This window comes from Mycena indigotica (genome assembly GCF_014461135.1).
Source record: "Mycena indigotica strain 171206Taipei chromosome Unknown Mind.scaff0005, whole genome shotgun sequence".
In the NCBI taxonomy this organism is placed as follows: domain Eukaryota; kingdom Fungi; phylum Basidiomycota; class Agaricomycetes; order Agaricales; family Mycenaceae; genus Mycena; species Mycena indigotica.
In genome coordinates this window covers 1,683,323-1,754,882 of record NW_023503004.1, presented here as the reverse complement: position 1 = coordinate 1,754,882, position 71,560 = coordinate 1,683,323, and the positions used below count along the sequence as shown (strand labels likewise).

Below are 71,560 nucleotides of genomic sequence, written 5' to 3'. Positions count from 1 at the left end.
GATCAAGTCAGCCGCCCCCAAGACGCCTGGCGGTTTGATTCGGACTCCGTTTCCGGTCAACCGCATCCCGGCTCCGGCCCCTTTCCGCCCGGTGGTTCCGGTCGTGCCACCCGCGGCCCGCGCCCCCGCTCCGGCGCCTCCAGCTCCTGTCCCTATGGAGTTGGATCGCACCAGGGCTCGGGGTGCCCCTCGTCGCGCCTGCTTCAGGTGCGGCGACCCAAACCATCTCGCCCGGGATTGCCCCCTCCCCGCGGACGTCCGCTCAATGGACATCCTCGATGAGGTGATCCAACAACTCGGTGACGAGATGTTAGCGGAGTTGATCGCCCGCTACTCCGACACAGCTGCCCTGCCGGAATCAACAGCGGAGTTGATGGCTGGGGAGGATTTTGTCCCCCGCGACGAGTGACCGGTGTGCCCTCGTTCGCGTCTATAAATCGTTTTGCCTCTTTGTATGATGAATGCAGTTCCTTGCCCTACAATGAGCCCGAAACGAAAGACACACCCTCTCCTGCCCCCGCCTCGACTCCGACTCCGACTCCGGCCGCGACTCCGGTCATCGTCCTTCGCCGCCTCACTGCCTGGGAAAAGAAACTGCCCAAGCAGTACACCGTTGCCGCTGCCCCTGGGGCGAACTCCCTCCACCTCCCGTTAGAGCTCGACTGTGGTGCCACCTCCGACTTCATTGACACGAACTATGTTGCTCGGAATGGCATTCCGGTCCGCACCCTCGATCAGCCGATTCCGGTTTTCAATGTCGATGGCACCCCCAATGACGCTGGCTCCATCAAACAGATCGCGGACTTGGTCCTGCGCTACAAGGGCCATGCCGAACGAGTTCAGCTGGCCGTCACCCATCTTGGCAAGCAAGACCTCATCCTGGGGTATTCCTGGTTGCGGAAACATAACCCAGAGATCAATTGGGAAACCAAGGAGGTCAAGTTGACACGGTGCCCCCGCAATTGCTCGACCTGCCATGAGGAAGAGCGCGTCGAACGGACCGAGTTGCGGCGACTCCGGTCGCTTCAGAAGCGTCTCCGCTCCGGCCCATTCCCCTCGGTCTGCGCCATGGACCTTTCTGGGTCTGATGACGGAGACGATTCCGTCTCCGGTGACGACTCCGGCCTGCCTGATCTGACGCCGGACTCCGACGATGACGATGACGATGGTCAGCTTGAAGATGGTGACCGCATCTTCTACACCTCGTTCCGCCCCTCGGAGGAGATACGCGCTGGCAGTACTGTCTCGCAACGCCTGGCCGAAGCCTTCGCCAGGAACTCCGCCCCTCCGCCCTCCGAGATCCCGGACTGGGCTAAGGAGTTCCAGGACGTCTTCAACAAGGAGTCCTTCGACACGCTACCGGAGCGGAGAGCCTGGGACCACGCCATTGAACTCGTCCCCGACGCTAAGCCCACCAACTGCAAGGTGTACCCCATCTCGCCCCTCGAGCAACGCGAGCTCGACGCGTTCATCGAGGAAGGGGCTTCGACGGGCCGGATTCGCCCCTCCAAGTCTCCGATGGCGTCTCTGGTCTTCTTCGTCAAGAAGAAGGACGGCGGACTCCGCTTCGTCCAGGACTACCGTGCTCTCAACGCGATGACTGTCAAAAACCGGTACCCCCTTCCGCTGATCAACGACCTCATCAACCGGCTCAAAGGCGCTCGTTACTTCACCAAACTCGACGTCTGCTGGGGGTTCAACAACGTCCGGATCAAGGAAGGTGACGAGTGGAAAGCGGCTTTCCGGACTAACCGAGGCCTGTTTGAGCCCTTGGTGATGTATTTCGGCCTGACAAACTCCCCTGCGAGGTTCCAAACGATGATGAATGACATTTTTCAGGACCTCATCCTCTCCGGAGACGTCATGATCTACCTTGACGACATCCTGATCGCCCATTCCGACCTCCAGAAACACCGGCAGATCGTTCAGGAGGTCTTGCGGCGACTCCGAGAGCACAAGTTGTACCTCCGAGCGGAGAAGTGCGACTTTGAAAAATCATCAATCGAGTACCTCGGAGTTATCATCTCCCACAACCACGTCGAAATGGACCCCGTCAAGGTCGCAGGCGTCTCCGCTTGGCCGACTCCGGAAAACAAGAAGGACATTCAGCAGTTCCTTGGGTTCGCTAACTTCTACCGCAGGTTCATTCGGGACTTCTCGACCCTTGCGCGCCCTCTTTTTGTGCTCACCAAGAAGGACCAGCAGTGGACTTGGGGCGACGCGGAGGCCTCCGCGTTCCAAGCGATCAAGGACGCGGTCATCTCGGAACCGGTCCTGGCGATTCCGGACGACGCACAGCCTTTCCGACTCGAGGCTGACAGCTCTGATTATGCGACGGGGGCGGTTCTTTCACAATCCGCCCCGGACGGGAAGTGGCACCCTGTAGCATTCTATTCCAAAAGCTTAAATGATGTCCAGCACAACTACGAAATCCACGACAAGGAGATGCTCGCGATCATCCGCGCACTTGAGGAGTATAGACACTTCCTCGAGGGCGCCGCGCACCCTGTCGAGATTTGGACTGACCATAAGAATTTGGAGTACTTCAGGAAGACGCAGCACCTCAACCGGAGACAGGCCCGGTGGTCTCTGTACCTCTCCCGGTTCGACTTCACGCTGCACCACAAGCCTGGCCGCGATATGGGTCGGCCTGACGCCCTCTCCCGGAGACCCGACCACGGAGTCGATTCCGACAACTCCGATGTCGTCCTTCTGCGGCCTGAACTCTCCGGTGAGCCTGACCTGGAGGAGCCCGTCGCACTAGCGGCCCGGCAACTTCTTAAGGTTCAAGGTCAAGCTCGAGGCCCCCGCTCCTCACGTTCTGACGAGTGGGCCGTCTCCGGCGGTCTTCTCCATTTCCGAGGAAAAATTGTCGTACCAAAGGACAAGGACCTCCGGAGACGCATCATCGAGCTCTGCCATGACACCCGAGTCGCCGGACACGCAGGAACTACTGGTGGCCTCAGATGTCTCGCCATATCGGCCGGTATGTTGCGACCTGTGACTTGTGCTGTCGCACCAAGGCACTCCGGAGACTGCCCCACGGAGAACTGCACCCCACGGAAACGCCCCCGAACGCTGGCATACCGTCTCCGTCGACTTCATCGTAGAGCTTCCCAAGCCGATGGGTACGACGCGATCATGGTCGTCGTTGACACCCTCGGAAAGCGCGCCCACTTCTCAGAGTGTCATACGACGGTCGATGCAGTAGGGGCAGCCCGCCTCTACTACCGGAATGTCTGGCGGCACCATGGGACTCCGGAGAAGTACGTCTCCGACCGCGGCTCGCAGTTCATCGCGGACTTCACCCGAGAACTTTGGCGTCTAATCGGCATCAAGCCCGCCACGTCCACCGCGTACCACCCGCAGACAGACGGTCAGACAGAGCGCGTCAACCAGGAGCTGGAGCAGTACTTGCGGATCTTCACCAACTACCAGCAGGATGACTGGGATGAGCTGATTCCGGCCGCGGAGTTCGCCTACAACAACCACGTTCACTCCTCCACGCAACAAGTCCCGTTCATGACGGACTCGGGCCGGCTCCCGCGCATGGGCTTTGAACCCGGAGTCCGTTCCGCCATGGAGTCAGTGAACGAGTTCCGCGACCGGATCGCCACTGGTGTTGCTGAAGCCAAGGCCGCGCTCACTAAGGCCAAAGAGGAGTACAAGCGCTACTACGACCGGAGACGGACTCCGTCTCCGGAGTTTAAGGTTGGCGACCATGTTTGGCTGGATGCCTCTGACATCAGGACGACTCGCCCCTCGGAAAAGTTCTCCCATCGCCGCCTTGGACCGTTCAAGATAGTCGCGGAGATCAGCAAAGGTGCCTACAAGCTCGACCTCCCTCCGCGCTACTCGAAGCTCCACCCGGTCTTCCCCGTCGTCAAGCTCGAGGCTCGCCCAGGACGACCCCTTCGACGGACGCCCCGGCTACGACCAGCCCCCTCCGGACCTCGAGGACGGAGTCCCGGAGTGGGAAGTAGAGGAAATCCTGGACGCAAGGGTGAGGTATAAACGGCTGAACTACTTCGTCAGATGGAAAGGCTACGACGCATCGCACGACCAATGGGTCCGCTTCGACCGCGTCTTCGCCCGGAGAAAATTGCGGAGTTCTATCGTAAGTACCCTGGCAAGCCACGACACATCGCCTCCGCGACCTTCGACTCGATTCCGTTCCGGTCTATGCGTCGGGACGCCGCATTCAAAGGGGGGGGTGATGTCAGGGGAACCTCCCTTTCGGCCCGGAGACGCGCCCGATTCCGGTCCGACTCCGGTTCCGACTCCGGTCCGGCCCTCCATCTCGCCCGCACAATCACCGATCCGTCAACGCCCTCCCGACAGTCGCCCTGGGACCTCGCCTGCGACGCCGCCCAAGCCTTCTGTGCCCGACAGCGGCAGCTACGGACAAGCAGTATATAGTCAGCTACCTAGCAGGCGGACCCTTAGAGTTTCTTCTCTTTGGATCCTCCCCTGCTAGGTCAGCTTCATTTGTATTCGCTTACCAATGTTCACGCTTTGGATCCTCCCCTGCTAGGACCTTGATCTCAGGCCTCCGGGGTTGCCCTTACAACAGGCACATCTCTGGTCTCCACTCATTATATGAGTTGTGTGCATAGTTTCCCCTTCTTTCTAACTGGTTTCTCCAGTATATTGGCAAGAACTTGTGTGGTATCCCTTCCACACTGTCCACTTCTTGTTGTTGATAACTTTCAAATAATTTCTTTGCAGTTGGGTCCTCCTTAAAGCAAGAGGCAGTTGTCTTAGATGCTGCCAGATATGCTTCCTGAACCCATGGGCAACTACTTGCCTGTCCATCCACCACATCTGTTGGACGAGGGCTCATTCGATTTAGAAGAGGAACTGAGATAATTTGGCGGCCACAGAAGTTAAAGGCATTGAGAATTACAGTCACGGATATCCTCATTTTCACAAGAGATGCCCATCCAATTAGATATTTAATGTGTTTTTTGACAATATTTTGCTGTCATTCTGTTTGAATACATCACAGGTAGGTGCGGAAATAAATCCAGATTTCTAGGTGGAAAAGTCAAGTTGCAACTGTACCGGGGTCATCATTTGACGACGGCTGAGCGCGTCACACCCGGTCACGCATGCCATCAATAGACCCGGCTCTGCCCCTCCCGTAATTGACATTGGCCGTGCCGACGCCAAATGCACCGAGAAATCACCTCGCGACAGCCCCTCTCTGCCATCTGCCTATCACCATCTGCCATCCCCGGATCGCCCATCACGGTGTTTGCGACCTGCCGACGAGAGGGGCGGGAGATCGCTGATCGGCGGCGCCGGGAGGCAACCCTACCTGGCCTACGCCCATCGGGCCGATTCGATGCGCGGGCGTCCCGACGGGTGTAGCATTTGCGCATCGCGGCATCTGGACAGTGCCTACCCCCGGGATGTTGTCGGCGAATGTGTGTTGCGTGCGCGGGGAGACGGCACGGGATGACGTGGGCAGGGTTGTGTCAGCGTGTCAGGCGGCCCAGCTTGGCTGCGACAAGCACTGGCAGTCGTCGGCGGCGAGGGCCAGGTGAATGCGAGACAAACTTGCGGTGTGTGTCTTGGCGTCACTCGCTCCCGGGCTAACCGTCCACTCGCCGGAATGCGTAGTGTTACTAGTAGTACGGTAGGCTGCACCGATTGCAGCATGGGCCCATGATTGGCATGGGCCGGGCATCTCGGGAGGCCGCACGGTGCATGTGCTGGTGTGATACGTGTGGGTGCGAGGCCCCGCGCTGGCATCGGCGGGCTTGCCTCAGTCAACATGAAGAGTACATGCGCCACCAAGGGTTGGGGGTGAAATACATCACTTGGATCTGGACTCTTGAGTCTTGGGGGAGGCAGACCTGCGTCATTGGCCGGCGGCGCGGTATTGATCGGAAGGTCGAGGCCTGGGCCCACCGACCGATCAACGGAGATTCAAAATTTGGCAGTCCGATGACGTTGTCGTTCACAGCTCCACAATACCAGCTTAGGGTGTAGCTACGAGGTACCGGCTCAGGCTTGCTCTCCTTGTTCCAGGCAGCGCGCCACCCACACGCGCCCCATCTATCGGCCGACCTCGATCGGCGGGCCGATTCACGTCGCCCGACGACCCGAAATTCGAAATACAGTAATTTACGTCGCCGCGCGTGGAAACAGACGCGCGGCGCGGATCACGGAGATTGGACGCGGACGCCGGTCCGATTTCATAGCCATCAGTGAATATAACGGGATAACGCCCGATGGGGTATGCCCAAATCGGGTATCCCCGTGTTCGTCTCGGGCATCCTTCCTTTGCGGAGCGGGAGTAAGAAGATGGGGCAACGCCACGGGTGGCGAAACGCCGGGCTTCCTGCCCTTGGGGGGGTAGGGCGGGGGCGAGCCAGCGCGAAACACCCGCTGGCCAATACCCTAACTGCGGGCCCCGGGCCGAGGGGATCGAGATCCGATGTGACTCGATGCGGGAGATGATGACGGCGTTATGCAATTTATAAGCCATACGTATACGTCAAGCCGTTCCCGTTCCCCCGTCTCTTGTTCTCATACCACCACCACCACCACGATGGCCACACAAACCCTTCCCCCCGCCACACCCCATTCGCCTGCCGTCCTACAAGGAGCTCGCCCTCGCTGCTGACATCGACGGCCCTTTGGCCCGCTCGTTTCAGCCGTTGCCCAGACCGACAAAGGGCGTTGTTCTGCCGCCGCTGAAAGTCGTGCGTTGCGTAGCTTTTCTTGTCAGTCAATACTGACGAAGTTAGCCTTCCCGCCCCTTGCGGAAAGAAGACGGCCCAGTCCACGACCGCTTTCTCGACCTGGCGCGCCACTGTCCCGCTGCACCGCCGCCCAACAAGGAGTGGACCTCGCCTTCGCCGTACTCCGCCTACCGTCCAACCTCCGCGTCAAGCGTGACACCCGTGACCACCGCACTGCCGACGCCAATCGTCTCTAACCCACCACCGCACCCGCTTCCTGTGCCCCAACAACAGCATGCGCCGCAGCCCCCGCAGTACGACCCCCTCGCGAGCGAGCCCCTCCGCTTCAGCCACGCCACACGCCCCGGCTTCGGCCCGCCCGGCCGCACGAAGAAGCAGGCGCTCTCGTGTTTCTTTTGCAGGGAGCGCAAGATTGCATGTGGGAGGCCGGAAGATGGGAGTGTTGACGGGCGGTGCAAGTGAGTCGCTCTTAGTTTTTCCGTTTGCTGTTGCGTGCTGACGAGAACGTCTTAGTCAGTGCGCCCGACGCAAGATCGCGTGCACCTACCCCACCGTCTCCCACCGGGGCCAACATTCCCGTCTGAAGAGCGCGGCGCGCAGCGGAAACCGGAGTCATAAGGGGGCCGGGCCGGAGGTAGAGGCCGGGTCGTTGTCGCCGTCGCCGGAGCGCACTACGAGCGCGAGCCCGTTGTCGGTTTCGTCGCGTGACTCGTATGCCGGCGTGCCGTTGTTGCCCCTGCATGCGCAGAGTCGCTATGGCCACGGCATGTCGTGACCGCCGTGATGGGTGGACGATGCGCTGGTTGGAGGGCGAGTATTTGGCTATGAATTTTCTGCGCAAGCGGGACAGTCGTGCTGGTTGTTGGCATACCGGCCTTGTTGCGCAGGTGGGGAGGGCCGGGCCGATGGGCGCCGTTTGAGGAGGCGATAACACCCGTAATGCAAGAGAGGAAGATGGAAAGGATGGGAAGTAGAAGGAGATAGCATGTAGGTAGTATTTTGGAACTTGCCCAAAGCAGACCCGCAAATAGTCGGAGTGATCGCACCCGGCCCAACGCTAACACTAAAGCTGGCGCGGGTGCTGTCGGGCGTATGTTTGGTCGGCGATTAGACATGCTGTGTTTGTGGGAGGAGAACGCCGCTACCCGGGTTCAACAGGGTTCAGAACGGCGACTGCCACGGAAGCCGGACGCCGGCGTGGTGTGGCGCGTCCCCGACGGCGCTGCGGAGGACAACCGTGACAACGGGATGGGATGGGATCCCGAGCTGCCAGCGCGCGATCGGGACAGGTGGGATTTGAAGGCGTGGAAGGTAAGGTGGGCGGAAGTTGCCGCGACTCGCAGCGAGTGCAATCCAAAGTTGGACAGGTTGCGCTGGCGTGCGATAGATGGGGCTCGAGACACCGTTGCCGAGGCTTGGCGAGGACGAGCGTTGGGAGTTGGGCACCGTTTGGTATTAGGTATCCTACTTAAACTTGGTGTGCACGACTCACGCTGACACTGACTGTTGGGGACTGACATCCTGCGATGGACGGAGTTCGAAAAACGCCGTCTGGGGCCTCCTGCGAAGCCTTGGCGGGGCGACATTTCCATGTTCCGTCCTTCCGTTGTTGGCAGAGGCTAGGGACTGTGTAATGCCTATCAGCAACCTATCAGCGCAGTGTGCTATACTTATCAGATACTAGACCCGGCTTCCCAAGGGCTGAATGTGCGACTGGGAGAAAAAGCTTCCTGACTGGAGACCGTGACACAAAAGCTTCCTGACTGCTTCTCGGAGCTCCGGTTCTTCCTCTTCTATCGTGGTTTCTGTTGCGATGAATACTTGAATCAGGCACGGCGCGGGAATTGCGGGCTGAGGCGGTGGACTCACACGCGTCATACCGATCATCTGAAACACTAGTACTGGGTGAGGACCCCTGATAGTACGCTTGCAAGTTTGATACCTCCGAAGGCCAATTTTGTCCGAACGGGCGGCCAAAATTGGACAAAATTTGTCCGAATAGGTTTCCGAGTGCCTGGGGAATCAAAATTTGATGGCGCATCAAAGCCGAATTTTGCGGAGCCCTGAAACGAGGATCAACAGAAAATCCTGCCAAGTCAACAACGCTCACGCGCGACGCTCAAAACCGCTGATCCAAGGAGCCAACAGACATGGGCCGGGGTGATAGGCCAGGCAGGGCACAAGGTCGGGAAGCTAATTATGTCCGTCACAAGCCTCAAAGTTTTCTGGATTTTGACCAAATTTGTCCGAACCAGTCACCAAAGTGTTTCGCACTTTTGGACCCAATTCTGTCCGAATTAGTATCACTGACGGAACCGTATTATCAGGGGTCCTACTGGGTGGCGGGTGGCCCGATAGCGGCGCTAGTCCTATTGCGCTCATCGCAGGTTGTTTTGACTTGCGCCACTCCACGCCGAATGCGATGCCAGCAGTGCGATGCGATGTCTTGCGATGCGCACGGTGCCTATCGATAGCGGATAACGATCAAACTGGACAGGGGGAGTGTCGCGCACGTGGGGATGCAAGGGTCTAAGGGATTCATTTGCTGCGCACCCGAGACGCACCCGCTCCACTTCCTCGACCTCGCTGTATACGTGGCGTGGCGGCGCTCGGAGTTTGGCACTGGGACTGCGCCTCCAGGCGTCGGGGACATCTGCACAGATAGGCACCGGAAAGCCGATCAGACGTTGATCAGCCTTCGTTAACGGCGTTTGACATGTGCTTGCTCATCCCTAAAACAGCAGCGCATCCACGTTGATGCCGGGCGCCACGCGGGCCGAAGGTGAGCGTGACTGATATCTGACATGCATCATGTCAAGGGCCTGGCCGAAGCCATGCGAAGGGTTTCCTCTGTTTTCATCAGTGTCAACAGCACCTCACGTTTAATCAAAATTTGTTTCCTCCCTCATTTACATGTAGTAGAACTAAAACTTGTATTGGTACTATCTTTAAGCATGAGATATAACTAAACTAGAGGTCGCCAGCTGCGCGGCGCCTGCCACCTTGCTTTGTCCCGTTCCAGTGACACCATCACACTGAGGTCTGGGCACAGAGTGAGGATTGGGTGGAAGTTAGGTTGGCAGGGGTAGAAACTACTAGAAAGACATGCAGAGATTCTCAACTGCTGCCAGTGCTGGCAATACCCGCTGACCCACGTTAGCTCCCTATTATGCATTGCGCCTGTCAGGGGAACCCCTGCTTCGGCCTCCTTCGGACCATCCGAGCGCATCCGAGGCACATCCGACCGGCACCCCCTCACCCACCCCGACCATCGTCCACAGCCTCCTTCACCCGCACAATCACCGATCCGTCAAGACCCTCCCAACGATCACCTTGGGACAGAGCCTGCAACGCCGCTCAGGCCTTCTGCGCTCTACGTCGGCAGTTACGGATGACCAGTATATAGTTGGCGCCCTAGCAGGCGGACCCTTAGAGTTTCTTCTCTTTGGATCCTCCCCTGCTAGGCCGCGTTTCCGGTTGCCGTTGAAGGTGAACGGGGGGTTTGGTCGCAAGACCAATTTTGAGGCGAGGTTGATATCGCCAAAAAGGGCTTCGGAGTCGCCCTGGACCGGAGTCGGAGTCGGAATTGACGTCTCCAGCGATGCTGTTTGGGGTCTGCCATCATTATTAGCGGCGGCAGCGGCAGCGGAAGCCTGGTTGGTGAGTAAAGCAAGGGCCTCAGTTAGGCTGTCGATTTTCGCCTCGAGTGAGTCCAGCCGGGTGTCTGCGGTAGGAGTGACTCCGGACGGCATGACAGGTGCGGGGACCACAGGAGTAGAGGAGGAGGGGACAAGTGGCAGGGGCGGTGACAAGGGCGGAACGGACTCGTACTCCGAGCCTGAGTCAGCGCCGAACCTGGCAATCTTGTCCGGTTGATCCCGTAGAGAGTTTCTTCTGCTGTAAGGGCAACCCCGGAGGCCTGAGATCAAGGTCCTAGCAGGGGAGGATCCAAAGAGAAGAAACTCTAAGGGTTCGCCTGCTAGGGAGCTGACTATATACTGCTTGTCCGTAGCTGCCGCTGTCGGGCACAGAAGGCTTGGGCGGTGTCACAGGCGAGGTCCCAGGGCGACTGTCGGGAGGGCGTTGACAGATCGGTGATTGTGTGGGCGAGATGGAGGGCCGGACCGGAGTCGGAACCAGAATCGTCCCGGAATCGGACGCGTCTCCAGGCCGAAAGAAAGGTTCCCCTGATATTCCATAGCTTTTATTCACGCTTTGGATCCTCGACTGCTAGGCTTTCGTCGGAGTCTCCAGGGTTGCCCTTACAGTGCCAACAAATTGGCCAGTGCCACTCGCCAAAATTTCAATCATTTTGCCCAAATTTCCATCATTGTGCGACGGAAACTACTTAAGGCAAATTCTCCTTGCAAACGACCCTTTCTCTCCTCATCTCTCTCTATACCTAATGCCTTCCAGCACTATATCCTCCGATGTGTCGGATTCCGCAGTCTTTTGTGGCTTTCCTGGTCCCAGTCAACGTGCCTACCATCACAACACTTCTCCCAGCCCACACGAGCATGCGGTTTATTCAAGCTCACCAGAGCCGGCTGCTCCTCCTCCAATTCCAGCATTTCAACTGTAAGAATGCATTCAATTGGGTCACCAACATACACTACTTATAATTCTCCCAGTCACAACCACCAGAACATCTTGACGGCGCCCAGCTTTGTTTCGAAACGAGGTGATATTCATGCTCTTCTCTCCTACACCTGAAATGTACTCTGACCTGCCGCATTAGAATATGACGAGTTGAACCAGAGCTACCAACACCTTCGTGCGGTTCACAGTGCCTTGGAAGCCAAGCATAAGGCCAATTTCGAAGAACAGATAGAGGCATTGGACCGATATTTGGCAGATTACAACAAACTCAACGCTATTCATCAGGAGCTTATTGGCGACCATTCCGCCTTTAAAGCGTGTAACACCGTCCTAGCTCAAGATAATGCTCGACTTCAGGACAAACTAGAAGCCATAACGCGTGTGAAAACGGCACTCGAAAACAATGCTGTTGATTCCCTGGCAGCCAACATCAAGCTCACGAAGGAGGTCGCGCAGCTCAAAGATGACCACAAGCACATGGAGGAGCTGTGCAAGAATCAAGCAAATAAACTTTCTGAACAGAAAGATACACTTTGCACTCTCGCTCAGGTAATGTCGATGGATCCAATTTGCATATAGTTCTGACAAACCTGCAGGAGAACGATGTCTTTGTCAAGAAATTCACCCAGGCTCAGAAAGAAGTCAACGTACTCAAACGCGCCAAGGACAACATTTCCCACCGTCTCGCCTTGGCGAATACGATCTTGGATGAGTTGAGGGTCCCCGCCAGTGGCCTCCTTGGTCGGCTCCAGGAGTTTGGAGGTGACCGTGACTGGGAGTCACGTTACTGACCCAACTCAACTCAAAGTTCAACCATGTATTTGTGGACCCATCCTGCTGGCGGCGCTGGCGCCCGTCAACCTGACACTGACAGCTTCCCACCACATTTGAATGGTAAAACTTACCAGCTAATCATCTAGCCATGGCTGATAAGCAGTAGGAGTAGGTTATACAAGCTCAGACTTACGGCCAGGTGGCAACTACCTTTGCGAAATGGTGCCATATATCGGCACACAGCATCAGCATAATCTAGATGTCCAATTCTTAGTGCCAGCCGCGCCAGAAGTCTTGGCGTATCGGTCACAGCTGCTTTTGAACGCTTCCAACATGATTCAACGACAGATATCCACCAACTCGAATTCTTCTTATGGCGAAAGTGGGTCTGCCTGCAATCAGCCATACCCAGGCCAACATCAAGCAGATATCTGTCATTGGAGAAACAGCATCGCTTCTGAGTTGGATGTAATATTTCATTTCTTTTTTCCCAACACAATGCACTGACGACCCCAACCCAGTGCTCCCTCAGCCGGGACCACGGAAAACATGCCTACTCTAATGGTATGACGGCCACAACAACCACCAATTTGTCTTCTCAGAGCAACTCCGGGTCGACTAGCTCACCAGTGGAATCGGCCTCGAACCCTGAGTGCCAGATGTATTACAAGCAATGGCATCCTCAACTGCGTACCACTTTGGAGCGCGCTGTGGAAGAGATTGTTCAAGAGATTCTCATGCGAAATTTTTACCCCCTCAAGGATGACAACCGAATCGAAGGGTATTTGCAACAAACCATTCAACACCTAACTATCGACGAGCTTGGTACGTGCTGCCTTCTTTTTTTTGGATGACAGAGCTGAAGAATAAGCAGTGGCCTTGAATTTTCCGACATTCCAGCCATCCCTTGTGAAGATTGTCAGTGCCAATTTCCCTGAAACGGTGCTTATACTGACTTCCTCTCAGTGCAGAGCCTATGAATCCCAGTGACAAGCATGGAAATTGACTATGCCTGAAATGTCTCAAATCTATGGATTTTCTTGATTTTCAATATACAACACACAATGACACTCACAACCACTATTATTTAAATAGTTGCATAAAAGACCAAGTTTGTAGTGCTTTGCAGCGCTTTCTGATCATGTGACAAGCTGTCAAAACATCGGAACTAGTGTGGGAAGGTTACCATAGTACTGGTTTGACACCGGGGCTATGCTTGAGAATGCTTCTCAAGGCTGTGTGTACTAGACCTAAATAGGGTTTTACTTCTCAGGACCTTGCTTCTGAAGGCACAGCCTCTCTGACTCCAAATGACTCAATGTGACTCAAAGCAGTGCTAATGGCGCTTCTCGGTCACATCATTAGTTTAATTGTCACATCATTAGTTATTTTTCTGAGTAGTATATAAGGAGCTCAAATGTAGTAGCTAAACATCGAATTCCAGGGAATTACACCCCATCTCTTACTTTATTTGGCAAGGAAGCAAGGCAGCTAGGCAGCTAGTGTCACAACTAGGCAGCTAGGAAGCAAGTCACAGGTTTATTGCAGGTGCAAGTGCAGGTTTATTGCAGGTTGCAAGGAAGCAAGGAAGCTATTTGAATTGCGCTACTAAAAACAGGTTTTATAACTTGTTTGAGTTTGTGTTTTGTGTCAAGTGCAAATACATTCTCTTGTTCATCCAGAACATTTGAGAGGTTGAGCCATATTGCTCCTTCTTTTGTGTTCTAAATCACAAACCATCTGATCTGTTGAAAGCACTAATTAAGTTAAATTCTAGTGCAATCCCTGAACATCTCTGAATTTGGTTAGTTGTTTCCTGCAACTCGAACCCCCGAACACACACACACACACAAAAGTTAGGATTTGATTTGGTTAGAGTTTGATTGATCATTGATCTGCTCTACTGCACATTTTTTAAGTGTATTACCAGGTTCCAAACAAGTTTCTGGTGAGCATGAAGAGCTTGTGTGTGGACAGCTTCAACAAACACATTTCTGCTCTGAAGAAGCAGGACAAGTCAGCAAACACGTTTAATGCCACTCAATATCTTGAAGAACACACACAAAATTGGACTTTCACACGTCGCACTGAGGTGGGTGCCTCCAATTCCATACCTCCATTTTTTCACCCGATCTACAGATGACTCGTGACAATGCAACAGCCTTAGGCCTGTTGTTTAGCAACCCCCTCATTGAGCAATGGCTGGTCACGTTGGCCTCTCATCCCTCCTATGGTAATGCAGTGACTAGCTGTGCCAAAATCTCCATACCTATTCAGCTCATTGCTACAATTGTTGTTACAGTATGTCTTCTCCTCTATGGTACTTCACAACTGTTTATATCCAGCAAGATTCAACATGCTGTCAATCTAATGATAGTCAAATTTAAGGGCCTTCCAGAGCGTGAGGCGGGTCAATTTAGTGCCAAACTTAAGGCTTCTCACAAGTGTCACGGATAAATACCTGTACTCTACCTGCGGGTAATTTAGGCTTCAAAACCAATACCTACATTTGCAGCATCCGTGGGAAACGGGTACCTGTACTCACGGATACGGGTACCTGCACGGGTTATCCATGGGTATTTTGAATAAAATATTAGGATACTGAGGTATATTGACAATATTAAGAGCTTATATAGAATATAGTATCAAGTACTATACTGATATGGACACTACAGGGCATAAGAAGACTGTAGTGACTGGAATATATAGAAGATAATGAAAATTAAGATCTTCCAGAGTCATACCTGTACTCTTGGCATCCGTGGGAAACGGATACCCGTATCCGCGGATGTCAAACCTGCGGATGTTTTCCTGCAGGTACCTGTGCAAACATCCGCGGGTGTTGACACTCGTGCGGAGCTTTACGCCAAACGATATCGGCTTATTTATCTGGGCGCACTGGCGGAGTTGGAAATTGCGATTCAGGGCAAATACCTTCCTGCAATGTTGGAACGTATGGTGAAACTCATCAGGTGAGGTGCTATTTCTTTAGTCAATCAAGCCAATCTAATACTCTACAGCACTCTCCAGAAGGGTAAATAATGGTGTGATTCTTGACAGTCAGGTCTGTATTCCTTTGTCATACCGCAATGATTTTGTATTTATTTATCCTACTGCAATGATTATAGCAATAATTTCATGAGAACTTTTCTCGCTAAGCTTTCCTCCGATGTCAGAACCATAACCGATCACAGTACAGGGTGCTAATAGATATCCAAATACCCCCATACATGCATCTCAATGTCCAGTACTCAGTCTATAGACCCCACTATTTATGTAAACCAGTTCTGCACTCAACCTGTCTTGGAATGTTCACCTCAATTCATCTTCTAAGAATATATAGAGACCAATCTGAGTATGTGAGTATCTATATATACCTTATTGACTGAACTTGATATATTTTGATCCATAATCAACCAGCAGATCATGGCTGTATTGCTAGTATGATGTGTAGTACTATTCATTAGTATGATAGGGAGTAGTAAAATTTCCAATGCATATAATGTAGTGTGAGAAATTTAATCCCATTGGGGGACCCCTCGCTTCCTACCCTTATTCCATTAGGTTATTAGGAGATTAGTGTAATAGGATATATGGTATATATACCAGTAGAAATGATACCTAAAATTATGGGGGCTACTAGATCTGAGATAGACATCTATTAAACCAGAAGGCAACTTGGATCATGATTATCCGTGGATTCCTCAGCAAGATATCAAGGGAACATTGTGCCTAGTTAAATTTGAAATATGAAACCTAGAAAAAAAACCAGTAGAATATTATGGCCTCAACTCATGGAACTATAATTACATCAGGACATCTCAAGCCTTGATAATTGGCTACCTAGTAGGACAACAATCATCTGAATTCATGCAGACTTGGTGGAGATATTGCAGCATCAATGCATGTGATGAATCATCATGAGATGATATAGGTATATTGATAAGATTTCATTATCAAGGATATTAATCTTATCATTCAGGTACCATTGATAGTGCTTCAATGACTTATGTAAGTTGTGCACTTCAGGAGATATTACTAGATCAGGTATAGATCAGCTAATGATTGGCTAGTGCTAGCACAATTATTCAGCTGGGACAATAAGTTATTTAATGAAAGTTGTTTATATAGTCGACATACACAGTTTTGATTTTGTGACGATCTGTGCCATTCACTGATAATTGCACTGTCAAACAGCAAAAAATCCTTTTTGGAAGTTTGTCACACTATGTGACAAATGTACATAGCAGCATGAGCAAGGAACTGTCTTCAACCTAAGTTTGGATAGGATTATATAATAGCTTCTTTATGGCATCACATACCAGTGTCACATCTGGTTGTTTGTGTCCTACTGTGCACAACTTATTCATAATTATCAACTGATAAAGTTTCATTTTTAAGGATTTTGTCACACATGCTATACTTATACTATGTGACATTGTGACCAGGACAATAGGATCTGACCTTCTCATACAGTATACTTTCAGGTTGTTGCTTAAGTAATTATCACCATTTATGTCATATTTGCTGATTTAGGAAACTGACTTAGATAGCAGTGCATTAGGTAGGTGCTCCAACCTAATAATATATTTGTAGTATCATATAATCATATTCCGCTGCAAAATATAATCATGTTATGAATATATTCAACTATAATGTAGTATACATATCTCTTGATATGTTTGACATATTTGCTGCTACAAAAAAGAATCAAAAACATAAAATACATGCTGGATTATCAGGGCAACTTCCTTTTGGGCCTCCCTGGGTTACATAGGACTCTCAAAATACAATCAGGGGGGATTGCCACTGGTATTAGAATGTTACACTTTCTAGGCTGATCACTGATGATAGCGGCACATTTGATCACATCATCAATTTCTGATGATATCATCAATCTCTACCACATCACACCAACCAACCCCAAACAAAGGCTAGCACAGCCTTACCATATTTGGTTAGATGATATCATCCATCAATCCATCAATGACTCAGACTGAGTCAAGTCATATCGATCTGAGTCAGAGTGAGTCATGACATGAGTCAGGTGAGTCGGTATGAGTCAGAGTGAGTCAGTATTAGTCAGCCTGGAATTAGTATATAAGGAGGACGCTGGTGGCCTTCTGCCCCCAGTGCTTTTATTCTCTTTTCCCTCCTAGCTTCTGGGAAATAGTCATCTGGTTGTATCATACCTATCAATACAACTTGATCTCATCATCAACCACTACGAAGTTAGATCATTTGATCATCCATTAAGTTGGCCCATCATCTGATCCAGCTTTGTTTGTGACATTAGGTTAGCTAGTAGACACTTCCTACACTATGTTTAATAGGGTTAACCCAAAGTGATCACTCCTGACACTTGTTCCTACTAAGAGTAATGTATAAATATGTATGAATCACCATATATAATAGATAATATGTGATATTTATCAGAAGTAGGGCTAACTCAGACTAAAATTAGTACTATGACTGAGTACATGGACTGAGAAAATAGCTGTAATCATCCACCTTACTATAGTTGAATATTCTGTAACTATAATATAGTATAGTTATAATATAATATAACATATTCAAATAATCCATGAAGGGCATAATATATTCATAATATTGAATATATTCGATATTTAATCAAGCATAATATAATTCTGGCTAGCACTAGTAGAGAACCCAAAAGAAGATTTATGGGTTGCTGCAGGTGGAGCACCTTGCATGTGGGGAAGAGTGCAAGCTGAATCTTTGAGAATAATAATAATTGTCAGGGGAACCTCCCTTTCGGCCCGGAGACGCGTCCGATTCCGGTCCGATTCCGGTTCCGACTCCGGTCCGGCCCTCCATCTCGCCCACACAATCACCGATCCGTCAACGCCCTCCCGACAGTCGCCCTGGGACCTCGCCTGCGACACCGCCCAAGCCTTCTGTGCCCGACAGCGGCAGCTACGGACAAGCAGTATATAGTCAGCTCCCTAGCAGGCGGACCCTTAGAGTTTCTTCTCTTTGGATCCTCCCCTGCTAGGACCTTGATCTCAGGCCTCCGGGGTTGCCCTTACAGCAGAAGAAACTCTCTACGGGATCAACCGGACAAGATTGCCAGGTTCGGCGCTGACTCAGGCTCGGAGTACGAGTCTGTTCCGCCCTCGTCACCGCCCCTGCCACTTGTCCCCTCCTCCTCTACTCCTGTGGTCCCCACACCCGTCATGCCGTCCGGAGTCACTCCTACCGCAGACGCCCGGCTGGACTCACTCGAGGCGAAAATCGATAGCCTAACTGAGGCCCTTGCTTTACTCACCAACCAGGCTTCCGCTGCTGCTGCCGCCGCTAATAATGCTGGCGGACCCCAAACACCTTCGCCGGAGACGTCAATTCCGACTCCGGTCCAGGGCGACTCCGAAGCCCTTTTTGGCGACATCAACCTCGCCTCAAAATTGGTCTTGCGACCAAACCCCCCGTTCACCTTCAACGGCGACCGGAAACGCGGCCGCGCTTCCTTTACGCGGTCCGCACCTCGCCCGCCTTGCCCCTGAGGCCTTTGTGGTCAACGGAGAGGCGAGTGAGGAAAAGGCCGTCCGCTATGCCATGTCGTTTATGGCAGAAGGACCCGCTCAGCAATGGGCGGAGCGCCACGGAAGCAAAGCCCCGTTTCCGTTTCCGTCCTGGGGCTCGTTCGTTTCCGAGTTTCGACTCCGGTTCGTCGAGGAGAACGAGCAAGATCATGCTCTCTCCAAACTGGAGACTTCCGCCTATCACATGGGCACAAAGGATGTCTACCAGTACACCGACGACTTCGAGGACCTGATGGACCTCGCTGGATTCGAAGACGCGTTGGTCAAGGTGACCAAGTTCCGCCACGGACTTGACCCCCTGATCAACAACGGAATCACGTCCTCGAACGACCCCCGGACCTCCGGGACTACCTTAGCTGGCGCACCCGGGCCTTCCGTCAATACGAGGCCCTGGTCCGGGCCAAGCTGATCAAGTCAGCCGCCCCCAAGACGCCTGGCGGTTTGATTCGGACTCCGTTTCCAGTCAACCGCATCCCGGCTCCGGCCCCTTTCCGCCCGGTGGCTCCGGTCGTGCCACCCGCGGCCCGCGCCCCGCTCCGGTGCCTCCAGCTCCCGTCCCCATGGAGTTGGATCGCACTAGGGCTCGGGGTGCCCCTCGTCGCGCCTGCTTCAGGTGCGGCGACCCAAACCATCTTGCCCGGGATTGCCCCCTCCCCGGGACGTCCGCTCAATGGACATCCTCGATGAGGTGATCCAACAACTCGGTGACGAGATGTTAGCGGAGTTGATCGCCCGCTACTCCGACACAGCTGCCCTGCCGGAATCAACAGCGGAGTTGATGGCTGGGGAGGATTTTGTCCCCCGCGACGAGTGACCGGTGTGCCCTCGTTCGTCCATAAATCGTTTTTCCCCTTGTATGATGAATGCACTCATTTGCCCTACAACGAGCCAGAAACGAAAGACATACCCTCCCCATCAATTTCCGATAAGGCCCCATCAATTTCCGATAAGGCTGCATCAATTTCCGATAAAGCCCATCAATTTCCGATAAGGCCTGTCACCCACCTCCGTCGCCTCACTGCCTGGGAAAAGAAATTACCCAAGCAGTACACTGTTGCTGCTGCCCCTGGAGTGAACTCCCTCCACCTCCCGTTGGAGCTAGAGTCCACTACCAGCGCACTCAAGCTCTCGCTTTCCGGTCTGGTTGACTGTGGTGCCACCTCTGATTTCATCGACACAAACTATGTCACTAGGAATGGCATTCCAGTCCGCACTCTGGCGCAACCGATTCCGGTCTTCAACGTCGATGGCACTCCAAATGATGCTGGCTCTATCAACCAGATCGCGGACTTGGTCCTACGCTACAAAGGCCATTCCGAGCGTGTTCAACTCGCCGTCACTCATCTTGGTAAACAAGACCTCATCCTGGGGTACTCCTGGCTGCGGAAGCACAACCCAGAGATCGATTGGGAAACCAAGGAGGTCAAGATGACACGGTGCCCCCGTGGTTGCTCCACCTGCCGCGAGGAAGAACGCGTTGAACGGACTGAGCTGCGGCGACTCCGGTTACTCCAGAAACGGCTCCGCTCCGGCCCGTTCCCCTCGATCTGCGCCATGGACCTCTCTGGGCCTGACGACGGAGACAATTCCGTCTCCGGTGATGACTCCGGCCTGCCTGATCTGATGCTGGACTCCGATGACGAGGATGACGATGGCCAGCTCGAAGATGATGACCGCATCTTCTACACGTCTTTCCGTCCCGCAGAAGAGATACGCCTGGCTGGCAGTACTGTCTCGCAGCGCCTGGCCGAAGCCTTTGCCAGGAACTCCGCCCCTCCGCCCTCTGACATCCCGGACTGGGCTAAGGAGTTCCAGGACGTCTTCAACAAGGAGTCCTTCGACACGCTACCGGAGCGGAGGACCTGGGACCACGCCATCGAACTCGTCCCCGATGCTAAGCCCACCAACTGCAAGGTGTACCCCATCTCGCCCCTTGAGCAACGCGAGCTCGACGTTCATCGAGGAAGGGCTATTCACGGGACGGATTCGCCTCCCAAGTCTCCGATGGCGTCTCCGGTCTTCTTTGTCAAAAAGAAGGACGGCGGACTCCGCTTCGTCCAGGACTACCGTGCTCTCAACGCAATGACTGTCAAAAACCGGTACCCCCTTCCGCTGATCAACGACCTCATCAACCGGCTCAAAGGTGCTCGTTACTTCACCAAACTCGACGTCCGTTGGGGCTTCAACAACGTCCGGATCAAGGAAGGTGACGAGTGGAAAGCGGCTTTCCGGACTAACCGAGGCCTGTTCGAGCCCTTGGTGATGTATTTCGGCCTGACAAACTCTCCCGCGACGTTCCAAACGATGATGAATGACATTTTCCAGGACCTCATCCTCTCCGGAGACGTCATGATCTACCTTGACGACATCCTGATCGCCCATTCCGACCTCCGGAAACACCGGCAGATTGTTCAGGAGGTCTTGCGGCGACTCCGAGAGCACAAGTTGTACCTCCGAGCGGAGAAGTGCGACTTTGAAAAATCGTCAATCGAGTACCTCGGAGTCATCATCTCCCACAACCACGTCGAAATGGACCCCGTCAAGGTTGCAGGCGTCTCCGCTTGGCCGACTCCGGAAAACAAGAAGGACATTCAGCAGTTCCTTGGGTTCGCTAATTTCTACCGCAGGTTCATTCGGGACTTCTCGACCCTTGCGCGACCGCTCTTCGTGCTCACCAAGAAGGACCAGAAGTGGACCTGGGGCGACGCAGAGGCCTCCGCGTTCCAGGCAATTAAGGATGCGGTCACCTCGGAACCGGTTTTGGCGATTCCGGACGACGCACGGCCTTTCCGACTCGAGGCTGACAGCTCTGATTATGCGACGGGGGCGGTTCTTTCACAATCCGCCCCGGACGGGAAGTGGCACCCTGTAGCATTCTATTCCAAAAGCTTAAATGATGTCCAGCGCAACTACGAAATCCACGACATAGAGATGCTCGCGATCATCCGCGCACTCGAGGAGTATAGACACTTCCTTGAGGGTGCCGCGCATCCCGTCGAGATTTGGACTGACCATAAGAATTTGGAGTACTTCAGGAAGACGCAGCACCTCAACCGGAGACAGGCCCGCTGGTCCCTCTACCTCTCCCGGTTTGACTTCACGCTGCACCACAAGCCCGGTCGTGACATGGGCCGGCCTGACGCCCTCTCTCGGAGACCCGACCACGGAATCGATTCCGACAACTCCGACGTCGTCCTTCTGCGTCCCGAACTCTTCCACGTCCGCGCACTCGAGGGCGTTTCCGTTTCCGGTCCCGGTTCCGAACTCCTTCGCGACATTCGCGATGCCCTCTCTGGTGAGCCTGACCTGGAAGAGCCCGTCGCACTAGCGGCCCGGCAACTCCTTAAAGTCCAAGGTCAAGCTCGAGGCCCCCGCTCCTCACGTTCTGACGAGTGGGCCGTCTCCGGCGGTCTTCTCCATTTCCGAGGAAAGATCGTCGTACCAAAGGACAAGGACCTCCGGAGACGCATCATCGAGCTCTGCCATGACACCCGAGTCGCCGGACACGCAGGTCATTTCAAGACCCTGGAGTTGGTCTCCCGGAACTACTGGTGGCCTCAGATGTCTCGCCATATCGGCCGGTATGTCGCGACCTGTGACCTGTGCTGTCGCACCAAGGCACTCCGGGAGACTTCCCCACGGAGAGCTGCACCCGACGGAAACACCCCCAGGCGTTGGCACACTGTCTCCGTCGACTTCATCGTCGAGCTCCCTGAGGCCCATGGGTACGACGATCATGGTCGTCGTTGACACCCTCGGAAAGCGAGCCCACTTCTCGGAGTGCCACACCACGGTCGACGCAGTAGGAGCAGCTCGCCTCTACTACCGGAACGTCTGGCGGCACCATGGGACTCCGGAAAAGTACGTCTCCGACCGCGGCTCGCAGTTCATCGCGGACTTCACCCGAGAACTATGGCGCCTAATCGGCATCAAGCCTGCCACATCCACTGCGTACCACCCGCAGACGGATGGCCAGACGGAGCGCGTCAACCAGGAATTGGAACAGTACCTGCGGATCTTCACCAACTATCAGCAGGACGACTGGGACGAGCTGATTCCGGCCGCGGAGTTCGCTTACAACAACCACGTTCACTCCTCCACCCAACAAGTTCCTTTCATGACGGACACGGGACGACTCCCGCATGGGCTTTGAACCCGGAGTCCGTTCCGCCATAGAGTCAGTGAATGAGTTCCGCGACCGAATCGCCACTGGGGTTGCCGGCCAAGGCCGCGCTTACTAAGGCCAAGGAGGAGTACAAACGCTACTACGACCGGAGACGCACTCCGTCTCCGGAGTTTAAGGTTGGCGACCGTGTCTGGCTGGATGCTTCTGACATCAGGACGACTCGCCCCTCGGAGAAGTTCTCCCACCGCCGTCTGGGACCATTCAAGATAGTCGCGGAGATCAGCAAAGGTGCCTACAAACTCGACCTCCCTCCACGCTACTCGAAGCTCCACCCGGTCTTCCCCGTCGTCAAGCTCGAGCTCGCTCAAGACGACCCCTTTGATGGACGCCCTGGCTATTACCAGCCCCCTCCGGACCTCGAGGACGGAGTCCCGGAGTGGGAAGTAGACGAAATCTTGGACGCTAGGATCAGGTATAGGCGGCTGAACTACTTCCGTCAGGTGGAAAGGCTACGACGCGTCGCACGACCAGTGGGTCCGCTTCGACCGCGTCTTCGCCCCAGACAAAATCGCGGAGTTCTATCGTAGGTACCCCGGCAAACCACGGCACATCGCCTCCGCGACCTTCGACACAATTCCTTTCCGATCTATGCGTCGGGCGCCGCATTCAAAGGGGGGTGATGTCAGGGGAACCTCCTTTTCGGCCCGGAATCGACCCGATTCCGACTCCGGTGATCGCATCACCGCCATCAATCGCATCACCGCCCCCGCCTGGCGATCCCCCTGGGACCTGGCCTGCGACATGGCGCAGGCATACTGCACGGAGCAACGATCAACCTTGGCGCGTCAAGAGCGCAGTATATAGTTCAGCTACCTAGCAGGCAGACCCTTAGAGCTTCTTCTCTTTGGATCCTCCCCTGCTAGGACCTTGATCTCAGGCCTCCGGGGTTGCCCTTACAGCCGTGAGGAAGAGCGCGTCGAACGGACTGAGCTGCGGCGACTCCGGTCGCTCCAGAAGCGTCTCCACTCCGGCCCGTTCCCCTCGGTTTGCACTATGGACCTCTCTGGCCCTGAGGACGGAGACGATTCCGATTCCGGTCTCGATTCCGACCTGCCTGATCTGACGCCGGACTCGGACTCGGATGACGAAGATGATCAGCTCGAAGATGGTGACCGCATCTTCTACACCTCATTCCGTCCCTCAGAGGAGATACGCGCAGGTAGCACCGTCTCACAGTGCCTGGCCGAAGCCTTTGCCAGGAACTCCGCCCCACCGCCCTCCGAGATCCCGGACTGGGCTAAGGAGTTCCAGGACGTCTTCAACAAGGAGTCCTTCGACACGCTACCGGAGCGGAGAGCCTGGGACCACGCCATTGAGCTTGTCCCCGACACTAAGCCCACCAACTGCAAGGTGTATCCCATCTCGCCCTCGAGCAACGCGAGCTCGACGCGTTCATCGAGGAAGGGCTTTCGACGGGCCGGATTCGCCCTTCCAAGTCTCCGATGGCGTCTCCGGTCTTCTTCGTCAAGAAGAAGGACGGCGGACTCCGCTCGTCCAGGACTACCGTGCTCTCAACGCGATGACTGTCAAAAACCGGTACCCCCTTCCGCTGATCAACGACCTCATCAACCGGCTCAAAGGCGCTCGTTACTTCACCAAACTCGACGTCTGCTGGGGGTTCAACACCGTCCGGATCAAGGAAGGTGACGAGTGGAAAGCGGCTTTCCGGACTAACCGAGGCCTGTTTGAGCCCTTGGTGATGTATTTCGGCCTGACAAACTCCCCTGCGAGGTTCCAAACGATGATGAATGACATTTTTCAGGACCTCATCCTCTCCGGAGACGTCATGATCTACCTTGACGACATCCTGATCACCCATTCCGACCTCCGGAAACACCGGCAGATTGTTCAGGAGGTCTTGCGGCAACTCCGAGAGCACAAGTTGTACCTCCGAGCGGAGAAGTGCGACTTTGAAAAATCGTCAATCGAGTACCTCGGAGTTATCATCTCCCATAACCACGTCGAAATGGACCCTGTCAAGGTCGCAGGCGTCTCCGCTTGGCCGACTCCGGAAAACAAGAAGGACATTCAGCAGTTCCTTGGGTTCGCTAACTTCTACCGCAGGTTCATTCGGGACTTCTTGACCCTTGCGCGCCCTCTTTTCGTGCTCACCAAGAAGGACCAGCAGTGGACTTGGGGCGACGCCGGAGGCCTCCGCGTTCCAAGCGATCAAGGACGCGGTCACCTCGGAACCGGTCCTGGCGATTCCGGACGACGCACGGCCTTTCCGACTCGAGGCGGACAGCTCTGATTATGCGACGGGGGCGGTTCTTTCACAATCCGCCCCGGACGGGAAGTGGCACCCTGTAGCATTCTATTCCAAAAGCTTAAATGATGTCCAGCGCAACTACGAAATCCACGACAAGGAGATGCTTGCGATCATCCGCGCACTCGAGGAGTATAGACACTTCCTTGAGGGCGCTGCGCACCCTGTCAAGATTTGGACTGACCATAAGAATTTGGAGTACTTCAGGAAGATGCAGCACCTCAACCGGAGACAGGCCCGGTGGTCCTTGTACCTCTCCCGGTTCGATTTCACGCTGCACCACAAGCCTGGCCGCGACATGGGTCGACCTGACGCCCTCTCCCGGAGACCCGACCACGGAGTCGATTCTGACAACTCCGAAGTCGTCCTTTTGCGGCCTGAACTCTTCCACATCCACGCACTCGAGGGCGTTTCCGTTTCCGGTCCTGGCTCTGAACTCCTCCGCGACATCCGTGATGCCCTCTCCGGTGAGCCTGACTTGGAGGAGCCCGTCGCACTAGCGGCCCGGCAACTTCTTAAGGTCCAAGGTCAAGCTCGAGGCCCCCGCTCCTCACGGTCTGACAAGTGGGCCGTCTCCGGCAGTCTTCTCCATTTCCGAGGGAAGATCGTCGTACCAAAGGACAAGGACCTTCGGAGACGCATCATCGAGCTCTGCCATGACACTCGAGTCGCCGGACACGCAGGTCGCTTCAAGACCTTGGAGTTGGTCTCCCGGAACTACTGGTGGCCCCAAATGTCCCGCCATATCGGCCGGTATGTCGCAACTTGCGACTTGTGCTGTCGCACGAAGGTGCTCCGGAGATTGCCCCACGGGGAGCTACACCCCACGGAGACGCCTCCGGAACGCTGGCATACCGTTTCCGTTGACTTCATCGTGGAGCTCCCCGAAGCCCATGGGTACGATGCGATCATGGTCGTCGTTGACACCCTCGGAAAGCGCGCCCACTTCTTGGAGTGTCATACGACGGTCGATGCAGTAGGGGCAGCCCGCCTCTACTACCGGAACGTCTGGCGGCACCATGGGACTCCGGAGAAGTACATCTCCAACCGCGGCTCGCAGTTCATCGCGGACTTCACCCGAGAACTTTGGCGTCTAATCGGCATCAAGCCTGCCATGTTCACCGCGTATCACCCGCAGACGGACAGGCAGACAGAACGCGTCAACCAGGAGTTGGAGCAATACCTGCGGATCTTCACCAACTATCAGCAGGACGACTGGGACGAGCTGATTCCGGCCGCGGAGTTTGCCTACAACAACCATGTTCACTCCTCCACGCAACAAGTCCCGTTCATGACAGACTCGGGCCGGCTCCCGCGCATGGGCTTTGAACCCGGAGTCCGCTCCGCTATGGAGTCTGTGAACGAGTTCCGCGACCGGACACCTGCTTAGCCCACAGAACACTGTGAGTTATCAGTGGTAACCCGCCAGGGTGCCATTGACAAGGCTCAGTATTTTCAGAACATCCCCTGAGGTGAATAATTGCTGGGGAGAGGGGTGAATAAAGTTGAGCTCTAAGGCAAAATTTGCACTAAGTCCAGTATGTAAGGGGTGAATAAAGGTGAATAATACAATATAGGTCATCCAGACCAAGTCTCCCGGAGTCACACTACGTGACAGGTGACACGGTGTCCTAAAAAGGAACTTTAGTCAATAGAGATTGGGGTTGGTAGTTTTAGTGACTATGTCATATGGTTATATACTATAACATAGAGTGATACATATGAGAAATTTCCAAAAAAGGAAATTTCCACAATCATTGCAGAATGTCACAAATTGTCACAAAATGACAGTTCTCTATTTTGACTATACAAACAACTTTCATTATGTGATGTATAGTGGCAGCTGAATAGTAGTATCAGAACTATCCAATCGCTAGATGATGTTCAACTGATATAACTACTTGATATAAATACATGATTTCAGTACTACCAGGAAGGCCTTTCAGAGTATCATTCCTTGAACATGGCATTTAATCACCATCATATGATATAATCACTCTACTGACCATTTATTCACATGAAAGAGGATATGTGGGTGCTTAAAGTGATAAGACTGCTGACTTGAACCTTCAGATACCCTAAGCCAATGTTTGACTATGTCTACTTCCAATCCAAACTGAATTGGGCGCTGAAAATGCAAGGCATTCTCTCATCAGTGGCATTTGATTTCCATCAACTTTGGAAGATAGGCTTAGATCTCCAGCTGGCCTCAGTGGATAAAGCTGGAGGAGAGCTCATTTGAAAGGTATATTATCCTACTCCTATTTAGCCTAATGTTACATATCATCTGTGACCTATTACCTTGATCTATTTAGTGCCAAGCATGTGTAAACACTAAGTTAAGGAGTATTTTGCTGATATCTTGGGACCCTATGCATGGAATCTCATGATCTAAAGTGATATGATATCACAGGATAGTCCATTATAATTCCACCCATTAGTGATGCTGTAGCATGTGTTAGGGTGAGTCAATTGTTGGAGACCTTAGGTGCCACGTAACCCAGGATGGAGATATGCCAGAGAGGCAGGGGCACCACTTTATGGGAGGTGGATCATACCACTACCATTGAATATACTGAAATTTCTCAGACTTCCACAGGCCATACTATGGTGAACCCATCATTTTGGGAATAGATAACACTGATAATGCTACTGTGAGAGATCCATCATAGCTATGAGGTTGATTCAAGTACTGGACAGGTTCATTTGAAGGTGTATACCATCCTACAATCAAGTCTTGGATCATACTTGAAATTATTTTCTGACCAGTTGTAATAGCGAAGACACTCTCTTCTGCTCTATAGGTACCTACCCTCTCTTTAGCTACCTTCTGCAACACATGCCATAACCCCAAGCAATTTCAGTACAGGGTCCTAGTAGATATCCCAATACCCCAATACATGCATCTCAATGTCCAATACTCAGTCTATAGACCCCACTATTCATGTAAACTAGTTTTGCATCTAACCTGCAGTTGATTGTCTGCCTCATTTCACCATTCAGGTATGTACAATCATCAGTCAGAGTAGGTAGGTATGTGTATATACCTTATTGACTGAACTTGACTTATTTTGATCCACAATCAACTAGCAGATCATAGCTGTATTGTTAATATCTTGTGACAGAGCAGTAATATGTAGAATGGAGAATAACAAGAGATTTCAAGAATAAAACATCATGGTGGGCATAACATCTCTCAGGGCAACCCCTCCTCTACTTGCTACCTTTATCTCATTGGAGATTCCTTACCTCTGAGTGAGTTATTAGGAGATTGAACTAATAGGATATGAGCCATATAGACAGGTATATAGGGTGCCTAAAAATATGAGTGGCTTGTAGGGCTATCAGGGATGTCCATCTAACCATAGCAAAACTGACCCCATGGTCATCCATGCATTTCTTACCTAGATATCAGGTCATCATTATACCTGGTCAAATTTAAGGTACCAAAACTACAGAAAAGTGATATAACAGTATATTCTAAAGGCATGGGACTATGGTCATATCAGATCATATTAAGACAATATTACCACCTACCTACTAGTGAAATAATAATGTGAATCCATAGAGAACTGCCAGAGATATAGCCAGATCAAAATGTCTGATAGATAATCATGAGGCAGTATGGGTATGCTGATGACATGGTACTGATGGGGATATTGACCCTCCCATTCAAGTATCCTTAGTAATACTTCAATTAGCTTTGTAGCTACTCTAGTTATTGAGATATCATTTAATCAGTTGTAGATCAGCTAGTGATTGGCTTGTGCTGGCACAACTATTCAGCTGCTACTATACATCACTTAATGAATGTTGTTTGTATAGATAGAGAACTATCATTTTGTGACAATTCTCTGACGATTGGACTATTAAATGGTGAAATTTTCCTTTTTTGGAAATCTGATATATCACTCTATACAACTGTGAAAAGGCATTGCACAGCCACTGAAACATCAGTTCCAATGCCTATCGATAAAATTTCCTTCTGGGACCATGTGTCACACATGTCACATAACAGGACTTCTGGGGACCTGGTCATTGTATTATTCACCTTTATTCACCCCTTACATACTGGACTTAGTACGAATTTTGCCTTAGAGCTCAACTTTATTCACCCCTCTCCCCAGTAATTATTCACCTCAGGGGATGTTCTGAAAATACTGAGCCTTGTCAATGGCACCCCGGCGGGTTACCATTGATAACTCACAGTATTCTGTGGGCTAAACAGGTGCGACCGGATCGCCACTGGTGTTGCTGAAGCCAAGGCTGCGCTCACAAAGGCCAAGGAGGAGTACAAACGCTACTATGACCGGAGACGCACTCCGTCTCCGGCGTTTAAGGTTGGCGACCATGTTTGGCTGGATGCCTCTGACATCAGGACGACTCGCCCCTCGGAAAAGTTCTCCCATCGCCGCCTCGGACCATTCAAGATAGTCGCGGAGATCAGCAAAGGTGCCTACAAGCTCGACCTCCCTCCGTGCTACTCGAAGCTCCACCCGGTCTTCCCCGTCGTCAAGCTCGCGCAGGACGACCCCCTTCGATGGATGCCCCGGCTACGACCAGCCCCCTCCGGACCTCGAGGACGGAGTCCCGGAGTGGGAAGTAGAGGAAATCTTGGATGCAAGGGTGAGGTATAAACGGCTGAACCACTTCGTCAGATGGAAAGGCTACGACGCGTCCGCACGACCAGTGGGTCCGCTTCGACTACGTCTTCGCCCCGGAGAGAATCGCGGAGTTCTATCGTAAGTACCCTGGCAAACCACGACACATCGCCTCCGCGACCTTCGACTCGATTCCGTTCCGGTCTATGCGTCGGGACGCCGCATTCAAAGGGGGGGTGATGTCAGGGGAACCTCCCTTTCGGCGCGGAGACGCGTCCGATTCCGGTCCGTTCCGGTTCCGACTCCGGTCCGGCCCTCCATCTCGCCCGCACAATCACCGATCTGTCAACGCCCTCCCGATGGTCGCCCGGGGACCTCGCCTGCGACGCCGCGACGCCGCCCAAGCCTTCTGTGCCCGACAGCGGCAGCTACGGACAAGCAGTATATAGTCAGCTCCCTAGCAGGCGGACCCTTAGAGTTTCTTCTCTTTGGATCCTCCCCTGCTAGGTCAGCTTCATTTGTATTCACTTACCAATGTTCACGCTTTGGATCCTCCCCTGCTAGGACCTTGATCTCAGGCCTCCGGGGTTGCCTTTACAATAATAACTATTGCAGGGATGAACAAACAAACGGGCCATCTGGACAAAGAAGTGGAGATTGCAATCACATGCAGTAAAAGTGGAGATTGCAGTAGCATGCAGTGGTGAAGTTTAATATCGCGACAGAGGCAGATCTTGCAAATAGGACAAGAGGGTGCATTGCCGACATGCGACTGGACTGTTGAGAGGTGATAGGATCAAAATGATGATATCATTTGTTGTGGTTTATTTAGATTTGCACGATGTGATGTGGGAATTAAGACCGTGGGGGACCTTGCAAAGCAAGGTGAAAAACATCCATGGTGTCACGGATAAGACCCGGCCCGTCCGCTCCAGCGCTGGTGTCGGGCCATCGCGGGCCCGTAGCACGCAGCACGTGACGACGGGGAACATGCGCCCCAGTAGGAGGAACGCACACGTGGGAAGCACGTGACCGAGAACGACGCGTCGAGCCGTCGCCGAGCCCAACTCAACACAAGGGGACTGGGGAGGAGTGCTAGGAGGTCAGGAGTAGCGCCTGGCCCGCAAGGGATGTACGATCGTCCCCTCTGCGGCCAGGAACGGGAGCGAGGAGGAGGAGGAGAGGCCAGGGTGTCCGATCACCCCCTTTGCGGGCCCGCGTATATAAAGCGCGATAGTGTACCCTGTACTCTATCGCTTACTGTACTATTTAGATCAAGTGTCCGCCGCGTGTAACGCGTAACGGACACTGTCCGCTGGACAAGGTGTCTGGATTCCCAAAAAAGGCAAGTCCGGCGTCAGCCGGACCGAAAAATTTCCTTTTTCGGCCTGTTTTTGATGGGAATCCGGCCTTGAACGTGTAACGGAGACCACAAGTGTCCGCGCCGGCGACCGCGTGTAACGTGTAACGCGGACACTTGATCTAAATAGTACAGTAGATCGTCTGAAGAACTACCTTACTCCGTGCAAGGAGACGCTGTCGACTCATCGGGCCCGACACGACCCGATTCGAACCTTCGACCACCGACTACGGCAAGGGACCGAGTTCACGGGCCCTTTCGGTTTCGATCTACCCCGCCCGCCGTACTTGCGGGCCCGACTATCCGTCTGTTCTGTTCCGGGCGCGCGTTCTTAGGAGAAGTCCTTGCACGGCCCGACCCGCAGTCTGACACATGGCATATGTCTAATTGGTTTTCAAGTGTGGCCAGTAAGCAATACCTAGTCATCTGCTTCTTTATTCTCCTACTCTGCCAAACTCCATAACTCTTCATCTTCCCACTCTCGCTCGTCATCCACTATGTCCTCGGCAACCAGCACCTGCACTCCTCCAAGTACCCGAGCAGGGCACAGGAGCCGGATTTTGAGCCCAGTTGGTTGGCTCCCATCCTCACTGTCCGTTGCTCCCTCTTCCTCTATGTCACTTTCAACCTTGGGATACTTATGGCTCTGAATCCGCTTTGTCAGCTGGCAAATGTGACTGAAGCTCATTCACCAGGCCCCTTGTTCTTGTTGTCTTGTTAACAAAATACCTGAGAGCGCCTGATATCTGGCCTTAAATCATTCAACATTTCACCATGTGTAATACCTTCCTGGTTGGCAAAAGTGAAGCTAGGGCTCATGGGAAACACCAAGTAGTTTGCGGATTTCGAGTGTGAGATCAGGGTGAGTGTGGTGGCCTGAACTTTGCACCAGACCAACAATGTCACAAAGGTCCATTTTGATGCACAAGAAATGGTGAATGTTGGGTGAAATCACATTTCGGATGAAAGAGCCCCCAAATTCTTTCCCTTTTTTGGAGATGATAGCCTCCGATGAAGCCAGCAAAGTAGACACCTTCCTGGCAGACTGTTGGTTAGCCTTTGAGGCCAATGTGAATGTCTACAACGACGAGGTATGAAAGATCTTGTATGCTCTCTCTTACATCAAAGGGGGAAATGTGCTCACATGGAAAGAGAATGTTTCCCAAGCCATGAAGCTCTGCACTGCCGAAGCTTACACTACATATGAAGGCTTCGAAAAAGCCTTTATCACGGCCTTATGAGGGGAGGCCCATGCCGAGATCGCGCAGCAGAAGATGGAGACCCACGTCCAAACCAAAGACATGGATGCAACCAGTTATTTCACCGTACTCGACTCTCTCAACAAAGTCGTGCACTACGAAACGTCAACCTCAATTCGCATCGCCAAGAACGGCATGCTTCGGACCGTTACAAACACAGTCTATCAGAAGGATACACTCCCCGACACTTACGAGGCCTGGAAGGCAGAAGCCATCAAACAAGATGGCACGCTCTGCCGCTACCGCATCTTTGACGAGAGTCATAAGATCAATGACCCGCGGGCCAAGACGCCCCCGACGGCGCCCGCCCCCCGCGAAGAGCGGATTCAGTAATCACAACCCATTCAAAGGATGGGCCCGTAACGCAGCGATTAGCGCCACCGGACCGGCCGTGGCCGCACCCCGAGGAAACGGGGCAACCACGGGACAGAGAGAGGAACAAGGTAACCAGAGTTCAGAGTCACCTATAGAAAATTCAGAGCAAAGCAGCTTATTACAGAGTTTTTCATGCCAGAGTGTAACAGGCCAGTCTTATAGCCGTAATATATCTGCTATCAGTAATTCCAGCCAGTTTGTGGAAAGGAAAGAGCATGATATCAGCCCATTTGTCGTAGATTATTATCTGTACCTGCACAGAGGGCTGTCTGAATTTTTCTTTGGAAACAGCCCTATATAGATATATATATGCACTTTCACGATTGTACCTACTTATAGACGGTTTTTTGAGCTTACAGACTTTGACAACTCCTCCTCGCCACTCAGTCGTCCCATCCGATGCTCCGCGTCATATACCGGTGAAATCCCTCGACGCCATGTCGGTCCCACTCACCCACCCCAAACATGCTGTCCAGCTCCTCGTACCCCGCAGGCTTCCGGAAGCGGATGACATCGTCATCCAGCTCGCGCACGACAACGTCCCGATTACCCAGCAAGGCCCTCCACGTCTGGGCACCGGCGCAGGTACCAAGCACCAGCGTGCACAGATTCGTTAGCGGCGAGGCCCACGACACGAGCAGTGTGCGCCAGTGGTCCCTATCGGCCTCTCCGGGCGTCCAGCCGGACAGGATGAGGGTGTCGACGGACTCCAGCGCAGTTTTGAGTGCCACGAGCGGCACTGGGAGGTCCCGGACACTGCCGATGGCGGCAATCACGCGGGCTGCGGAAGCGGAGCCCATCCCGTCGACGTGCCATGCCAGTGTTAGCTCGCGGGCCGCGCCGTCATCAGCAGTGAACTGGAAGGTGAGATCGACGTGCTCGCGTGTCTGGCCGGGCGGCTGGCAGCGGACCGGCGCGATTGAGGTTTCGCGCTGGAGCCGCAGACGCGTGCGCTGGTTTGCATAGGCGAAGTGGCGCTGCAGCGTCGTGGCGATGAACTCGTGGAGGTGCTGGGTTTTAATAGGCACCCGAAATAGGTTGACCGTGCAGCGTTCCAGTGCCGGGAGAGACAGCGCAGAAAGTAGAGTCCCAGTTCGGATGGCGATGTCCTCGTCGGAAAAGTCAGTCACAAATAGGAAGCGGAGGGCAGGAAGGACAGTCTGCGATGGTGGCACGTCAGTGATATCGGGCGTCCAGAACTGGCGCCGGAGAGTGATTTTGACCGTCACGAGACGCGTAAGCGGGGCAAGGAGGCGCAGGAGCGCAGCGTCAGGCGAGCCAACGGTGAGATCGAGCGTCGTCAGCTGTGCACCGGTCATGCCGAGAATGTTCGGCAGCGGGGAGTTGAGCATAAGTGACTGCAGCCGCGGATAACCGCTCGCCTCCGCCCCCAGCAGAGGTAGATCACGCTTCGCGTCGGTGCGGAGCCGCAGCGCAATCAACCGGGGAAACCCGCCGGCCAGGGCACGCTCCAAGCGCTGCGTTGGCTGCTCCGGAAGTAACACACTAAGGGCTTTGATCTGCTCCGCGTGTCCCTCTAACACATCCACCAAGCGCACCTCCAGATCGATGTCCTGTCCGCGCTGAATATCGGCCTCGACGACGAGAAGGCTCGATTTGGCGCGGCGGAGAGAGCGGCGCATCCAGAGGGTCGAAGAAAGGTTGACACGCGCCCAGAGCGACGGTGTGTCGAGCGCGAGCTGGCGCCACGTCACACAAACCCGGCTGCATTCGACATAGCAGTAGACTGTGGCGTCGCCATCGTTGTCCCCGTGTGCATAGGAGAATATTTCGAGGAGAACGTCGGAGGGGAGCACGTTTATCGGCGCCTGGAATTGGTCGGTGGGGATGGAATGACATGCGTCCCATGTCTCCTCGCTGGATGTCGTTGACGCCTGCTTCTTCGGCGCGGTGTCCTTCCTTCTGAAAGCTAGTCCGAAATGAGCATGTTATGAAAGAGGGGGGGAGACGACGCACCCTTGCCCAGCGCCTTCACGGCCTTCATCGCGGTCGAGAGGAAGTCGCGAATGTCGAGATGATGGTTGTTGATCGGCAGCTGACCGTGGGAACGACAACGATCATGATCGCACAGCGCCAATCATCCTGGCGTGGGAACGTCAATGGCACTTGCTTCCGTCGCTCATGTCCTGGATGCAGATGTTTGCCCCGCACCAGCGAGCGCCTTCTGGCTTCACGATCTGGGGCGGCCGACATCTCAACGCTCAACACCGGCACCCGCATGCCTGTTCTTTTCGTACTCATATTCAGTCCATGGACAGGGGGTCGATTGCTGACGCCTGCGGCCTGTCTCAGTAAACAAGACCGATATAAATGCATCCCTCCGCCCCTTGTTGTCTCCCCTTCCTTTCTGCGACCATGGACACGACCGACTTCAAGACGCCACTCGTCGCTGCGCTCATCCTCGGTGTCGCTGTCTCGCTGTTCAGGGCACAGCAGCGTGAATGGGTGCGTACGGTTATGCCCCACTGTTCGATATTCAGCCGTGTTCAGGCCCGCGACAAGGCTGTTCCCGCTGTGGGCAATGCCGCACACAACCCGCTCGCGTACTACCTCGACCTCGTGCGCTTCCTCGGGGACGCACGGGGCATGCTCGCCGCGGCGTACGCGAAGAATCCCACGGGCGTGGTCCGCTTCCCGACGATGTTCCGCTGGGAGTACGTGGCGAATGGCGCAAAGCATGCGGCAGAGATCGCGGCGGTAAGCGACGACGTGTTGAGCTTCCACGATGCCGTGTCTGATGTGCGCATCCTCTCCTTCAAGTTCATTGTTTAAAACTCATGTGTGTGCAGCAACTGCAAATTATGTGGACCATGGGCCCGATCCTCGTTCACCCGTGGCACATCAATGCCGTCAGGACAAGCATGACACGCAACCTGGGCCGGTGCTTCCCTGCAGTGCGCGACGAGATTGTGCATTCCTTCGACGACGTCCTGGGTCTCCGAGGCACAGGTTCGTTGCCCCTTTATCAAGAACGATGTCTCACGCTAGTCTGATCAGAATGGACGACGCTCCCGTTCCTGCCTGCCGCGATGCAGATCGTCTCGCGCGTGAGCAACCGAATGTTCGTCGGGCTTCCCTTATGTCTGTCTCTCTTCTATCGCTGGATGTCAAGCTGATTTCTTGAAGGCCGGAACCCCGATTTTGTGCAGCTGAACATCGATTACACCATTTCCGTCTTCGCGCGCGGCCAGATCCTCAGGATGTTCCCCGAGTTCATGAAGCCGCACGTCTCTCTCCATCGCCATGTCATTCCACCCCTGACGAACTCTCCAGGATCGTCGCGCCGCTGCTGTCCTCGCGGAAGCGCTCCCTCCGCTACGCTTTGAAGTTCCTCGGGCCGATATTGCAGGAACGCATCGACGCGGAGAATGCATGTGTGCAAGACAGGAAGGATCGCCCAGTGGGTTTTGCTTCATCGGGTCATATATATTTTTAAAACGTCTCAGAACGATCTGATCTCGTGGCTGCTCGAGCACTGTCCGGCGGACCAGCGTAACCCGGCCAACCTCGCGATGCGCATCCTCGCGATCAACATGGCTGCGATCCACACCTCTTCGACGGTCCGTCGCTGCCTCCACTGAGTTGCTTGATGATCTGACGGGCTTTTAGACGCTCACCTCGGCGCTGTTCGACCTGACGGTCCACCCGGAGTACATTGCGCCGCTGCGCGAGGAGGCGGAGCGCGTCGTCAACAAGGAGGGGTGGACCAAGGCCGCGCTCGGGAGTATGCACAAGATCGACAGCTTCCTGCGGGAGAGCCAGCGGCTGAGCGGGACCGGCCCCGGTCCGTCACTCTTCGTCTATCCTGTTTATCTTAGATGGGCTGACTTTTGCGGCAGTCAGCATGGGCCGCAAGGTCGTCGCGCGGGAGGGGTTCTCCTTCGCGGACGGGACGCATATTCCGTGCGGCGCGGTGGTTAACATGGCGGGGTGGAGCTCACATACGGACCCAGGTGTGTACCAGCCTGCTGCACTGTCTGTTGTGATGACGATTCATTTTACAGCGCACTACGAAAACCCGCTTGAGTTCGACGCCTTCCGGTTCTCCGGCATGCGCGAGGCGGACGCCGACAGGAAGAGCCCCACGAAGCTCTTTGCGCGGCAGATGGTGTCCACGAACCCGGAGCACATCGTGTTCGGGCACGGCCGGCACGCGTGTCCGGGGCGCTTCTTTGCCGCGACGGAGCTCAAGGCGATGCTCGCGCACATGCTCATCGAGTACGACGTTGAGGCGGTCGTCCCGGGCGAGGCGGGCCGGCCGCGCGACGTCGAGTTTGCGCTGCTGAGGATGCCGAGCATGAGCGGCGAGGTGCGCATTCGTCGGCGGGAGAAGGTGTAGGGTTACACGGGATTTCTGTCCAGGTGCAGTTATGGACGTGAGATTACAGTTACCTCATGTAGGGTGCAGGCAGGATTGAACTCTGAATTGAATTCCCATTTGAAAACAGTTGTTTCAAAACACTGTTTTGCATTCTTCAGGAAAAACATGACTGAGTATAGTTATATTTGTGAATATACATAGCATTAGTGTATAGGGCATGTAGATCTTAAGATTTCGTAGGCTAACTAACACAGATAAGCTAAAACCCATAGTCTTCCACAAATTGAAGCAACATCATAACCCAGTCTGTCTAGTTATTATTACTCTTATATTAACCAGATGTCGTGTGAATGTATGCACATGTTTGGCACTGGCCTCAGTAATTCATTTGCTCCACATTTCCTTTTTTGGCGTCACTGCTGTTAAAGCCCCAAATTGGGAACAAAAGCTGTAAAATGTGACCAATCCTAATTGGGATACAAAGCTGTACATGATATCTTGCACCCAGCACCATAAAAACCTCATATCTCGGGCTATTTACTATGCTGACACTTAAGTGTACTAACTACTCTCACAAATCAATAACTAAGCATATAATAAAGTTTATTGACTGGCGTTGCAATCTATGTAGATGATAGTAGACCAGGAGGGTTATTTTGCACCTGTGTGCTATTCTGTAATTAGTGGGTCTTTTTTAGATTAGAAATTCACTTGATTTAAGGAGCATTCAAAGCTGGGGCGTAGCCCCAGCCCTGTCTAGTAGTATTTATGTATATGTACTGTGAACTCGAATGGTCTTCTTGCTGCATATTCATCAGGCTGTGCAATAGATAGATAAGATGGATCAGGCTCTTGCAAACTCCAGATTGAGAGGGAGAGCAATAATGGACCCAAACCTTGTCCTGTGGTCTAGACACACACAACCTCTTCCTCCTAAAGAGTATGATAGGTAAGCCCTACACAATTGCATGTGTAAAGGCATTACCCCGGCCCGGCATTTGTCTCCCCCTCTTCCTCTCCCGAGTCCCCGTTGGGTGATAACCCCTTCCTTATTTCATTTTTATGTATGTTTTTTCCTTGGAGCCCCCGGCCATGCTTGTCAGGAATTGATGGCGGTCCGCCCCAGCCTCCGGCCCGTGATAATGATCTCCATAGGAGTTCCGGGAGTGTCAGCAGGTACATTACATTTACATATACTAGTACTGACACCTTTTTCCGTTGCCCCTCAGTCTTTGATCCCATATAGCGGGAGACTGAGGGTATGTTACTTTACTTACTTAACTTATATAAATACTTACTGTACTTAGTTACTGCGCTTTCCGCGCATTTACAGGTAGTTAATACAGTCTTTGATCCCATATAGCGGGAGACTGAGGTTACTGCGCTTTCCGCGCATTTACAGATTTTGACAGGTTATGGGCCCTGGAGCGCTACAGCTCTGACAACATACTTGCTCTTATCAAGACTCACTGCTCGCTCTTGAAGCTAGAAGCATTTAGAAAATATTCTGCACCATCTAGGTTCTTTGCTATGGAGACTTCTAAGGTCAAATTGGCTGGAGCTTCTGATTGGCCTGCATTCAAACGTTTAGCTATAAATGAACTTCGTACTTCTGGTGTCTACACTCTGATAGCAACAGTCATCCAGGCTACAACTCCTGCTGATGCTACTGCTGCAGTCCCTGCTGCAACTCCTACTGCTGGGTCAACTGCTACAGGTGTTCCATTTAAAGATCAACCAGAGGAACGTAACACACTGGGCCGTTTCCAGAATTTTTCCCTGTGAAAAGTTAGATAAAAAATTTGAAATTTTTGAATAAATTTTTTCCAAGTCAAAATTTGAACTTTTTTTGCCAACTTTTGCCTGAAAAATGTCAGAAAAAAAACTTGAAGTTTTTTACCTAATTATTACTAAGAAAAATGTCTGACTATATACAGAGAAAAAACTAGGACAAAAATTTCGAGTTTTTGCAGCTAGTTTTTGCCAAGAAAAAATTAGAAAAAAAATTCAAGGTTTTTTTCAAGATTTTTGCTAGGGAAATGTTTCAAATTTTTGCTCAGGAAAAATTGTTGCACAAATGATCAGTTTTTCCCTTAATTTTTTACAAGCAAAAACTCCAAGTTTTTTCCCGGAAAAAACAAGGAGAAAAATTCGAAGTTTTTCTTCTCATTTTTTCTAAGCAAAAACTCAATCAAAAACTTGAAGTTTTTTCTTGGATTTTTTTCCAGATTTTTTCCAGGAAAAAATTAGTCTGCCGATGATCGTCCGATGAGCGGCAGGTGAGCGGCAGATGAGCGGCAGATGATCGGCAGATGATCGGCGGTGATCCTGCCTGATCACGTGGATGAGACTTGCCTTCTCCTCGTCTAACCTTTCCTTCAGATGTTCTATGTATTACTATATATTATATGTAGATTAGGTACATGGGTGATTTCTAAAGAATTCAGCCAAGAAACGTAGATAACGATGCCCTACTGCTTCATTCAAGCTTCGAATGCGACCGACTCGAGGATTCAAGCCGTTTTCCAACTGGACAAGCTGTTCCGGGAATGGATTAGGGTTCCGCGGCACATTCACCAGCAGTTTGGTGACCGGCGTTTGGGACGGTGGCATGGTAAACGCGAAGAAGGGATTTCGCGACCCCGAGTGAGAAAGCTGGGATGAGTCGTTGTGGCGGGGGGATCGAGGGTAGGAAGGAGCACATTCTTGTAGAACATCGACACCTCAGAGATCGGTGGTTGGTGGCAAAGGCTAAGTGGTTCTGACGTACAGAAGGGGAGCAGTGCTTGCCAGTGGTGGGTCGACGTCCATTGAAGTTGAGGTGATAGACGGCGGAGAGCGGGGGAGTTGGTGAGCTGTGGATTGTACGACATCCCACAGCGGTGGCAAGCTTAAGACCAGGCCTAGGAAGCCTCCGCAGCGTAGGACGCCTGACGGAGGGACGGACGGAAGTGCTGGTAGTGGAGGAAGAAGAAGAAGAAGAGTTTGATGGGATCACACATTCTCGGACAATCCGCGCCGACGATCGTCGATGATCGGCGATCTTATCTGAGCACGTGTGATCCCATCAAACCACGTCTTGTTCTTCTTCCACCACCTCCGTCAGGCGTCCTACGCTGTGGAGGCCCATTCTGGTCTTTCCACCGCTGTGCAGCGTCGTACACTGCTCAGCGCTGCTCATCCTCAAGCCTCAAGCCTCAACGCTCAATGCTCGTCGCTCGTCTCCAGCTTGAATATCGAAGTTTCGGCGATTCCCAAAAAAACCAAGTACAAGTCCACCGCTCGTTAGTTGCAAACCACTCGTTAGTTGTAAGTGCACATTTTGTGAGTAGAGCAACGGTGACTGACACGACTTGAAGCATTTCAATGCCAGCCAGCCGTCGATGTCGTCGCTCATAATATTGATCGTCGGACTCGTGTTTGGCGTGGAGGTTGATTAGGGTATAGCGGGCTGCATATACCTACCTCTCCCTGTGCGCAGATCGCATGCAGCTCCCAAATTGGGCCCAAGGTCGCGTCGACAGTGGGTCCGACACGTTCTCGGACAATCCTCGGCTACCATCGGCGACCATCGGCGACCTTGTCCGACCACGTGTGATCCCATCAAACTCATCTTCTTCTTCTTCCTCCACCACCAGCACTTCCGTCCGTCGTCCCTCCGTCAGGCGTCGTACGCTGCGGAGGCTTCCTGGTCTTGCCACCGCTGTGGGATGTCGTACAATCCACAGCTCACCAACTCTCCAGCTTTCCACCATCTATGCGTTGATTACTATGGCCATTGTCATTTTGGAAACAAAACAACGAAGCCTTTAAAATCCTTCGCCACAACAACGTTTGGCCGCACATCTTCCTCTCAACCACGATGGACGTCGACACACCAAGCACTTCTCCCCCTTCTGCACGTCAGAACCACCCGTACCCCGCCTTCGCCGCCGACCAACCACCGATCTCTGAGGTGTCGATGTTCTACGAGAATCTGCTCTCTCCTGCCCCTCAATCTTCGCGCCCCAACGCCTCATCTCAGCTTTCTAACCAACTTGGGCAGCACACTCCATTGGGGTCGCGAAATCCCTTCTTCGCGTTTACCGTGCCACCGTCCCAAACGCCGGCCACCGAACTGCTGGTGAATGCGCCGCGGAACCCTAATCCATTCCCGGAACAGCTTGTCCAGTTGGACAACGGCTTGAATCCTCCAGTCGGTGGCGTTCGAAGCGCGAAACGAAGTCGGATCGAAGAGTCGGAGACGCCAAAGGCTCTAGCCAACGCTCCCCCGTTCCAAGGTTGCTTTCTCGTTGCTATTCAAGCTCGCTCAGCTCAATGTCCACAGGAAGTAAATGCGGGCCTCAAGCATAGCGAGTACATACAAACCCACCGGTCCATACTTCGACAACAGGCTGCGGAGTATCGTGCCAAGGCCGAGGTATTAGCCGGCGAGGTCTCCCGCCTTCAGGGTGTCAACGCTACACAAAATGCTCATCTGCTAGAAATGCTTGAGGCATTTGGGACTCTTAAGGGGCAGCACGAAGCGCAGGAGGCCCAATGGGAGGAAACTGTAAGTGTTCGTCATTCTCACCGTATGTAATTTCTAACCAGTTGTAGTTCGAGCGACATGAGCAGGAGATGACTGAGCTCACAGCGAAACTGACCGCCGATGCCAATGCCAAGCTGGCTACGCAAGCGAAAATTATGGAGGAAAAGCAAGCAGCAGCGAAAAAGAGTAGAGAAGAAGAGCAAGCTGCCGAGAAAGAAAGCAGAAAAAAAGAGCGAGAAGATGCACAGGTGAGTGATAAGTGGTTTTTGGTCTCTCTCTTTAACCCAGTTCCAGATGGAGAGAGAAACTGAACTCATCAAGCTACGTGCTCAAACGGCGCAAGCTAACGCAACTCGGAAACCTGGCTTCCGTCGTGGAACTCGTGAGAGTCTCCAACATCTCAAGAACCCCACCACCCCTTTCGTGAAGCTTCCATTTGTGCCCAGCAACAACGACTCGAATTCCAGTCCCGAGCCAAGCGAGGATGAAGGGGAAACTCCTGCACGCAAGCTCGCCGAGACTACTGCGCCAACCTTCGCAAGCGCATTTGAGTGCGAGGTTGATATCAAACAGTTAACCAAAGCCATGGAGACGGTGTTCACTGGCGTTCCACCCCCTCAAGCTGCGTCCTCTAAACAAGCAACCCCTCGAAGGAAGAAAGCGGGCGGTAAACCCCAGGGTATGTTACCACACGTCCCCAAGATCTATGTCAACGTACGTGGCTTCTGTCTTGTGCCTACTAGCTACTAATGTGTTGCAGCATCTCTTGCGTGATGCACTCTACGATATATTCCAGGTCATGGACGGCAAATCTTTTGCCGTTCATCAACCGGCAGACCCAAAGAAGGTTATCGACTACGAAAAATCATGTAGGACCAGGTCCAACCAATCCACCACGATGGGATTATGGTCCTAATTGGGCTCATTCTCGATGGAATGGTACCATCATTGGGTGGGTCGTTGATGCAGCTTTGACTGCGGATGTTAGTGGGTCAGGGTTGATTGGTCGCGGCGTAGAGGCGTTGGGGAACAACCGCGAGTTCATGGCAGATCAGATACTCATCAAGCTCAAGGGGTATCGAAGCAAGTCGTCTGAGACACACACCCCGTTTGAACCAAACAGAAGGGCGCATGGAAACGGAGAATGAAGCGCAAGATCGTTCAATAGGAGCACAGGAAGATCGCCTCGCTGCTTCCCGCGTCAATTCGGGCAAGGCTCGAGTGAGTGATACTTTACTGTATCGGTAGTGTGCTGACTATTGAAATAGAAATTCAAATGGCGTGAGGAGACGATCGTCCAAGTCATCGAGCAGTTGACAAAAGCCAACGACCCATCTGTCCGGTTCTGGCAAAAGATGTTGCGCGCACTCAGGCGTCTCAAAAAGGATGGAATGTCTTCAGATGAAGGCCACTCAGATGTCGATGAAAGTGGCCATCGCTCTCAGGGTTTCACAACAAGGAACACCATTTGGCAAGCGGAGAAGCTTACCGAGTGCCTGCTCCTTGTTGATGACCAAGCCCTGGTGTTTGCGAAAGGTAATCGCAAGAAGAAGAAGAACGAATGACAGCGAGTCTCGGATCCTGGCTTTGCTCCCCCTCCTCGTGGGCTTCCGGCCTCTTTTTATAATTCTGCATGGTTGGCTGAACAGCTACCTTCTGTTGTCAAGGCACTGAACGTGGACGACGAGTTCGACGAGTTCGCTGCGGTCTTTCGGAATTAATTGATGTATCTAGTCTACGTATTGGAAATGCCAAGTAATATATAACAACATCTGCATGGAATTTAAAGGGTGAAGTTGGATGAGTTGGACGAGGAGAAGGTAAGTCATCATCCACGTGATCAGGCAGGATCGCCGCCGATCATCTGCCGATCATCTGCCGCTCACCTGCCACTCACCTGCCGCTCACCTGCCGCTCACCTGCCGCTCATCGGACGATCATCGGCAGACTAATTTTTTCCTGGAAAAAATCTGGAAAAAAAATCCAAGAAAAAACTTCAAGTTTTTGATTGAGTTTTTGCTTAGAAAAAATGAGAAGAAAAACTTCGAATTTTTCTCCTTGTTTTTTCCGGGAAAAAACTTGGAGTTTTTGCTTGTAAAAAATTAAGGAAAAAACTGATCATTTGTGCAACAATTTTTCCTGAGCAAAAATTTGAAACATTTCCCTAGCAAAAATCTTGAAAAAAACCTTGAATTTTTTTTCTAATTTTTTCTTGGCAAAAACTAGCTGCAAAAACTCGAAATTTTTGTCCTAGTTTTTTCTCTGTATATAGTCAGACATTTTTCTTAGTAATAATTAGGTAAAAAACTTCAAGTTTTTTTTCTGACATTTTTCAGGCAAAAGTTGGCAAAAAAAGTTCAAATTTTGACTTGGAAAAAATTTATTCAAAAATTTCAAATTTTTTATCTAACTTTTCACAGGGAAAAATTCTGGAAACGGCCCAGTGACAGCAGAGCTTTAGGTGTTATCCATAGTTTTCTCTCTGATGAATTATCAGGAGAATATCTCAATGATACTAGTGCTAGCGCTGCTGGTCTTTGGGCCAAATTACGTGTCCGCTTTGAAGCGGAAAATCGTGCAGGAACTGCAGCTGGAATTCTCTCAGATCTCTTTGACACCAAACTGGTGATTGAAGGAGACCCACAGATTGTGGAACGTACTGTTATAGAGACACATATATCCCAAGTTGTGGGATTCTTCAACAGACTTTTGTAAGGGCAACCTCGCGAGGCTCGAAATCAGAGTCCTGAGCAGAGGGGGAATCCTTAGAGAACAAGCCAAGGAGCCCTCTGCTCAGGTGCACTACTATATACTAGTGACCGGAGTAATGATAGAGTGACTGCATAGCGACGAACGACGCATGGGAGAAGTCAGGTGTCGCTAATGGACCCTAGGTGAGTGTCGAGTAGCCCTCGAAGCTCCGGAGAGGCAGGTTTGGGACCATGATGCCAAGGGAAGAGCCCAGGCATCCTTAGAAGGCCCAGGAAGGGCTTCGGGGGTCCAGACTGCCTCTGGGCGTCTCCGCTTGTGACCGTGACCGTGACAACCGGAATCGGAATCGGAATCGGAATCGATTCCGGGTGTGACCGTGACGTGACGGCCGGAAACGGAGAGGGGGGCATGGAGCGGAGAGGGAAGGAGTCGGTCTAGCCCAAGGGCCGGGGAGTGTCGGAAAGGACCAATGGGAATGGCGGCCAGCCATGACCACTGGAGGGTAGCGACAGGAGGGTCACTCGGAGACGTCCCCGGACGTCTCCAGAGAGGTGGAGGTGTGAGGGCGTGCAGCCTGGGGCGCTGCAGTAGGCACGAGCCTTAACGGCAGTAGGCCTCACCCAAAGGAAGACCCGATGACGGGGGCCGTGGTGGCGGAGTGGGGGGCGGAGCCATGGCGGGGCTCAGCCATCCGAACGTAAGCCCGAACGCTGACATAGGTTGGGGACACCCAAGAGGTCCAACGGGTAGAGGTTGCAGGGAGACCTTGATGAGCGACAGCCCAGAGAGGCTATAAGGCCATAGGCTCAAGGTCTCAGAGGAAAGTGGTGCGGCCACATCCGGAGAGGTCTCCGATGGCATTAGTGATCCTTGATGGTGACTCCGGAGAGACTCCCAGAAAGGGGTGGCCATGGGAGTTGGAGGTTGGGGACCACTGGATGCGGGATGTGGTGGGAGAAGTGGAGGAGGAGCGTCAGGGTGCAGGAATACAGAGACTCGGGTGGAGACATGGAGACGCGAGTGGAGACGCGGAGACGTGAGCGGAGACGCGGCGCTTGATGGGATCAAGTGACGGCATCGGGGTTTCTCCTGACATCATCCCCCCTTCAAGCTGCGTCGCCCCGATGCAGGAAAAAAAATCGGGGGTCACTGAGCTCGACCTCCGGAGTCCCTTGTCCTCCGGTGGTCAAGCTCCTGTCTCCGGCGACGTCCAGAGACTGTCCGTCTCCAAGAGCCAGTGTGACATTACCTTGGCGTTGCTCCAGTGATTGCTGCTGCCAAGGTCAACCTGCGGAGTACTTGCGTTCTCCAGTGGTTGAGCTCCCATATTCGGAGATGCCCCGGAGACCTGCAGTTCCGGTGCCTCTCCGAGAGATGGTGCAACTACACCTTTGCGTAGCTTCGGTGTGCGCCCGCTTGCGCTCTGGTCGCATGTTGCTCCAGGAGGGTCCTCTACGAGTCCCCTCCTATACCTCCTCCATCCCCCCTTCAAGAGTGCGGCGCCCCCGACGTACCACAGAAAAAAAAAAAGGGGGGGTCTGCGCTCAGCAGAAGCACCAAGTACACCTTCGGAAACGTCTCCGTTTGTGACCGGAAACGTCTCCGAGCGTGACCGGAAACGCCTGTGACGTCACGGAGGCGATTCCGACCGTCTCTACTGGTCGTCGGAGATCATTGGGTGGCAAATGACTTTGCCATGGGGTGATAGCATAGCGAGTGGCGAGCTCACTTTTACTGTACCCAGGTGTCAGGTTGGGAGGAAAGGAATCGCCGTGTGACTCCGGACACTGCGCCGTCAGCCGAGGCACTAAGCCTAGTGTTGCGGACTGGGTGGCAACAGCTCGACCCATCCTAGTTGTGCGGCAGATGCGGATTGACGTAGGCATTCCGGAAGCGATTCCACTGTTCGGGGTCTGGCTGTACAATGAGACCCTTCGAGCATCTCCGCTTGTGACGTGACCGTGACGTGACTACCGGAAACGGAAACGCGATTCCGGGTGCGTGACCGTGACGTGACGGCCGGAAAGCGGAGAGGGGTCCCATGAACGGAAGAGGCACCTGCAGAGCCCTCAACTGCAGTGACTGCCTAGGTGACACCATAATGGATCCTCTAAGGCAAGGGTACCCTCCGGGGCAGCTATATTGACACCAGAGACGTATAGAGGCGTCTCCGGGGGCGTGCTAGATGAACTCCGGTGCCATGTGAATGACATTGTGGGGCGGAGTCCATCTCCGGATAGCGAGGGGGGGGAAAGTCGGCACTCCGACTCAGCACCTGCCACTCGTGGCCTAGTAGGGCGGCCCTAGGCGAGCGGACTTGTCATCTCGCATCTGGCACGGGCCTATACGGCAGTAGGCCACGCCCAGAGCCTAGCAGGGCGGCAACGAGTGATGTCATGCCAAGGTGTCGCAAGCCAATCAAAGGGACTGGCCATCTCGCGGTTATCCCAAGGTCCAGAGTCGAACTGGACGCGTCGAGCCGGACACGTAGGGAAGGTCACCCGGCTAGTCCGATAAGAATCAGAGCCGGGCTGTGAAGCCCGCGGAGACACGTGCGTAGGGGGACACGGGTGGTGGAGTGTGGAAGACTCGCCTCCCAAGGAAGCCAAGCCTTTGCTCGGGGTGTGAGCAGTCTCGTGTCAAAGGCGCGATGACAGCATCAGCGGAAAGGATCTCCAGGGTGCTGGAGACAGAGGCGAGGTGTATGGTGATGGCAGAAGGTGCGGAAGGAAGAGTCATCGCACCAGCAAAAACACTGTGATCAGCATCTTTGGCAGTTAGAGTGGGGAGCATGCAGAGATAATAGCCATCGCAGCGACAACCGCGGGAAAGCGGAATCCGGAGTCATTTTGATGCCATCAGGGCGTTCCGCATGACAGGGAAAGCCTATTCCGACAGGTGGCAGGCAGCATGAACGGCTGGGAACAGACCAGGAATGGCCGGAAAGGCCAGCGTTAGCCATGGGTGGAGAGGAGGGAGGTGGGGCCACGGTCGGAATCGGGGGGAAGGGGTCCGGAAGTGGTTCAGGACAGCCCGGGGCCATAGGGCGCGGGGCATGGGAAAACTGGACCACGGCCGGAGGAGAACACCAAGGGCCGGGCAGGAGGAAGTATTGAGGCCTCACGAGGACCAAAGTGTTCGAAGGGAGCTGGGGGCTGTGCAGCGCAAGGTCGGGTGGGGCCGGGACGGAGCCATCTGTCGCAATCCACCAAGAATCCTCCTGCATGCAGCCCCTCCGGAGGCCACCTCCAGGTTACCGGCAGGGGGGCGTCAGAGACTGCGGGCCCTGGCAGGGAGTTGGGAGGTGAGGTCCGTATTGGTGGGCTTGTTCTGCTGTAAGGGCAACCTCGCGAGGCTCGAAATCAGAGTCCTGAGCAGAGGGGGAATCCTTAGTGAAACTACTACAACAGGAAGGGACGCTACAGACTCACCTGAGCAGAGGGGGAATCCTTAGAGAACAAGCCAAGGAGCCCTCTGCTCAGGTGCACTACTATATACTAGTGACCGGAGTAATGATAGAGTGACTGCATAGCGACGAACGACGCATGGGAGAAGTCAGGTGTCGCTAATGGACCCTAGGTGAGTGTCGAGTAGCCCTCGAAGCTCCGGAGAGGCAGGTTTGGGACCATGATGCCAAGGGAAGAGCCCAGGCATCCTTAGAAGGCCCAGGAAGGGCTTCGGGGGGTCCAGACTGCCTCTGGGCGTCTCCGCTTGTGACCGTGACCGTGACAACCGGAATCGGAATCGGAATCGGAATCGGAATCGGAATCGATTCCGGGTGTGTGACCGTGACGTGACGGCCGGAAACGGAGAGGGGGGGCATGGAGCGGAGAGGGAAGGAGTCGGTCTAGCCCAAGGGCCGGGGAGTGTCGGAAAGGACCAATGGGAATGGCGGCCAGCCATGACCACTGGAGGGTAGCGACAGGAGGGTCACTCGGAGACGTCCCCGGACATCTCCAGAGAGGTGGAGGTGTGAGGGCGTGCAGCCTGGGGCGCTGCAGTAGGCACGAGCCTTAACGGCAGTAGGCCTCACCCAAAGGAAGACCCGATGACGGGGGCCGTGGTGGCGGAGTGGGGGCGGAGCCATGGCGGGGCTCAGCCATCCGAACGTAAGCCCGAACGCTGACATAGGTTGGGGACACCCAAGAGGTCCAACGGGTAGAGGTTGCAGGGAGACCTTGATGAGCGACAGCCCAGAGAGGCTATAAGGCCATAGGCTCAAGGTCTCAGAGGAAAGTGGTGCGGCCACATCCGGAGAGGTCTCCGATGGCATTAGTGATCCTTGATGGTGACTCCGGAGAGACTCCCAGAAAGGGGTGGCCATGGGAGTTGGAGGTTGGGGACCACTGGATGCGGGATGTGGTGGGAGAAGTGGAGGAGGAGCGTCAGGGTGCAGGAATACAGAGACTCGGGTGGAGACATGGAGACGCGAGTGGAGACGCGGAGACGTGAGCGGAGACGCGGCGCTTGATGGGATCAAGTGACGGCATCGGGGTTTCCCCTGACACTTTCCTCTCTTCAATATGGAATTTCTCCTGATCTTCAGCCACTAGTTCTCTTAGGTACATTGCCTACAGATGCTCACTGGACAGGTATCCGTGATAACATCACAACATCACTGGGTACCAGCATTACTCTAGATAATGTCCGTGCTAGATTGGTTGCTTTAGGAAGAAAACCTACAGATGGCAAAAGTCAAGAGAACTCTGCTCTTTCTGCCAAATCCCTGGCTTCTTCCAATGCCAAGTTCACCAAATACTGTCTGAAACATGGGAAAAACAACTCTCATAATACAGATGAATGCACTGTCATGAAGGGTTTTCTCAAGGACAATAATAAGAATAGTGGAGGGAAGAAAGACAGAAAGAGAGGTGCTAAAGCCAAAGCCAATAAATCTACGGAGTTTGATGATGAGGATTCTGATGAAGATTCTGCTAGCTTTGCTACTGCCTATGTAGATGCTAAATCATATTCTGCTTTGCATGCTTATTTGGCTAAGGATAGTGAGAAAGCAAAAGAGGCCATAATTATAGATTCTGGTGCTTCAACCACTATGACTCCAAATCTAGACTGGTTTGAAACAGGAACTTATAAAATTCTTGATCCACCACAAAAAGTCAGATTAGGTGATAATTCATATGCAGAAGCCATAGGTATAGGCATTATGAAACATTCATGCCAGACCAAACGTGGAAAAACTCTTGTTTCTCTTAGAGCACTACATATTCCTACTTTTGGAATCACACTCATCTCAGTGAGACAACTGGCCAAGAAAGGCTTTAACTGTATTTTCACAGGTGATGAATGTATTGTCAGAGATGCCTCTGGAAAACGCATGATTGAAGCTACTACTCATGGTGGACTTTATCATGTAAAATGTAAATCACTCAAGGATGATCCTCAAGCACTATTTGCTATTGATATCAACCACCTTCACAGAATTTCTGGACATACAAATATGCAACATCTGCAGAAGGCAGTTCAGAAAGGTCAACTTGGTGAAATCACAATATTGACAGGTCAACCTAAACTTTGTGAATCTTGTGTTATTGGGAAAATGAAAAAGTTGCCTTTCCCAAACAGCCAAACTGTAGCTCGTGGACCTCTAGATATTGTCTCATGTGATGTAGGAGGTCCAGTGACACCTGAAGGTCCTGGTGGTATTAGATATTGGATTGTCATTGTTGATCATTTTTCATCACATACTTGGGTTTTGCTTACAGATAAGAAATCTAAAGTCTACAAGTTACTCAAGGAATGGAGAAAAACCACAGAAGAGCATTTCAAACAAAATATTGCCAATTGGGAATTCTGTCCTGGCTGGATTAGATTCTTTCGTACTGATGGGGGTGGTGAATTTACCTCTAATCAGATGGAAATTGAATTCAAAAACCAGGGAATCATTCATGAAACTACAGCTCCATATACACCTGAACAAAATGGTGTTGCTGAAAGAATGAATCAAACTCTAGTGACTAGAGCTATAACAATGCTAGTTGATTCTAGGTTACCTCGTAAATTTTGGACTTGGGCCATGTTAGCTGCTGCCTACACATTGAACAGGACCCCAACTGCTTCTAAGAATTATCGCATTCCTCATACAATACTGTATGATCGGCCTGTGAATATCAAACGACTGCACCGTTGGGGTTGTAGAGCATATCCAAAAATTCCAGATGCAAAACAGGCTAGGAAATTTGGGGACAAAGCACAAAGATGTGTATTTGTTGGCTACCATGAAAACAGCAATGCCTATGATCTTTTAGTTATCAATAAAGATGGAACCTATGGACAACTTGTCACTGCCACTCATGTGAAGTTTGATGATGATCATCATTTCACTGATTATCAGCCTAAACTGGAGCCTGTGAATGATTCAACATATGAACTTGAACGCATGTCACAGATATTGTGTAAGAGGGAAACACCATATTTTGATGATGATCAGGATGATATACCTGTTTTCCCATCTACACCAGTACAGAGTTCAGTGGGGGGTTCTATTATAGCACCACCACCAGATAAGAACCCTGGTCCTATACAGATTCCAGCACAGATGCCAAATGTTATACCTCCTGAGCAAATAGCTCCTAGGAGAAGCAATAGACCTAAAGTCCTTGCAAAACATAAGAATGCTGAATATGAACGGATTGCCTCATAAAACCCATGCCACTGGGAGGCAGCCAAGAGAGTTCTCAGATATCTGAAGACTATCAAAGATTGGGGTCTGACATATGATGGATCTGATATAGGCATGGATCTAAACTTCATAGGCTACTCAGATACAGACTGGAATGGTGACAGAGATACTTCAAGGTCAACATCAGGCTATGTATTTCTTTCTGCAAAAGCAGCTATTGGGTGGTCAAGCCGAAGACAAAGTCTTGTAGCTCTATCCTCCACAGAAAGCGAGTTTATTGGACTTGCTAATGCTGGACAACATTTAGCATGGCTTAGATCATTCTTTGAAGAAATAGGTCAACCACAACAGGGAGCTACTGAACTACGATGTGATAATCGTGCAGCTATCATTCTCTCCAAAGATCCTCAATATAGAGCTCGAACACAGCATATAAATCGAAAATATAGTTTTGTCCAAGATGACTTGGTCCGTCATGGAGAGTGTGAAGTTGTTTGGTATCCTACAGAAGATATGGTGGCAGATATTTGCTCAGCACTACAAATTCTGTCTAGCTATGGGACTATGGCCTGGGTCGAGTGGGGGTGTCAGGAATTGATCGCGGTCCGCCCCGGCCTCCGGCCTGTGATAATGATCTCCATGGGAGTTCCGGGAGTGTCAGCAGGTACATTACATTTACATATATACTGACACCTTTTTCCGTTGCCCCTCAGTCTTTGATCCCATATAGCGGGAGACTGAGGGTATGTTACTTTTACTTACTTAACTTATATAAATACTTACTGTACTTAGTTACTGCGCTTTCCGCGCATTTACAGGTAGTTAATACAGTCTTTGATCCCATATAGCGGGAGACTGAGGTTACTGCGCTTTCCGCGCATTTACAGATTTTGACAATGCTGCCCCTCTATCTTACATATGCCTATTGGGAGCAGGATCAATAGGTAATTTGTTTCTGAATCAGACTGATCTAGCCTACTATAACATACAGTAGGGTTAAGTACAGTCTGGGATACTGTATAGCCAGGAATGGTTCTAATCTCTAGGGAAACTACTGTAATAATTTATTCAATTCGACATTGAAAAACTGCATGACATCAGTGCTGAAATTAAATTTTCAGTGCTGCTGGGTACTCTGTGTGACTGCCGAAAAAATTTGGCACGTTTAGTGGCCCGCACTGCAGGCCACTGTAAATTGCCCTGATGCAGCAGCCTGACATTCGGCATTTGAATAATAAGTTGTAACACGCCGAAATATTTTGGCACAAGTGGTCCGGTGTGATGCATGACCGCCCAATTGAATAAATTGATACAGTATATACCTGAAAACTTTAGAAACATTTGGGGCTCATTTATAATCCAATTGTTACTACTCATATTTATCAAGTGTTGACAATAACATGGTTGTCCATGTCACTTGCAATTACTGTACCATTATATTCAGTTCGGGTGTCATGGGTCACAGGCCCGCAAATTGGCGATTTTTTTCGCCATGGTCACAGGTCACCGAGGGGATTGGCGAGTACCTAAAGTGTCACAGTTTTTGTCAAATTTTGGCTCAAAAAAGCAATTTTCGCTTCCGCCGTGAATAGATTTGCTTCCGCGGCGATCTGTTACTCAGACAGCCTGTCATCCCCACCGCCACATGTTTTCTCCCACTACCACCCGCCTTCGTTCCGCGACGAGCCAAGGATTGAAAGCCGTACAGCTACTACAGTACACTGGCCGCCTAAACCTACTCCTCATCTGACACATCCTCGTCAAAGTCGTTGGCGTGACGCCAGAACAGCTTTGACGCGTATCTGGTGCTGGTCAGTCTCACACGCTTTCCACGACCAAACTCTTCCTCCCATTCTTCACCCTCATCTTCGCCGACGACAGCGACGACATCCAGCCCTACATCTGGATCTTCCGCTTGGTTAACCGAAGCAAGCCCGCCACCATCGGCCTTAGCCCGTACCCGACGGCCGCCTTTTGTCTTCCGACTAACAACATGGCTTACAACCTCGCGCGTTGGAATTTCCGAGTCATCCACGCCCAGTCCTTCGTCATCGTACGGAGCTTCATCCTCCTCAACCTTCTCGTTGGCCTTGGGTCGGAAATCCTGGGTGGACTTGGTTTGAAGGTCGTTCCATAGCTGAGGGTTGGTTTTATCGAGGTTGCGAAGACGCTCGCAGGTTTCGAACGATGTGAGACAATCGTATGAGAGGTTGGAGCCGCGGACGGTGCACATAGCCCACGCCTATGCTGCGTTAGGATAGTATCTTCAAGGCCATTGGTGTGTCATACCTTCTTAACCAGTTCTCTCCGCTGAATTGCCTGAAACCCTTTCCAGATCCACATTACGCTGGCATTACGCAGAGTGCCAATCGTCTTGTCGACATCCATGACCTTCCCTTGCTCCCTCTTTTCCAGCAATGATTTGACCAGCCATTCGTGGTACGCCAGCTTCACTGCGTGCTTGAATGGCCAGTTGATTCCTATGTCTAGCGGTTGTCCAACGCCAGTGCAGCCACCAGGAATGAAGTCGACGAGGATATTGGGATGGTTGGCGCGCATATAGTCCATGAATTTGGCGGAACGATGAACCGACCAGACGTCGATTAGCCAGAGGGATTTTTGGGCATCAGGAAGCTTTTTCGCGGCTTTCGTTGCAGCAAGATATGGCACCAGTATGTCCTCAACGAATTCCCGCATCGTTTTTTGACTTGACCAATGGTTTCCATATTTACCAGATGGAACGAAACGGAAGCCGGCTGCCTCGCAGTCCTGTCAATGCGGAGCGCTGTCGGATGGTGTAACAGTGTCGGAAGAGCCTCCGTAAACGCATTGAATGCCGAGCACATCTCCCGCAGCGGTAACTGACACCAGGGCTGTGAAAGCTCGCTTTTCCTCCTTCCCGACCACGGAAACCTGCTTTGAGCCTGTTGGTGCATAGGTCATTCGCGAGCCTGGCATGAAGATGACGCCGGTCTGGTCAGAGTTGACTATCAACTCAGCAGGGATGTCATATTCCTTGATTGTATAGGCGCGACGGAGGAATGCTGTTTCATATTGGTCTTCCCAATTGGTAGGTAACTTCTGCGCTGCGTTGGTGCCCTTCCGAATTGACCGAGCCATAGTGGTAATATATAGCCTAATGTAGCCAGTGGCTACTGTGAATGCCATTGCCTAAATTGCCAGCTACTACTGGCTTGCCACTGTTTACTGGGAGATTAGGCTAATGAAATTTGGCTGGAGTCACATAGGTCACCATGCTTTAATGCTTTATTTTATTATTATTAGGTTTATTTATTGTTTTTTTTGCGATGGGGTTGATGCTATCTGAATATTGTCATCAATGTGGAACCATTTTTGATTGCCATCAATAGTTTTGATCACCCAGTCTAGTTACATCATTTCAGTCCCAATTTGGAAGTAATGCTTTTTTAGCTATTACACAGTCACCTTAATTATATACCGGGTCATCGGCCTGAAGAAAAGGAGCTATCAGTAATTAATTATTATCTTATATTGGTCAGCATCATCAATACCAACATATTACCTTTTTTAGAGAGAGGACAATTAGCCTAATTTCCCTCTGACTGCTGGCCTAGTGGGAGCTGGGGATTTAGGCAACGGTATTTCCAGTAGACACAGGACCAGAGCCTAATTCCTACAGCTATGGGTGATTGACCAGTTTAGTTGTTGATGGAGGTACTTGCGACAAAACTCGTCTGACGCACGAAAGTTGGACCCATCTTTGAATCGCTGTTCGAAGAGCTCGGGTCTTCGAAGCTTGATGACAGCAATTATGATGCAGCGAACAGATGCAAGAGAGAGTGGTGCACCAACAGTACGAAGGGCTTCAAGCTGTTCATTGATTTCCTCGACGATTTCCGGGTATGGCGCCTACCTCCATCAGCGATGTTTTTCGAGCAGCCACTAACACATACCAGAATGCCTTTGTTATGACCAGGCTCTGCCTCCGCTGCTCGCTTCAGCACTGCCGCTGACCACCCGTAACCCCAAGTCGTCTCTACAATCCATCCTGCGACTGTGTTCAGCTTCAAATACTGGAAGAAATCGCAATCTCGCGCTTGTAGCTCCTTGCATATGGCAGTCGGACTCCATGAGGCAATTTTCCATTGGGCAGATGTGATTGCTGACCATGCAAACGGTGTTTGCCAGAAGATATTCTGAGCTCGTCGCTCTGGCTTCTTCTTTTTGGCACCCATAGGCTTGCATTTCTTTTCTTTGATTTTCTTGCTGATTTTTTGTCCAGGACGCGAGGCCTCGGCTACATCACTACGCGATGGACCGGTAACGTCTCTCAGATTCGGCTCAATCTGTGATTTAGATTGGTAAGGGAACACACATTGTTGAAAGAAGCTACTAACTTTTCTTCGTTTTTTTCCAGGATTAAGAAGCTCTTCTTCTGCTCGTCGCTTTGCTCGCGAACACCGTTTGCGTTCGTTCTGCCAGGCTTTCCTCTCCGCATCGGCATCCGCCTTCTTCCATCGATCAACCTTGGCCCATTCCTCCGCTCGCTCTTTCTGTTCCTCCGCCTGCTTAGCAAAAATGTCCTGCTTTTCCTTCGGCGTCAACACCTTCAGGCTACCCCATCCAGGCATGCGAAACAGCGGAGCAAGGGCCTTTCCCCCCTTTTCCATGGCAGCACGTGCCTCCTGTGTTGCTGTCTGTGCTGTCTTCTTCACCCGCCTCTTCAATGGGCTTTTACTTGGCGTATCCGTCGCTTGCTGTGAATGAGAGCGCTTTCCCGTTTGGCTCGGTGGTGTTACAGGCCGCTCGAAGGAGTGTTGTGGGCTCATCGGAGTCGGCGATGGCGATGGCGATGGACTGGGGGAGGGAACAACATGACGACTTGCTGAACGTGATGGCAGGGGACGAATGAGATGCGGTGTTGGAGACGATGGATCACCAGTTTCAGAACAGTCGCTTTCACCTTCACTTTCACTTTCGCCCTCATCGTTGTCCCATTGGCTTTCTTCATCGTCACTTTTGCTCTTGCCTGAGCTCGTATCCGAGTCTACTTTCGAAGGTGAATTTGAAGTCCTTTGCATCGTTTTCAAACCTTGCGAGCTGAATGACCAATTAGATTTGCTCTGTCATACCCGTATCAGGTACTCGCCTTACTCCAATGTCGCTGCACAATCTGCGGGAACATTTTTAATCGCTCGTCTGCCATGGCGCTTGGTGTCGTGTTCGGGAAAGGGAAGTGGTCAGCGTCGAAACAGTATTTGAGAGCAGATGCGGCCATGACTCTGCAGGAATGTGCGTCGTTCTGACGAGGGACTGGTATGTTCTTCCACTCGAATTTGCGCCCCATATGCTCAGCAATCCACCAGTCATAGGCACTTTGTAACTTGTCCGGGACAGAGTCTTCCAGTGAGTCACCGTAGGAGACTGTACCCACTTCGCTATCAACAATGATGGCCACCCAGTGGGTATTGTGGATATTGGCAATCGTTCCCAGCCGTCGCCGTGTACCCACCCCAAACTGTTGCCCAACCTTGCGAATCCACGGACTCTCGATAAGGTCTGCACGATAGCTATTTTGGCGGGAAAATGCTTTGCAGAGAGCCGTTGTGAAGAAGGTGGTTTCAAGAGCATCCCCTGCGTCCCGGTCGAGTGACAAGTCCTTTGCAGCAAGGTCCATGAGAGCATTCTCATGGCCCGATTTGAGCCAGTCATTTGTGAACCAGCGACTCTTGGGTCTTCGTCATTGAAGCCAAGTGCCTTTCCACCCCAGCTAAGCCGCTCCAGCACCCGAATCGTCTCGTCAGCTCGGTATGCAATCTCATCATGGTCTCCCATGTATTCACGACGTCCTCGAAGCTGTGACAGAGCGCGCTTCCACGCCTTTTTTGCTGTAACTGCTGGTTCGAGCTCAGCCCAAAGCTGCACAAGCCAAATCGGATGGAGGACACTGGTGTCCGTCTGGCTAATATGAAGGAGCCGGATTGAGTGGAGGTTGGGGTTATCTCGCACTTGCTTGATGAGGGTATCGATAAGTGTCAACGGTGGAAGGGGGATGTTGGAAGCGTCAAACTCGGTGACTGTTGGAAGCGCCTCTGACAGGTACTGCAACGCGTCATTCTGTGCCACAGAGCCAAGCTGCTTGGGCAGGGAGGTGTCGAGAAGCTGGAGGATAGGAAGTGTTGCTTGAGGGACAAGCTTTTCGCGGTGCGCTACCGGAATATGACGCATATCCGGGAGGTACACCATTTCGCAGTCGTAGTCGAAGGGGGAAAAAATGTTACGTGAAGGATTTCCACATTGGGCAGGATGTGTCATTCTCAAATACTAAGCTGATGATGGTACTATTCTGCGTCTATTTCAGAGATCTTTGCTGCTTCTAAATATGTTTTAAGGCAAAGTCCCCCAAAATAGGGCAGTTTGGCGAAATTTTTGAAGGTGTCACACAATTTTTGACCCATTGGCAAGACCTCCACTTCGCTTTTTTGGTCACAGGTCACACCCCATAGCGAACTGAATATAATGGTACAGTATCAATATACATGCTCCAAAATTGCAAAGTACCTTGATTATAAGATTTAGGTACATTTAATATTAATACATAATATGGTCACTATACTATTGACTGAGATGGATTTTCATGTTTGCCTGTCAAGCACTCTGCAGTATATGGCTTCACTATGGCTGGTCTCAAATCTCCACCTGATTCTGGGTGGGATGCAAATGATGCAAATTGGATGGCTGAGACTCTTGGACCGGCAATAGATGGGCGATTTTGGTTGGGTTCAGATACTAAACATCTGGATATTGCAACATGGGCTGATCCCATTTTATCAGTCTGCCTAATCTGCACACGAGAGTTGAGGATCTAGTATTGGTGAGCATATCTCTACGGAGACTCTACCCAATAGTTCTCTCTTAAGAAACTTACCATAACAATACTGATAGAGTAGACTTTGGAGAGCCATAGGCAAGTTCCTGCAGACAATTATATAAAAGGTACTGTGCAATTATTAAGGTCATACCCAAATGGATGTTATTGCCATCATATGCGATGAATAGTGCCAGATCAACAAGGGCAAATATGGCACATGGAATTCCAGTCTGAATAGTGACCTGTAAATCTTGAATAAGTATAGTATGCATAAGAGAGAAAGATGATATATACAGTGATTATTCTGCCTACAGCTGCCTGAGTAGGGCTACTGAAGCCTGGCTGACGGGCTTTGCAAAGGTAATAAACAGTTGCAATAACTATCAGAAAATCAGCAGCAGCAGTTGCACTGAGCCATGCCTCAGGTTGTTCAGTAATGTGGTATATGGTATGGCCAGCAATTATACTTACAACTGGAGGCTTCATCCTATCAAAGGTTAATGCAGAAAAGTGTTTTGCCTGAATTATTTGGACACCTGTCCAAATTCCTGCACCAAATTGAAATATAGTGATCTACAGAATATCGTTCAGTGATCAAATCTGTGAAACGAAATATACAGTTGTGATAAGAATAGGGACTACCCATGCATCTTGCCCACTAATAATGTGGATTCTCCAAGCAAAGAATAGTTGACCAACACATCCAACTAATGAAGATCTTTATAAACAGCAGAGAATTGGAAGCTACTTGTGAACATACTTGTTGATCCTAGCATAGGTACACTGAACCATGCCCACCCTACATTATCTAAACTGGCAAAGTTACCCCAGTCACTGCCGAATATTCGAATTGTGTCATGGCTGGTGCCAATAGTTTGCAGCAAGTCAGCAACAAGAACAAAGCAGACCACAAGCTTATTATGGAGTCGATCTTTGGGGAAGGCAACAAAGTATATATCTGTAATTGACCATATATATTTGGCAGATGGAAGGATAGAGCAACTTACAGGCTTGGACTGCAAGCACCCCCATCAAAGCACAGTTCATCATGGTCCCAATAAACTAGCAGAAATAATGATATTGAAGAACTTGAAGCCAGTACTGAGCATACCAGTGGGATTGTACTACATGATATCAGCTCTAATGCCCCTATAGCAGATGAGGAACTGCACATACAATTCTCCAACATTGAAGTCAGACTGGAAGCGGTTTTGCAATTGCGATGACATTGATAGAAAGGTCCACTCGCCTTGCTGACTTTATATACAAACACCGTCTCCTATAAAAAGAACACTCTCACCTTAAGTCCGTGTCCGATCTTTCCCAGATCTTCTGTTCGGATGTGACTTGTGGAGTGCTGCCGGGCTGGCATCAAGCATGACGATTCCTTGGAGCCAATGTGTGGCAGCAGACAGACGGAATGGAGCCATTGGTCCCATTGCGCCACCCCCATCGTTGGCCGTTCTAACACTGGCGTTGTTTTCTCTCCTGATTTGCAGCGGCGCAGAGGTATGATATAACAGTGGGGTGGCGCGGGGCGGCAACACATGCCAACGATCCATGCCAACGATCCATGCTCAGGCTAGTGCCATGATCTCCGTGCAGCCAATCGCCAGTATCAAAGAATGTCCCCGGGAGCGTGTGCCTCAAGTGGCGTCCAATCATCACCATGACGTTGACGATGGAACAAGGGCCAGCTAACATAGCTGCATCGTGATTTTTGGATCCAGCAAATAGCAGCCCGGTGCCACCGATTGCTGTAATTGCTGTGAATGAGCGGAGTATCATGATATTCTCACTCACCTTGCGGAATCATACGTGATTCGCGAGGCGAAGAGTTCCGGGGACTCTTCCATACTGGCAAGCAGCGTCGGTGGACTTTCCCCCGACTGAGCGGCAGTGACTCGGAAGCGCTGTGCGTCTCGACTGCGGCTCACTGGTATCGTCGGCGGTGTCCAGCAACGACAACAAGTCTTCACACTGGCAGCCACAGCCATGTACCGTGGCATGCATTCTGAGAGTCAAGTGCGGGAACTTGAGGCAGATGGTTGTCGAAGACAAGCCACGTTGACAAATTGATCGTCGGATGAGAAACGCCGAAGGCTCACACGGTCACCCGTCAATCAACAACGGGCACCGCATTTGTAACTTGGTCCCGACCACCACCATGAGGTCGGTGAAGACCTTGAGAAATCGTAGGCGATGTCGGCTCTGCGTCTCTGCGTGCACTCATATATCTTATAGGGCTTCCGAGGTCCCTTTTCAAGCACTCAAATGACCGACGTTTGGAGGAGAGTCCTGATGCATCACTGCTCGACCTGAAGGAATCGTCTTCCCAGTCGCCGACCCACGAAGACCTGGAAACTCCGCGGGTTTCTCCTATCTCCAGGCTCCCGTTCGATGTTCTCGTCGAGATATTTCTCTACGTGCACGGCGACACCGCCAGCGAGGGCTCCCGGATAGCATACTCGACCTTTGAGTGCAGCCGCGTATGTGTGGCGTGGCGCCAGCTCGCGCTTCATACACCATTGCTTTGGTCCCGAATCAACTTCGACACTCCAGCTTGGACTCGTCACTGTCTCGACCGGGCGAAATCAGCGCCGCTTATTGTGGAAGGGGACCTGGCGAGCGACAGCCGCGGCGCGCCGTCGGTGGTCACTCAGAGGGAGGAGCATATAACAGCCGTGCTGGAGGATCACCGGGAGAGAATCAAGGCGATCAGCCTTGTTCTCCCCCCACGGCCAACTGAACGTCTCCAGCGTGCACTCGTTGGGGGCTTTCCTATCCTTGTGCGGCTCCATCTGCGAGTCAAGAACGACTGGAGCGTCCCTGCGCCAACGCCTAATTGCTATCCTCGGCTCCACACACTTTGTCTCAACTCCCCCTTTCCTCGAATACTCCGCCTCACGGGAGAACGACTGGCGATACTTGATCTAAATGCAGCCGGCATCGACGCTGAGCTCCCGTACCTTCTGTCCCTGCTTACCCAGCTCACCACACTTAAACTCACCATCCGGCGCAATATCTGGGGTGGGCCACCCACCCCGCCTCATACCACAACATCACTTCCCAAACTCCGCTGGCTGTTCATCACTGACTTCTCGGAGTACGAGGAGCCTTCTCGCAGTGGCCAGCTTCTTGGCGCGCTTGCACTCCCCGTGCTACAGCGATGCACGCTGAATCTGTGGCACGTGCCCCGCACAGGCCGGCTCCTCCGTGGCCTCCTCGACACCGCGCTCGGGACGCACTTCCCTGCGGCCCGTGGCCAGAGCCAGCGCACGTTCCTCCGGGTCCAATACGAAGATCCCACGTCAACGGTTAGGTGCCGTCATATGACGGAGCGAACCCCGCAGCACCACCTGGACCTCACTTTCCGCTCCGTCGCCAGCGACGGTGCTGCACGCGAACTCGTCGTCGCGTGGCACGTCGATTCGATCCCAGAAGCCAGCGTCATGGTCGTGATCGCCGAGCTCGGCAACCCCAAGGAGCCGTTCCAAGTTGCCAGTGGCCCGCAAATTATGTATACCCCAGCGCTCCAGGAGACCCTCGCCGTCGTCGACACACTGGTCCTGACGAATTGGATGTTGCACTGGTACACCGAGTCCAACTTGTGGACCGCATTCCTGAATTCGCTGAACAATCTTTCGACGCTGGTTCTCGCAGAGTGTGCCCTTGTCTCGGAATGGGAAGCACTCCTCGGCGACAGGGCAGCTAGTATTGCATTCCTGACGCTTGACAATGATGCGGTGCGCTACAAGGAACCGCACGGCTACGACGAGCTGGACAGCACTTATGGCACGAGTCTGTGGGATCGATCAGACGGTTTTTGGATGTATATGGCCCGAAGTGTCGGCTGGAGACTTAAGTAAAGTACAGTACATGGTTGGTCGATTCAACCATCCCCATAGAAATCTAAATCCCTAATCAGGTACGAAATCGCATGTAATTATTTTGAACGAGTGCCGCCCTATACCACAAACCGGGGTGTCTCCATCTCCAAGTCCTCCCCTCGCTCTTTCCCGATTGAGAACACTGGATCGCAAGACTTGTCTGTATCCCGCCCGAAGTCCCCGTCGCGACTGGCAAACTGGATCGTCGATGCCGTCGCGGTATTCTTGGACGGGTGGCTCTGGCCGGGGCGCGAGCCCCGACGGCTCGAAAGCGTGACGTTCGCGGAGCCAAGCTGCGTGTCGTGGTGGCCGATATGCGCGCGTGAGTTGAGAATCTGTGAAGCGCGTGAAGGGGCTCAGGCTACATGGAAGCGATGGGCAGAGCGCACAGTAAGGATGCTGATGGAGTATACTTTGGAGAGCCAGATACAAGTGCCTGGACAAGGTCAGAAGATGACCCGAAGTTCGCATATATGCTATTAATTACCCAAGTGAAAGTTGTTCCCGTTGTATTTGACAAATAGCGCCAGGTCAACGAGAGCGAAGACGGCACAGGGAATGCCGGTTTCGATCGTTACCTGGGGGTTATCTCAGATGGAAATTGAGGGATGCAATGAGGTTTACGGTTATTATTCTCGTGACAGCCGCCTGAGTCGCGCCGCTGAAACCCGGCTCGCGCGCTTTGAGAAGGTAATATATTGTGGCAACGACGATCAGCAAGTCAGCGGCGGCGGTAGCACTTAGCCAGGCCTGAAAACCGAGTGAGTCACGGCCGACCTGAAAAATGATGCGGGAAATACAATTGGGGGCTTCATTCTATCGAAAGTCAGCGCCGAAAAGTGCTTTGCTTGGATGATCTGAACGCCGGTCCAGATTCCAGCGCCGAATTGAAAGAGTGTGATCTGTGGGCAAGGTTAGGAGATAGCTCTTGAGAGACATGTGCGGGTGACGAACAATGGTGATGATGATCGGAACAACCCAGGCCTTTCGAGCCCCGATGATATGGATGCGCCAAGCAAAGAATAGCTGGCCGACGCATCCGACTGGCAGGGGATGAGTTGCAAGCGGGAGGAATGCGGGAATAAGTTGGTGGACGCACTCGTGGACCCCAGGATCGGGACGCTGAACCAGGCCCACCCAACTGTGTCGAGGCTGGCGAAGTCCCCCCACTTGGCGCCGAACGTTCTAATGGTGTCGCGGCTGTCGCCCAGGGTTTGCAGGAGCTCCGCGACGAGCACGAAGCAGACGATGGCCTTGTTTGGGAGTCGATCCCGCGGGAAGGCGACGAAGTAGATGTCTAAGCTAGAATGAGTTTGTGCACGAGGGTACGGTGTGGAATAAGACTGGCAGGCTTGAACAACGAGAGCTCCCATCAGCGCCCAGTTCATAATTGTTCCCACAAACTACAGGCTTATCAGCTGTAGCTTAGGCGGTATCCTAAGTTGTTGAGCGCACCAACGGGATTGTTCTGTGAGACGCGACTGAGAGGGACAGATACCGTCGAATGAAAAAAAATGTGACGCACAATTCACCGATATTGAAACTGGGCTTGAAGCCACCGCCTTGAGATTGGGAGTCCATCGAAGGAAAAGAAGTTGGCGGGCGATCAATGGAAGGGGAGACGAGTGCACTATCTCCTTTGCTCAGTATATATGTGCGCGGAAGAAAGTTATTAAAAGAATGCTCTCACCTTAGCCCCTCCACCATCCGATCGATTTACAGATCATCTGTTCGGAGGTCGACGCGGGACGATAATGACAAGCTTGGCTGAACCCCTCTTCCGCTTGAAGGCTGGTGCATCCCGGAGGCGTTCGTCAATGAATGGCAGAGGCTGACAGAAGGGACGGAGCACCTTGCGCCACGAGGTCACCAACCGCGGCTGTTGATCAATCTAAGCCAAGCACCGTCGTCTCCGAAGGTCCACCATAGAATGAGCCACCTGGAGAACGACCGAGATCATGTTGAGATGGCGAGTTGACGACTGCCGAGACATCGTGGGACCACTCTTCGCCCAACCACCAATGGCAATATGATTTGTATGCCGATTCTCGGCTTACTAATGGGGAGCTTGCTCAATCCGAGTTGAGTCATTTAAGAGATAAAAATAATAAGATAAATACAATCAGTCAAAGAAATTATCTAAATACATACTCAAGTCCATATCATAGGTATTCAAAGCAAAACCAAGAGTAGCCCTCCGAGTATTATCAGCATATAATAGCTTCATTGTCTCTGTTACTGTTGAGCGTTGAAGACGAGTCCATGCAAAAGGAGCACGGAATGCAAGGCCTTGTAAGGTTTTGACACGAGAGATAGCCACAAAAGAAAGGCCAGAGGAAAAGTCCTTGGGTCCAAGGTCAATGACTGCTCTATGCAGAGTCAAGCCTTGACTTTTGTGAATGGTAATGGCCCAAGCAGTGGTCAGAGGCAGCTGTGTACAGCTAAGTGCTGTTCCAGATGTACTCTCCCAACGAGCAGTCATAGGTACAATAGGGATCCAAGAAGGATTGATATCTGGCCAGCCAGGAACTGGAGGGCCTGTAGCTGATTTAGTCAAATAGTTAAGAAGTGGTTCAAGGAAATACCTGAGTAAGTTGTTCCATCACACTCAACAAATACAACTGCAGGCAATTGGTTTTGAGGGTTAGAGTTCGGATGGAACCATATCTTCTTGACAGTTCCCTGGGCTCCGTTGACTAGACCTGCTCCCAGTTAGTTTAATCATATCTTATAACTCCAATTATATGACCTTTTGATGTCCATATATTCCGAGTAATCATAACACGAGCCCCTTCAGCTAGTAGAACCTCTGGCTGAAGCCCATCTGCATCCTCATCAGAGGCCTTCTGAGCTTCCTTGATATTATGCTGGGCCTTGCAACAGAGAACTGGCTTTCCTAGATCACGTAATCGCATATGGTTCAATGCATATACCATTTCTTTGGTTGGTAGAAGATGCAATGTATTAGAGAAGTCTGCTTTCTCTTCAGCAGAAAGGTTGTCCCAAAAACGTGTAGAAAAGAGCTCATAGTCCTGCTCCTCTGTTTTATATTCACGCAGTCGTAGTAGCGCATCTCGGAACTTCTCTTGAATAGGATCATTGCCACTCTGTCGGAATATATGCTTGAGAGTAACAGATTGTGTAAAACTCTCAAATACAGCTCTTCCCTCAGCAGCCAGTGCCGCATTTCGTCCCAGAGCAGGTAGTGTTGAGTAGAGGGGGGGTATCTCCAATTGGAGGTAGTTGACAGAAATCACCAAAGATTAGAGTGGCTACACCACCTAAAGTCTCTTCATTTTTGGCTGGAAAAGCTTGTCGCAAACGACGGTCAACCCTTCCCATTTGGCCACGCCCAATCATGGATTTTTCATCAATGATGAGCAGTTTAACTTCTCGCCAACATGTTTGTACACGTGCAAGTCCACCCCGTGAGAGTTGATCAAATTGACCCTTTACTGGAATTGTAAGGCCAAAGTTAATTGTCCATCCTCTAATTCCATAGGCAGAAATGCCAGTTGGAGCTATGCGCACTGTAGGGTCTTTGGAACCCTCCACCTCTGGATCAACAGCATATAGCTCACGCAAAGCGGCAGTGATACACCAGATTAGAAATGATTTCCCAGTTCCTGCAGTCCCATCAATATTGATCCTCAGGGGAGGTGGTTCATTCAGGCCAGTTTGCAATAGCTTGAAGTATGCCATCACTTGTAGAAAAACATCACGCTGTTCTCCCTTGAGCAATCTCCAGTCAACTCCATTGGGCAAGGGCTGAATCTCATCATTAGGAGCTTCTTTGACTTGTTTTCCAAGCCAGGATTCTGCATCTTTGACAAACTCTAGTCCAGGGGAAGATCCAACCCAATCATAAGCCAAATCAAAATCTCTTTTTCCCAGATCAGAGTTCTGATGAACAGGTTCGTTTGGAGCACGACCAGCCTCTTGCATCCAATCTGCAATATAGTGTTGTGGCTCTTGATCTCCTTCAATTGATTCAGAGTCTGATTCATCATCCACATCAACCTCTTGAGCAACTGAAGTTGGAAGTGTGTCATCTGGATGTTGGTGATCATGTGGGTTCTGATCAAGACATTTGGCTTGATATGCCTCTGCATAGCTTGAATATTTTTCCAGTTGATCAGGAGCACCTTGATTTGGGACAACTTCAAGCAGTTGTTTTCGAGAAGTGAATGGATGATGAAGAAGCAACCGTGCATAACAGTATTTCTCATATATCTCCTCATTTCCCTTGTCTGGTGAATATCGAGGCCAGATACTAACAATAAATGGCTTTCCGCCTCGGTTTCCACGTCTGCAGACTGTGTTTCCAGTCCACTCCCAATGTGTTGCAAACTCCAATAGGCTGACATCTTTGAACCGAACAGGATCTGCAGAGGCATATCTTTCATAACGCTCCAATATCGAAAGACGTTCAATAGTCCCAGCTTCAAAGTTGACCATTGCTGAGGATGTATCTAGATTGACACAAATGTTTCGTGGACTTCTTCGAGAACTTCGGATCAGATTACAACCCAGAAGAATGTGAGAGGTCTCTTGTGCTGAAACATCACGCTCGGCAGCCAATGTAGAAAGCATCTTTTGGTATGCAATTCCTGCCTGATCTGTATCCTTCAAGTGAGAGATAGCCATTTGAAGCATTTGAGGGTAGGTGGTAGCAGTAGTTTCTGACTTGCTTGCATATTTAGCCACATATGCAATCACTGAATCTCTGTTGATCACTGGTCAGATGTCGATATTTGCGCGCCATAGCAAGATGACTTCAGGATTGAATGAGTTTAACAGTTCATCATTTCGCCGTGTTAGGTATTCCGCAAACTGTTTATCGGCTGCCTTTGCAAATGTTGATGCTTCAATACATTCCTTTGGAAATCCAAAACGGCAGAACACCTCCCCAGAGCCTTTTTTCTTACGCTGACAATAGCTGGGTGTGCATATTGTATGGCGTTGAAGACGATTCAAGAGTTGAGCAAGCTCCAGTTTTGTATCCTCCAGAGTTGGGAAAAGACGTGCAGAGGGATGGATAGAAGCTGGTGGAATATTACGAGCAGGATTCCAGGTAGAGATATGCTGATCCCAAAAGTCAATAAAACCCTGCTTCTATAGAAACTTATGTCAACATCACAAAAGATAATCAAAAAATTAAGAGCTAACCATTTCCACATTTGTCATATCAATTTTATCAACTGATGGTGCATCTTCAAGCCATAAGAATCCATGGACATGACTGCTACCATGATGTTGCCACTCATATCACCACCAGTAGTCTTTGACTTTAAACTTTGGCTGAAGATATTCTTTGAAAAATACTTCAAATCGCTTCTGAAAATAATATCCTGCAATTGCTGGGTTTTCATTTAGGTCTTTATTGCGAATTCAATAGGAGTGGACATCCTCTTCAGCTCCAGGAATATGGTGTGGCATATGCTGATGCATGTCTGGCCATTGGATATCTGCCGAAGAGAATGTGACAAATAGATGAGGGGTACCACATTCAGGTGACCTGATTTGAGCAATCAAGTCATGTTGCCCTTTAGCCCAAAATGGTCGTGATCCAGGAAGATTTGTACCAGCACTAGCAATTCGGTCTGCCAGGCCTTTCACATCATTGTTCTCCAACATTTCCCGAATATCGTCAATTGAGAGCACTTTGTCATTTTTATGTGTTGTTGTATACCACTTTGCTGCCTTTTTAGCACTATGCCGCATAATGGTATTCAAAGCCCAATATCGAAAACGGGGATGTCGAGCAAAACGTCCATCATAATAGCGCATCATGTGTCCAGACCACTCCATCATTGTGACAGGAATATTGCGTACTGCCTTGAAATCGGCTTCACCGTTGGGGAAAAGAGAAGGAAATGCATCAATAGCAATCATCCGATCAGAGTGTTCATTGATGGGTGTCCCTCCTACTGGAGGAACAGTCATGATCACAGGCCCATTTGATACTCCAGCAGCAGCACGAAGTAGATCTATCTCAGTTTAATCTGCACCTAGATTTGGAACAAATGCATTTGTTATGTGAGGATCCTCTTCAGCTGACTGATCTCCAGTCTGATCTTGTGGGGGTCCATCATCAGTTCCAAAATCCGGCATATCTGTGGCATCCACAGTATGTAAGCGATTGCGAATTGATTCATTAGCTGGTAGATTCTCTACACGTTGCCAGTCAATCTGTACTCGTTGATTGCGGTAGGTAGGATGATTTTGCTCCAGATAGTGTAACCACTGAGATATAACATCTCGTCGCACATGGAAATCTTGGTGGACATCCTCATTATCTCCAACTCGTCGCATCACAATAACGTCACACTCTTCAGGAAGTAGCGGAACCTTTGCATGAATCTTTGAGGTATCCCGTACAAAGTTGCAACAGTGACCAGAGTACTTCATCTGACCTCCACGTACTTGATAGAGTGAGACCAATGCATGAATTGAGGCAATCATAATCTCCTCGATCTGTGTTAACAGTGGCAAATGTGGTGGCATTGGCCCAGGATCTATTTTATTTGCAGCTCGAAACTTTTCCGGATTCTTTCGGGCAGAACATTTAATGTATTTTCCATTTTTCACACCCAGATCAAACCAGCGTTCGTTACACAGTGTACACTGTTCCATTTGGATTTCCATCAATTTTTGACGAACATTGTCCATTCGAATTTTTTCCTCCACAGAAACGGCTAACTGAGCCAAAGGATCATTATTGACTGGCTCTTGTATTGCAACATTCTGAAGAACTGGGTCTGGTTCCAGCTGAATTGGCTGCTGTTGAGCGAGCTGTTCCTGCTGACGTTCGTGCTCCGAGCACGAGATTGAGCTCCACGTGCTCTACACTGATCACAGCTCTTATAAGGAGCAGTAAAACCATCTAAAAGAACCCAATGTCTAAATCCTGTACACCATCTATATGGAAGGGTCTCATGTCGAGTACCTCCTCGCTGACCAATACCCTCAGCCTGAGGTGGTGGTGGTGGTGGGGGTAGTGGTGGTGTGAGATCAGGAAGTTGCTCAGGAAGAGGTCCAGCAGGTGGTGATGGTGGTGATGGTGGTGTTGGCTCAGGAAGTGGTGCAGGGGGTGTTGGTTGTGGACTGGGGATAGGGGAAGCAGGAAATGCTGAGTCTGGTGGAGGAGTGCCATTGGAACTATGCACAGAGTCTAAATCCATTCTATCATAATGAAATGGGTCTTCAATCTCTTGATTCTCTTCCTCAACAGTAGGTATTTGTGAAGCAAATAGGCGGCGAGGATGAATATCCGCAGTCATGTCATCAGCTGGCTGGGGAATTCCAGGCTGATTAACCCTTGTGCGTTTCCCATGTTGCTCTTGAGAAGTTGGAGTGCTAGGAGAAAGTGAGCTAATAGGACGAGCAATCCGGTCTAATTAATATCATTAAATATATAAATTATGAAATCAAAAACCTAAACATACCTCGCAAATTTGGAGACTCACGTATAATTTCACGACGAAGATTTGGCAGTGGGATAGTTGATGGATGTGGTGGTGAGCCTCCAGAACGTGGTCGTGAACCATTATGCAAAGTATTTTGGACTGCCAGATACAATTGTGGACTAGGTGGGCGAGGAAATCTACTTGGTTGAGCAATGAATCCAGGAGGGTGCATTGGGGCTATACAACCTGTCAATCAGATATAAACATCAGTTTGTTTAGACTTACGGCCACCTCCCACAGTTCGTGGAAACAGTGTAGAAGGACCAGCAATAGCAGAATTTTTGGCCTGATGTTGAGCATCAAGCAGTTGTTGTTGTTGTTGTCTACGCGCCACGCGCAGCCCGCGAAGCAGCAATAGTAGTTGGAGAGACTGGCTCCATTGAGTCTGTTGCCTAGACACTTGCAGTCAGGACAATCTCTTGCGGACACAGAACCCAGGTCAATAACCACCCTGGCGTTCCCCAGGGACTGCTGCAACACGAGTACAACAACCACCCTAGTAAAGCCTTGTGTAGATGCCCTAAAAGCAAAGTGTTTGGTGACAGTTCCCTTGAACTGTGTTGCCTGAGAGAAGAGAGTAGATTGAGAACCACTGAAAATCTCCCACGAGCTATCAAGACAGATTCGGCCTCGAAACAGTGTTCAGAGGATGTAATCCCACGAGCCACAAGCCGCTCCTGACACCGCAGTGTGAGAGAGGTCCAGCAAGTTGAATTGCTTTGGTGGTTACAGCAAACTAAGGCCGTGCAGGTGGACTTCACACAGCTTAGGTTATTCTTGTGCTATCAAGCCAATAGGAGGGTTCCCAGCAGCTATTAACGTTGCTCAAAACAACGGGGGAGAAGGGAAGAATGACAGAATCTGTCTCGGAGTCACTCATAACGCAATCGATCAGTCATCGATAACGGCGCTGACAGCGCCGGGCCCTCGCCGGGGCCTATCGGCCGACACTCATTCAAATCTCGGACCTCATCACACGTTTGACATCGTGTGGGAGTTTTTTCTTAAGTTTTTTGGTCACCGCAGAATTGGGGAGCAAGCTCCCCAATGAAGCCGCGGGTGTGGCGTGGCCCAGCGGGTCGTCATAAGTATAGACAAGGGAGAATGGGTGCAAAGCGAGCGTTAGCCGTTCTTATCGCAAAAGCTTCAAGCGAAAAGAGATGATGATGGTTCAGGGCAAGAAAAATTTGCGGTGACAGCTGTGACATATGGCAACAGCCTCTGGACTGTCCGGATTTTTGATGTCCATCAATTTGGACCCCAGAAACTAGATCAAATGAGCGCACTTGCCTTTCTGTCCTTCAGTAGACCTCTCTATATACAAACCTGTAAAGCTTTTAGACTGAGAGATTATATATGTCTTGTGGGTGTTGCAGAGTGTGGAAAGGGCAGAGTAATATGAGCAAGAGCATTGAATTCATCGAGACTGTCTCTCAAACCCTTGCCCTGGTCACGTGACCTTGCCAGCGATGCATAATTTCACTGTCTACTGCACAGGGAGTGGAAGGGAGAGGGTATGGACATATGAGGAGGGTATAAATGAGAGGATAGGAGAGATGTCCAGTGAGGATGATGATAGAGCAGGAGAGGGTGAGTGTAGGGAAGAGATTTGGAGCAGAGTGTGTCGCTACAAACAGAAAGAGCCCATTGGATAACTATGGTAGGAGAAACACCATGCGACCACACACTGGAGGTGGGTCCTCATAGTCTTCTTGGTGTAGCGACCACATACAAAGATGGGTCCTCCACATCAAGGATATGTATAAAAGGCCAGAAAATTATAGAAAAAGGGTACTAAGCGACCACACACAACGGTGGGTCCTCATAGTCTTCTTGGGACAGTGACCACATGCAAAAATGGGTCCTCTGCACCAAGGATATGTAGAAAGGAAGGGAGAAAGGGTAGAAAGTGTTGGAGTGCCTTGTTGATGTGACCGCTCTCACAAGACTTGTCATTAACCATGGATGCAACCACATCCAGCTCTGCTCCCTCTGATGCTCAGAAGGTTTTTGCTTGTAATGGGGCATAGCTTCCACTAATCACAGCTTATCTAGAGGAGAAATAAAGACAATCGTCAAGCATTCAAGCAACGGCAGCGCGAGAAAAACCAACGACAGCAGCTTGAAGCAGAGCGAGCCGCTAAAGAGCTACACGAGAAGGAAGAGAAGTTGAAACAGGAACGAGATGCGATAATAGCTGCAGCTTTGAAGGAGGCAATGGCTGAGGTAGAGAAGATTCGTGAGCAAGCAAATCAGCGCTCGAAAGAGGATCATATCCAGCTGCTCAAACAGGTCTGTGTGTTCAATTTCTCACTGGAGTATCTGAATTCTTTGCCTAATAGGCAATCTCACTTCTTACTGGATTGCCTATGGACGAAATTCATCTTCATTTCCTTTCTGCTGATGAAGAGTTCTTTGCAAAACTAG

General features: G+C 51.5%; 5 protein-coding genes across 5 annotated transcripts; 3 read left to right on the top strand and 2 right to left on the bottom strand.

Moving 5' to 3' along the window:
* Nucleotides 1–6,239: 6,239 nt before the first annotated feature.
* On the top strand, nt 6,240–7,488 carry MIND_00579000 (Zn(2)-C6 fungal-type domain-containing protein; the record flags this gene model as incomplete). The annotated part of the gene is made up of 5 exons (XM_037362551.1): nt 6,240–6,304; nt 6,368–6,447; nt 6,493–6,713; nt 6,759–7,171; nt 7,227–7,488. The coding sequence occupies 5 exons, from the start codon at nt 6,240–6,242 to the stop codon at nt 7,486–7,488; spliced, it is 1,041 nt and encodes a 346-aa protein (XP_037220472.1).
* A 25,591-nt stretch (nt 7,489–33,079) lies between these two features.
* On the bottom strand, nt 33,080–34,710 carry MIND_00578900 (uncharacterized protein; the record flags this gene model as incomplete). The annotated part of the gene is made up of 2 exons (XM_037362550.1): nt 34,674–34,710; nt 33,080–34,626 (listed from the first exon to the last, which is right to left on the bottom strand). Exons 1-2 carry the CDS (start codon nt 34,699–34,701, stop codon nt 33,080–33,082), a joined length of 1,575 nt encoding a protein of 524 aa, XP_037220471.1. The 5' UTR covers nt 34,702–34,710.
* Nucleotides 34,711–35,027: 317 nt separating this feature from the next.
* On the top strand, nt 35,028–37,056 carry MIND_00578800 (Cytochrome P450; the record flags this gene model as incomplete). Its single annotated transcript, XM_037362549.1, has 9 exons — nt 35,028–35,162; nt 35,208–35,456; nt 35,507–35,666; nt 35,715–35,802; nt 35,844–36,117; nt 36,164–36,277; nt 36,327–36,501; nt 36,557–36,670; nt 36,722–37,056. 9 exons carry the CDS (start codon nt 35,028–35,030, stop codon nt 37,054–37,056), a joined length of 1,644 nt encoding a protein of 547 aa, XP_037220470.1.
* A 22,885-nt stretch (nt 37,057–59,941) lies between these two features.
* Nucleotides 59,942–61,643, top strand: MIND_00578700 (uncharacterized protein; the record flags this gene model as incomplete). Its single annotated transcript, XM_037362548.1, has 2 exons — nt 59,942–59,969; nt 60,019–61,643. 2 exons carry the CDS (start codon nt 59,942–59,944, stop codon nt 61,641–61,643), a joined length of 1,653 nt encoding a protein of 550 aa, XP_037220469.1.
* Nucleotides 61,644–61,741: 98 nt separating this feature from the next.
* On the bottom strand, nt 61,742–63,245 carry MIND_00578600 (uncharacterized protein; the record flags this gene model as incomplete). Its single annotated transcript, XM_037362547.1, has 10 exons — nt 61,742–61,999; nt 62,054–62,100; nt 62,152–62,242; nt 62,289–62,414; nt 62,465–62,566; nt 62,619–62,707; nt 62,764–62,961; nt 63,013–63,067; nt 63,120–63,132; nt 63,190–63,245. The coding sequence occupies 10 exons, from the start codon at nt 63,243–63,245 to the stop codon at nt 61,742–61,744; spliced, it is 1,035 nt and encodes a 344-aa protein (XP_037220468.1).
* Nucleotides 63,246–71,560: the final 8,315 nt, after the last annotated feature.